Source organism: Helianthus annuus, chromosome 14 (assembly GCF_002127325.2).
Source record: "Helianthus annuus cultivar XRQ/B chromosome 14, HanXRQr2.0-SUNRISE, whole genome shotgun sequence".
Taxonomy (NCBI): Eukaryota; Viridiplantae; Streptophyta; class Magnoliopsida; order Asterales; family Asteraceae; genus Helianthus; species Helianthus annuus.
This window is the reverse complement of record NC_035446.2, coordinates 82600145-82671700: the sequence shown is the minus strand read 5'-3', so window position 1 is coordinate 82671700 and position 71556 is coordinate 82600145. Positions and strand designations below refer to the sequence as shown.

The 71556-nt window shown below is 36.2% G+C and overlaps 7 protein-coding genes across 11 annotated transcripts; 6 read left to right on the top strand and 1 right to left on the bottom strand.

The window, feature by feature from the left end:
• Positions 1-2275: 2275 nt before the first annotated feature.
• Positions 2276-5888, top strand: LOC110908624 (probable magnesium transporter NIPA1). 4 transcript variants are annotated; one of them, XM_022153563.2, is made up of 9 exons: positions 2276-2502; positions 2588-2800; positions 3191-3247; positions 3335-3425; positions 3497-3657; positions 3736-3863; positions 3943-4080; positions 4163-4255; positions 4991-5888. In XM_022153563.2, the coding sequence occupies exons 2-9, from the start codon at positions 2671-2673 to the stop codon at positions 5174-5176; spliced, it is 984 nt and encodes a 327-aa protein (XP_022009255.2). In that variant the 5' UTR covers positions 2276-2502; positions 2588-2670; the 3' UTR covers positions 5177-5888. The 4 variants fall into 4 exon arrangements, with proteins under 4 accessions (XP_022009255.2, XP_022009254.2, XP_022009256.1 ...); XM_022153562.2 differs by having other exon boundaries at positions 2276-2800; XM_022153564.2 differs by lacking the exon at positions 2588-2800 and having other exon boundaries at positions 2278-2502.
• Positions 5889-10931: 5043 nt separating this feature from the next.
• LOC110908623 (coronatine-insensitive protein 1) lies at positions 10932-13416 on the bottom strand. 2 transcript variants are annotated; one of them, XM_022153561.2, is made up of 2 exons: positions 11393-13416; positions 10932-11314 (listed from the first exon to the last, which is right to left on the bottom strand). In XM_022153561.2, the coding sequence occupies exon 1, from the start codon at positions 13151-13153 to the stop codon at positions 11396-11398; it is 1758 nt and encodes a 585-aa protein (XP_022009253.1). In that variant the 5' UTR covers positions 13154-13416; the 3' UTR covers positions 10932-11314; positions 11393-11395. The 2 variants fall into 2 exon arrangements, with proteins under 2 accessions (XP_022009253.1, XP_022009252.1); XM_022153560.2 differs by having other exon boundaries at positions 10932-11285; positions 11393-13415.
• A 2060-nt stretch (positions 13417-15476) lies between these two features.
• LOC110906901 (replication protein A 70 kDa DNA-binding subunit E-like) lies at positions 15477-18246 on the top strand. The gene is made up of 11 exons (XM_035982994.1): positions 15477-15629; positions 15734-16001; positions 16115-16214; positions 16310-16437; positions 16559-16643; positions 16724-16856; positions 16924-17132; positions 17232-17352; positions 17449-17643; positions 17778-17846; positions 17940-18246. Exons 1-11 carry the CDS (start codon positions 15477-15479, stop codon positions 18156-18158), a joined length of 1680 nt encoding a protein of 559 aa, XP_035838887.1. The 3' UTR covers positions 18159-18246.
• Positions 18247-20003: 1757 nt separating this feature from the next.
• LOC118486505 (F-box only protein 8-like) lies at positions 20004-21071 on the top strand. Its single transcript, XM_035982993.1, has one exon. The coding sequence runs from the start codon at positions 20004-20006 to the stop codon at positions 21069-21071; it is 1068 nt and encodes a 355-aa protein (XP_035838886.1).
• Positions 21072-27623: 6552 nt separating this feature from the next.
• Positions 27624-33511, top strand: LOC110906900. The gene is made up of 9 exons (XM_035982992.1): positions 27624-27693; positions 28242-28481; positions 28586-28837; positions 28936-29374; positions 29478-30418; positions 30543-31329; positions 31542-31624; positions 31848-32026; positions 32093-33511. The coding sequence occupies exons 1-9, from the start codon at positions 27624-27626 to the stop codon at positions 33509-33511; spliced, it is 4410 nt and encodes a 1469-aa protein (XP_035838885.1).
• Positions 33512-43287: 9776 nt separating this feature from the next.
• Positions 43288-43843, top strand: LOC110906899 (leucine-rich repeat extensin-like protein 5). Its single transcript, XM_022151958.1, has 2 exons — positions 43288-43480; positions 43569-43843. Exons 1-2 carry the CDS (start codon positions 43288-43290, stop codon positions 43841-43843), a joined length of 468 nt encoding a protein of 155 aa, XP_022007650.1.
• A 499-nt stretch (positions 43844-44342) lies between these two features.
• Positions 44343-67733, top strand: LOC110906897. Its single transcript, XM_022151957.1, has 2 exons — positions 44343-44475; positions 65530-67733. Exons 1-2 carry the CDS (start codon positions 44343-44345, stop codon positions 67731-67733), a joined length of 2337 nt encoding a protein of 778 aa, XP_022007649.1.
• The last annotated feature ends 3823 nt before the right edge of the window (positions 67734-71556 follow it).

Genomic DNA, 71556 nt, shown 5'->3' with positions numbered 1-71556 from the left:
TTTGCCAAAGATGAAAAGTATAAGTGACAAAAGTTGTAAAGTTAAATTACAAATAATAAATAAATTTTGGGTTAAAGTTAAAAAAACAAATTATATAAGGTTAAAATTGCAAAAGCTAAAAACCTTTGGATCAAAAGTAAAAAATCAAGTTTAGTTTTGGGTTAAAGTTAAAAAAACAAATTATGTAGGGTTAAAATTAAAAAACTAAAAACATTTGGGTTAAAAGTAAAAAATCATGTTTTTTTTTTGAAAAACTCCCAAAGCATATAGTACAAGTGGTTATGCATAAAAAAGTTGTTTATTTATATATGGAATAATGTATAAAGTGGTGATAATGTGAAATGTAAATAACCGTAAGTATGCTTTCAGGGCCGGAGAGAAAATTGATGTTTTTGAAGCATATGTAAAGGTCTAATGTGGCTGCTTGCATTAGTGATGGTCTCATACAATCTAATGATATATATTAATTAATACTATATAAATAATTGAGTCGTTTAATAATTATTAAAGGACTTACTATTGCTTCTTAATTAAGGAGCTGTTTGGCAACTTCTGAATGATTAAGTATTGAATCAGTAAGAAGTCTGAACCATTAAGTGTTGAACCAGTAAGAGGTCTGAACCATTAAGAGCCAATATAATGCTTAACCGTTCAAAGGTAAATGTCTGGTCAATTCAAATTAGAGGTCTTAACTATTCAGACTCGGTATAATGCTTAACTATTCAGAGGCAAATGTCTGAACTATTAAGTACTGAACCAATAAGATGTCTGAACCATTAAGAGCTCCATTAAAAGGTAAACAAACAGCTCCTAACTCTTTATCTGTCATCTATATCTTATAGTGTGTAGGTTTGTGAGGTAAGATGGCAATCAAAAAGGATCAAGTGAGGTTACTATTTTCATATATGTTTGATAAATTTTATTATTTTATTTCTACATATTGACCCGATTAACCCACAAGTTTACACTAGTTTAAATGGAATATGCGGTAACATTTAAATGGTTTACGGTCTACTTCGATCAGTGGCTGATCTTGCCCGTTGAATGTGCCAGAGCTGAAAGACACGGGCACTAAAAAAAGTCCGGGCCAAACATAGTATATATAAAAAATTTCAATTGAAATGCGGAAAATTAGCACTACGGCCAAAAAACTTGCCCGGGCCGTGGCCCTGCCTGAGCCCTTCTAAGAGCCGCCCCTGACTTCAATCACTATTAACAAAAATCTTGCTTGGAACGTTAAGGTCTACTTCGACCACTATTAATAAAAAATCTTGCTTGGAACGCTAAATCTAGATTCGGAAAACGACACGCCAAATTGGTCGGGTTGATTGGGTCAGCCAAACCACAACTAAAACTAAGGGTGATAGTTTTTGACATTTTGATTGTTAAATCTAAACCATTTAATTAATTGGTCGTGTTCAAGTTGGCGTGTTTAAACCATTTGATAGGCATGTTGATTTGCTAAGCCGTTTTGGACTCATTTAACCCATATTTTACAACATACAAACCGATTAACACATATATAATTTGATTACCACCCACCAACCTTTTTGACACATTTAAACAAATGAACTAAGTGTGTCATGTTCGGGTTACATGATTTTAAGTGTGTGTGAGTTATAGTTAATATTTTCGACACAAATAAAACATGGGTAGTGTGCGGGTATGACTGCCTTTTTTTTATGCACAACTGGCTTCATAGGATGATCTGTCAACACTATAAATCAAACTGTTAAAGGTTTAACCAACATATTTGTTTCGATTTATACAGTTCAACCAAAAATAACAAAATATAAACACTCTACAAGGTAGCATATAGACCTAACCGTCATTATTTGGCCTTTTCTTACACTACAAGTTAACTAAGGATCAAGTTGGCCTAACTATCTTTTGTCCCCATCAATTATTGTAATCAACCTCTAATTGTTCTTATCTAAACCATTAAAGTACCAAAATCAAAAAAATACTCACATGCCATCACTACTTTGATGGGGTGATAGAGGCTTTATGCTTCTTAGAAAAAGACTAGGGTTCAATTACTGTGGAGTAAGTTAATATAAATTAGAAGTAGCGTCATTTAACCTTTGCCCTTAAAAAAAAAAAAATATTAACATTCACTCATCAATATCTTTTTTCTTAAAGATCATCTTCTAAAAATACATGTTTAACCATTAACTTCAAACCAACTTTAATACACCAATTCGGATTCGGGTCAACAAACTTTCCCGACCCGACGCATGATTTGAAACCCAACGGCACAAACAATTCTGAGTTTGATCATCTTCCTTCAAACGCACGCAACCGACCTACCTACCATTTCTTGCTCGTATTCGTGTCATACTTCTCTTCCATTCTTGTAAAGAAATTCGAAGCTTTACTTTTAAAAGGTTCCAACTTTTCCAAATCCCACTTCCGAAAACATGTGATCTATCACTTTCCATATGAATCGATAAAGGAAACATCGTTTCACATGCTTCCCATTACGACCCGACACACAAAAAGGTTAAAGTTTCTTGTTTTTAGTTCGATTTCGGTTTGTTTAAAGTGGTCAAGATTGTGAATTTCTTTGTGAGTTTTTAAGTTTCAGGTGGGAATTAATCAAATTTTGTTGATTTGGGGGGGATTAGGGGTTTAGGGGTTGTGTGTTTGTTTGAAATTTTGTTGGTGAAAATGGGGGGAATATCGTCTGATAATGTTCATGGGCTTGTGTTAGCTCTATCTTCAAGTGTGTTTATTGGATCTAGCTTTATTATTAAGAAAAAGGGTCTCATGAATGCTGGTGCTACAGGAATTAGAGCAGGTTTTTTTTATCATCCCTATGATTTTTTTTTATATATATATTTTCTGCTTTTTGTATGTTAAAAACTAAGGTTTATGTGTTTACTTTACTTAAGGGTTAAGTTATCAAATCTTGATAACTTAAGGGTTTATGTTTTTAGTTTTCACTTGATGAATTCTGCTTGCGAAAACCGAAACAGTCAAGACGGATATTCGGATATTCGGATATTCGGTAATGTGTAATCGGGTACCCAACGCATATGGGACTATCTATAATCCGGCCCATTGCCATACCTTAAATTAATAATGCTGCAAAAAAATATCAATATATTTGTATAATATAATATAAATGATCTATCCAGGTACTGAATGTTTTCTGTATTTATGTGTGGGAATGGAATTCATTGATTAGGTTTAGGAGGCTATTCATACTTAAAAGAGCCCTGGTGGTGGGCTGGGATGGTCAGCAGTAAGTTCTAATCGCCCCACAAATTCGTATTATTTCTTTTGCAATCGCGCATTCTACAACAGTTTCATTCTTATTATGAACTTGCAGTGATCATAGGTGAGGTGGCAAATTTTGCCGCTTATGCATATGCACCAGCAATTCTTGTAACCCCATTAGGGGCTCTAAGTATGATAATCAGGTAGTCTTACTGCGGTCATTTTCTTGATTTAAAGGTGACATTTTTATATGCGTATATAATTTCTTGTGCAGTGCAGTTCTAGCCCATTATTTTCTGGATGAAAGGTTGCATATTTTTGGTGTAATCGGGTGCGCACTCTGTTTGGTGGGGTCGACCACAATCGTCTTGCACGCACCACACGAGATCCCGATCAAGTCGGTTAAAGAAGTTTGGCTCCTTGCAACCGCACCAGGTACGTTACGTTACATTTTTTATATTTTCGATAAAACAGTTGGCGAAAAGATCATGGTTTTTTTAGGGTATTAAACAGGATTTCTGGTCTACGCTTGCATTGTTTTGATTGTTGTCGGCATACTTATTTACCGTTATGTGCCACTCTACGGCGGGACCCACCTGGTCATATACGTTGGGATTTGCTCTCTGATGGGCTCCCTCACGGTTCGTGTTATCTTGTTATTTATTTCGGTTTCTTTTATCGTTTGACGTTGTTCGTCGTTGAAAATTGTGAAAAGTGTAGGTTATGTGTGTGAAAGCAGTCGGGATTGCCATGAAGTTATCGTTTTCGGGAAGTAATCAGTTTGTATACTTCCAAACATGGTTCTTCACAATCTTACTTTTTGGTTTCATTCTCTTGCAACTCAACTATTTGAATAGGGTGAGTTAAAGACGTTTTCTTTCGGATTCGCCACATGTTAAAGCGTGCGTGTGTTCAATGTTGTTTTTCAATGTGTTTGCAGGCACTAGACACCTTCAATACTGCTGTGATTTCACCTGTTTATTATGTCATGTTTACCAGTTTCACAATTTTGGCCAGTATGATCATGTTCAAGGTTATTTACTTTTGCGACTTTCGTCCCTGAGGTTTGGTCACTTTTGCGACTTTCGTCCAAAGGTTTGTTTTTTCGCATCTGAATCCAAAAGGTTTGAAATCTTGCCATTTTCGTCTGTATCAACCTTTTGGATCCAGATGCGAAAAAACATCCTTTGGACGAAAGTTGCAAAAGTGGCCAAACCTCAGGGACGAAAATGACATTTTACTCAAAAATAGGGGTAACTTTGTAGAATAGTAACCAAGTTTTAAAAGTGTTCCAATTAGGCCACTCAAGTTTCAAAAGTGTTCCAATCAGGTCACTCAACATTCATTCTTCATTAAAATTAAGGGTCTTTTCATTAATTTCATAGGTAACCGTGGTGATGTGGATTTTGTTTCTTTTTTCTCTTTTATTTGATGCTAACGTCGAGTGACGACGTGAATTGTAACTTGTTTTTTTTTAATTTTTAATGTAATTAAATGGTTTTTATTTTTAATAAATATAATTTCATCTTAAAATAATTCGACACCAGCATCTTATGCTCCATTTTTTTCTTAACACATGGAAAAAAGGACATGGCTCGATTTGAATGTTAAGTTATCTAATTGGGACAAAAACAACACCAGTGACCTAATTAGAACACTTTTGAAACTTGGTTACTATTCTGTGAAATATTCCCAAAATATAACTAACAACTTGTTAACTTTTTTATGATGTTTCTTGGTAAATTTTCGATTTTGGAAATACTCGCAGAACTGGGATCATCAAAATGCGTCTCAAATAATATCTGAACTCAGCGGTTTTGTGACCATTTTCTCGGGGACGTTTCTTCTTCATAAAACTAAGGATATGGGAACTCCGGCGGCAACAGACTCGCCTAAACTTTCAAGTTCATCAGCCAGCAGCCGAAATGAAGGCCCCACAAGGTCGGAATTGTGAATAGTCGCAAAATGTCTGGTGGTGGTTTTGCGGTAGAGTAGATGCTTTTAACAACAGGGTTAGATGCTGCTGAGAATCATGAGGACTTTCACACCTCTGGCAATATTTCTTATATTATTTATGCTGATTTTTTTTTTGGCATATATTGGTGTATACCGGGTTAACGGACGGGTCGGGCCGGGTCAGAAGAGATTCGGAACAGGAGGGTTCTTTTTAGAAGATGGTCAATTTGATGTAACTATAGAATCCATTTTGATGCATACATTCAAGGACAACAGAGTGGTATTCTAAAGGGTTATTAGATTTTATCACACCCCCAACTATTGGCTATTGGCTGCTGTCATCCTCAACTTAACACTTAATGTGTTCTGTCACCAGGTCGTTAACTAATCACTAACTTTTGATCTTGTTACTATACTTTTGGTGTGTCGTAAGATCCCTAAAACCTTCGTAAGATCCCTATGACACCCTAAAAGTATAGTACCAAGATCAAAAGTTAGTGATCAGTTAACGACGTGATGACAGAACATACTAAGTGTTAAGTTGGGGGTGACGGGCGTCAAAGTGATAGTTGGGGTGGCCGCAGCCAATAGCCAATAGTTAGGGGTGTTATGTTGTAGTCGCATGTGTTTGTAGTAAAGTGTTGTCTTTTTCCTTCTAAGGCCTCTTTCTTTAAGTAAAATATGCAATACATTTAACTTATGTTGTGCTATCATGGTCACACTATTTTGTTAAACTGGTTGTTAAATTACTCATGTGTGAAAAATATACACGCGTTTTTAACTTTACAAGGCAAGGATGTTTGAATGTTAACAACATATTCAACATAAAATGTTATTAGTGTCTGCTTATATATGTAGTTAACCAGGATGTGTAATAAAAAAGTAGCTTATTATGGAAATAAGAATGATATATAATGCCGGGTTATTTGATTTTATCACTTTCAACTATCAGGTATTGACCCCTGCCACTCTCAACTATCACTTTGACTCCCACCACTCCCAACTTAACACTGTGTGTGTTGTGTCGCTCCGGTTGAATGGTTTTTGGCTACCCTTTTGTCATTTGGGAGCAGATTCACCTACAATCATTAGTAATTCACAAAGTGTTAGCCTAATTCACCAATAACATAAGTCACACGTTAAGAAATGTTCACGTGCAGAGTGACACAACACACAAAGTGTGTCAAAGTGATAGTTAAGAGTGATAAAATCCAATAACCCTATAATGCCCGGTAGTTCTCATTTAAGTATCACAATTTATATTAAAAAAATTTCTTAATTTTTGCGTTTTATCTTAATTTTTATATATGTATTGAGTATCACAATTTATACAAACTAAATCTTGTTTATGAAATATTTTTTGTTTTACATTTTTAAGTTAATCAGTAATTCCTTTCTATTTAAACTTTTGAAGGTTAAAAAAGGGTAAGAAATACGAGCAATAGAAAAAGAAACAATGATCAAATATGAAATATGAAATAAGAAGAAGAAATGTCAACGTAGAGAAACTAAAATACACAAACGCAAGTTGTGCGCAATAGTAGATTCGCGTATATGAAATAAGGAGAAGACATGTGAGCGTAGAGAAACTATAATACACGAACGGAAGCTGTTTGCAATAGTAGATTCGCGTATAATATACATAGAATGTATTTCATATGGGACAAACAAATGCGAGATGAAAATAACCTCTAAATCATCTTGTCCGGAGCATTGATATACTGATAAGCACATTTGGGACCACGGGTATCAGACAAAATGAATGCATCTAAAGCTTTAAGCTCCATAATGACGTGTCCACAACCATGACTTTTGGATTTTACTAAATACATTTCAACTCACAAACGTCATATCTAGCGGATTATACTTCTAAAGTCATAAGCACTAAATATCGCATCACCACGACTTGACAAAATGTGTGGCATGACAAAAGTATCAGGTGGACGACAAAGATAATGGGGACACCATTACGACATTACCAAAGACAAATGTCATTAGTCTACAGCTCTGCACATAATATCCAATTGTACAGCTTAACAATCTTGGGATCACATGTCGCCTCAACGGAAGACTCCAAAGACGATTTAGTATAAATGTACCCCACCGGTTACAGGAAATGGGTTAACAATATTCTACACTCACTCTTTATATCATGGAGGGGCGGAGCTTATTGTGGGCCAGGGGGTGTCTCGGGTCTTTTTGTTTTTTTCACTTTGTAGTGTAAATTTTACCAAAAAACTCCAAAAATTTTATATGTATTGAGCCCCCCCCCCCTCCCCCCACACACACCTATTTAATAAGTCAAGCTCCGCCACTGCTTTATATACCAATACCTACTTTCACACGGAAGGAAGTCCACTCACAAGTGTCACCCCCGAAAATCATGTGTTGGATTTACACAATAGAAGACTAATCATCATAATAATTAAAAGCCAAACCTTACGTTAGTTCAAAAACAGTTTATATAATTTAAAGGGTTATTGGATTTTATCACTCTATTGGGTATTGGCTACTGCCACTCCCAACTATCACTTTGGCTTCCACCACTCTCAACTTAACACTTTGTGTGTTCTGTCACTCAGGTTGAGTGGTTTTTGGCTCTCATTTTGTTTTTTAAGAGCAGAGGCACCTGTAGTTATTAGTAATTCACAAAGTGTTAACCTAATATCACCAATAACACAAGTTAAACACTAACAAATGTTCACCTGCGGGGTGACACAATACCTAAAGTGTTAAGTTAGAAGTGGTGAGAATCAAAGTGATAGTTTAAAGTGACAGCAGCCAATACCCAATAGTTGAGATCCAATAACCCTTATTTAAAGTTTTCAAACTATTCAAATGTCAAGCTTTAACGCCCTCAACTCTTTTATCTTTTTCCTTGCTACTAGAGGTTATTAACTTTCTATGGAGTTTTTAACTAACAATTCCCTGAAAATACATGCTAAAAAAATAAAATGTCAACAAAAAGTTGGTTTTGGTGAGTTTATGAAAATAGAAAACATACTATAAATCAAAGTTTAGTGTATCATCTCATTATGTTTACAGGTCTATAATTAAACTAAAACTGTAAACTAAACATGTCCATAAATTAATTTTATTCAGTGTCTGGACATGTCGATAAATTAATCGACATATGGAAAGATGCTACTGGATATGAGTGAGCGACTGAAATTCATATATAGCAACGGTACTGACTATACATATATAAGCCCAGAGTCTACGAATTAATGATTAGCATTCGATCAATATAAATAAGATACCCATAAAACTTCCAAACTCTATAAATAGTATTTTGCACGTTTTTCAGCTCTACAAACATATATAATTAAAAATTAGTCATGAAATGTCACCAAAGTGCTTATCCAGGTAATTGTTATACTTTTGATTTTATCGTCTCCTTGTTGCTTAAAAGGTAACTCTAAATTTATATAACATTAGTATATTATAAGGTTATCTCATTCATGACATTGCCTCAACCTAGGTTGATAAAATAATAAAAATAAAAAGAAAAATTCATTTAATATCAACAACCTGGTCCGACCCAGGTTGTGACATTGATCCTCACAATTGCCTTGTCACATGTCCACATGCCAATGGATGATATAATTATTTTAATTTTCTTTTTTCTTTTAACATAATTAATTATAAATATAATTAAATTATATCTAATAATTTATAAAATTTAACTGTTTTTAAAAATCTAAAATCACAGTCTTGTTTATTTATTTATTTTTTTTGTGAACATGCAGATATAAATTTTATAAAAAATATGATATATATTTTAATTGTTTTTTTTTATCTAACATTATCTTATTTGACACATGTCAACATTCCAAGATTTTTAGATGTATTATAAATATTTTACAAAACATAACAAAGTTTCATATCCATTCTGAATTCCATATCTCTAATCTCTTCTGTATTTCCTACCATGAGTTCTTCGTTTCCAAACTTTTGTTTGAATCTTAGAGATTCCGGAGATTACCCGAATAGTCAATCCAAACTTTTATGTCCTTGTAATTTTACATTAATTGTTATGTAATATTTCTTTTTTAATAACTTTTTCTATTTTCACACCCCATGAAGCGTTGCGCTTTGGCCACAACGCGATGTTTAGGATTCTTTTCCAGACAAATGGTGATGTGACCTTGATACGAGGTTTGATTTGGTACGATGTTGTCAGCCGGGTCACGAGGAACCCTACGTGCGGCGCTCAGAAGGCAGACCATGCATTTGACAATTCATAAAAAATCCAAATTGCAAAAGTGTTTCAAACAAACGCGTGTTTTGTTGTTTTAGTGGCGTTTCTTCAAAATCGGTTATCATTTATAAAAAAATGGCATAAAAAACGTATCTTATAAACTTTAAATTATATATGTTTTATAAAAATAAAACTCAAATCTACAATTTTTCAACAAAATAACACAACTAAATACAACGAAACAACAAACCAACACCCCACTTTTTCCACCCAAAAACAAACAAACCCCCAAGCGCTTAGGTACGAGGTCAACAGGCAAGGATTAACAGGTTCGGTCCTTATCTGTTGACCTCATACCTAAGCGCCACGCTTTGGCCAAATCACAACGTATATGTTATATGTATGTCTAAAAAGCCAAATGGAAATGGGATGTGTGAATAGCCATAGCCTAACATTATTCTTAAACATACTATTTGCATGATTAAAGCTTATTAAACTTATTCAAAACCTCTGTAGGTATTATAAATTTTTACAATTTTGCTTTTTTGTTAGAGCTTTTCGGCCCGTATTGATTCGAGTCATACGACCCTTTTGTATCTGGGTCATACAACCCAAATGTTTTGAATTCAGCCCGTATGATTAAATCATATATAACTTGGCCAGCGTGTATTGTACATGTATTGTACGTGGTACCGATTTCAAAAATAGATGGTTTTGATTTGTATTCATTTACTTTTTAAGATGAGATAATTTCTTATTTTTAAACACTTCTCTAAACCATAATCTTCCCTTCGCAAAATTCAATAGAATTGAAATTTTAATTCCAACTTTAGTTCCTTCTATTTCTTCCGATGCCAGCCGCTCGTCACCGCCCGAAGACCACCATACCATTCTCTCTCTCTCTCTCTCTCTCTCTCTCTCTCTCTCTCTCTCTCTCTTGCGCCCTCCCGCGCTCCCTCTCTCTCTCTCTGTGCAGCTTTTTTTATCTTCATGGTTAATCAAATTGGAGATTCACCAAAATCAAATGAGATCCTGTACTATTACTCCCCACCACCCACTCACCAAATGTACTCATGAATCATGATAATAACCCCCCTGCTAGATTTCATTCTAGAAACTTTAGCACTTTAAATCGGGTGTTACGATAGGAGACTCCCTAAAAAATGTAACGAGGCTGACTGACATATGTTACCTTACGCAGACATCCAATAAGAAGATTCCTTATCGATGTTCTGCGGGTTCAACACTGTTACTGAGCTCTCACGCCCAGCCAAGAGATCTTTTGTGGCAATAGCATTTGTATCTTTTTAGGACGAATTGTTTTAAGTCGAATATTATACAAACAAGGTTGAGAAATTCAGTCCAAATTATACAAACCAATTACGTCACACATGAATTCGATTCATCATCTTGATGTCCCGATTGTCAAATAAAGTACAGAACATGATACTGACTAATCAATCGTGGTCAGTGACGGTTAGAGTTTTGATATAAATTACTTGAAACCGACTCAAAAAACCTGAATTTATCGGGTTTTGTTTTTCAGTTGCTATATACTAAGGCATTGCAATTCGCTAACTTTTTCCTGCAAACTTTGTACCAACATTGACTTTATTCGACTCTTTTGACCACATTGAGACCACACAAAAGAAAATCAAAATGGATAATCTAAAAGTTTAGAACTTTATGAAAAGAAAAAGAAACAAATCCACAAACGATAGAATCTTACACGGAACATGCTTGAATTATAGAATCCATGATCTTCTTTTCGATTCTGGTCCTGTAACGCGCAACATAATCGCAATCTTTGATTAATCTTGAATCTTGAAGATAGTCACTCAGATCTTCACTTCAGTAATCAAATTGAAAATGACCAAACGGGCCTTTCTTTAAAGCAGCATATCATCTTCAATCAAACCAAGAAACAAGACCAATCCAACACCATTTAAGATCATGATTTTGACACCGAAAACGTTATTTATTTAAAACAAATGACGAAAGAACGAGAGTTACTTGTTAATGAAGATTCGCAGGTGGGTGTAGAGGAAGAACCGTTTCTGGGAAATCCGTTCGTTGACCAGCAAGTGAATAATACGCAAGCAAAGACGGTGGTTGCTGTTGTTCCGAATTCCCAGGTGCACTGTCGATTCCTTCAGAGCTAATCAACTCCATATTCCAAAACGGGCGAGCCATTGCCAATATTCCACTACAGTTTTCACTTGCACGATAACCCTGAATCCACAAATACCTTAACGAAGGTACATTAAGCACAAAAGTAGAAAGCGCGTGTTCACTAAAACCACACCCTCTCATTTCCAGTTTCTGCAGTTTCGGACACCCTTTTGATAACTCGATAAGCCCCGCATCGGTTTCACCGGTAAAACCAAGAAGCATGTATCTCACGTTTTGTGCATACTGCCCGATATAGCCCAACCCGACATCGGTCAGACCACCGGGCCGAAGATACACACCTAACCGTTCTAGCTTATTACACCCGTTAAGCAAAGCTCGAACCCCGTTATCCAATGGCAATTCTGTAATTCTTTCTTCTTTATCGAGCAAAATCATTCGGAAATCATAAAGCTTTTTCAAATGAGTTCCGACGCATTCCAACGCTTCGTTTGAAATATCCGTAAGATTCACATGCAAACATTCCAACTCAAGACAACCTCGCGCTAAAGAAATCAACCCCGTTTGCGAAACGAAACCCTCCTCGTCATCCCCTCGTTCAATCTTAATCCGACGCAACTTCTTGCAATACTGACTCAAAATCTCTAACCCCCTATCTCGAATCGCGTCACGAGTATCAAGAACCTCCAAATTCGGGCACCTTTGAACCAAAAAACAATGATCATCCGTATCAAACAGAGCGTACAAAAGATCAAGCTTCGTTATCCTCGAAGCGAACGGTAACACAACTGGAATGTCAGTCTGACTCATGTAATTCAACGCCACACATTTCAACAACGGCGGAAACTTCAACCCCGTATACTTATCCGGCTGATTACTAAACGCACCGCCCCCAAACTCTTCTAACCTCACCGCATTGTTAAAAAACTCCGCAAGATCCGCAACATCACACTCGCTAATTTTAACAGACACCAAACTTTCCCTACAGTTTTTCGCGATAAGTTCAAGATCTTTAAAACTAAACTTACCAAGATCAGTCATGTAAAAGTTCAACGACTCGAGAACCGAGTTATTCAAAGCGAGTTCATGTAACCATTCTCCATCTTTCTCAACAATCAAACTCTCCTGCAAATATAAAACCCTCAAATTCCCACATAACTTCCCAATTCGCAACAACCCATCGGTCGAAAAACCCGAGCACAAATCAAGCTTCAAAACCCTAAGTTCAGACCCTCTGCTTCTAGTCAACAAGTCAATATCCGAATCTTTAACAATCATACGTCGAAAATGCAAACATCTCAAACAATTCAACTTATCATCAATTATTCTGACCCATGGGGTAACAAACCCGCCCCAATTTTCAGGAATTAGGTCAAACATGGCGGCACGGGGTTTACCTTTAACGGTCAACGATTCGAGGAGAGGGAAGCGTTGACTGAGGCGTAACGGCGTCGTGGAGTAGCAAATGGCGATGGTGACGTGCTTACGTGTGACGCCGTCGAGTTCGCACCATTTCCGGCAGACTAGAGAGACAGAGCTCCGGTCACGGTGGTCGTGGATATACGGCACCACGCAGTTGAATACGGTGTCGGTGAATTCGGTTGAATCGGGTTGTAATCGGGTTGATTTGAGGTCTTCTTCCATGAGTTTGATTTTGAAACCCTAATTGTATGAAATTAGGGTTTCGAGTGGTTGTTTTTTAGGGAATTTGATTGGGGGATGAGGGTTGGAAGATGAAAGGTGAAATTAGGGTTTTATTGGTGGTGTACGGAGGGCGTAAAACCAGTGAAATTAGGGTTTTGATGAGAACGACGAAGTTTTAGACGACGGAAATGTTGGTTTTTTCGTTTTTGTGACGGTTAAGATGGGACAAGTGGATCCGGCCGGCAATTGGAAGCTTTTTAAAGATCTAGTTGACCTAAATTATGGTTATTTGCAAATAGATACTTGTATTTATGAAAGGTTGTCATACATCTTAAGAGTTTTTATCTTTGAAGATGAATAATTAGCGGGTGGGATTCGGCATGGTTGTGTTCAACTTGTACTGGTATCAATGTTGTTTAGTCGGATTCATTTCAGTTCCTCACAATACCGACACTCGTATAGTTTACATATCAAAAAGAGCTTACATAGTGAAAAATACTATATTTTGAATACAACTTCGTTTTCAAAAAAAAAAAAAAAACTGCTGGAATGTTACTGGAAACAAAATTAAATTAAATGCAGTTGCGTACTCAAATATTTTTTAAGTAAGTATAACAAAAGCAAGTCATTAGAAAAAATTAAATTAAATAAAATATAAATGGCTTAAAAGGTTAAATTAAAGCAAGTTAATAGCATTTGGAGTTTTATTTCGTCACTCTGTAGTTCTAAAGAAGTTTGTAAGTTTGTTTAAAAAGTTAACTTAAAAGTTATTTGCTATAATGACCAGAACATGTGTAATTTCAGGGTTTGTAAAATTTCATCAAAAATTGAAAATTGTTTAAAAATGTAACATTGGTCTAGCTTACATATTGACACTTTATCCCCACAATTTCATTCGAAATGGTCCCCGTGATCTCTAGCTTCGGTTGTTGTCTTATAAGTTGCTAAAAGATGTATATTTGTCTTATGTCACTATCATTGATATTTATAAGAATTATTCGGAAGTTTATTGACTCCCTTAAATCTATATATATAATAAATGAATTAGATGTGGGACACGTGTCCCTACATCATGCAACTACATAGATGGTTTTGGCGGGAAACAATAGGCAACAAGTAGATATTCGCATTCGGATCCCGTGTTGGGTATCCATATGAGGATTGGTGACCCGAGTATATAAAGAATTAAACAAAAACCCTAACTAAATGAAACCTATCAATTCTCCCATCTAGATCGGCCGCCTCCGGTTGTTCTACTCCCGCTCACACGATCTTCAATCTTATATTCATTCATTCATGATCATTCCATATGATTCAAGGTTTGTATTATGTATATTTTGTTTCACTTATGATTTCGCCTAATTTCAGTTTTTACATTCGATGATTAATTTATTTAGGGTTTACATCCGTTGATTGTTGATCATCGTAACTGATACAACCTTTGTATGTTTCGTATTTTAGTTAACTTTTCATTTCTACTATTCTTATTTCACTTTTCGTAGACCATATATTCACCACTAATTGTTCTTTTTAATTTACTTAGGTTTTACATCCCCTGATCGATTTCACAATTATGTTTGAAGGATTTTATTGAAGTCTGTGTTTTATTTATAAATCACATAGAATGGTGTTGTTTATCCTCCAGGTATAGATACGTATCAGAAAAAACTGTTATGTGACTTATTAGTATAGATTAGTATAGATTTGTGTATTTCTTTGTGTTTACATCTGATCGTTATTCCGTATATAGTATCAGAGTGCAATTCTACAATTTGGTGTTTTTGATTTTTGAAGTCTGCTGTTACTCTTTATGTGTACCCAAATTTTAAATTGAAATGTAATTTTAAATTTTAGCAGTCCAGATACATGAATGGTAACAACGTCGAAGTTCATGTGGTTCTTCTTGTCCTTTTTTTTGCGAGGTAAACATCTTTTCATGTATAAGTTAAAATATACTAATCAACTATATTTGTTCAATACACATATTATACAGATTTAATAAATCTTCTATGTAGGTTTTTTTGAACTTCTATGTATGTTTTTTGAATTTTGTATATGATTATACAGAAAAAACTGACCTTATAAATACAATGTAAATCTTATATTAATGGCATGATTTTTAAAAAAAAAATCAAAACTTAAAAAACTAGGAAATTGAATCTTCTATATTTGAAATGTAACCGACAATCATTTCTTAAAATAAACTTGATTGATTGTCGTTTTTAAACTTCCAAAAATACTTAACAATCATTCCAAAAAATTAACATTGTGTAGTTTATAAATTAGTTTACGGATTAATAGATAATACTTGTATACCACTTCAATGGAGAACAATAAGATTACTATGTTCCGGTCACTCGATGCTCACCTAACTAACTACACCATCAAGGCGAAGATCATATCATTGTGGCATAAAAAAATGAATGGTGATGAAAAGCAAATATATCGAGTTGATATGGTTTTGATGGATGAGGAGGTTACTATTTTTATTTTATTTTATGAAACTTCCTAATAATTTATTATAGATTATTTGTTATGCATCTTGATGAACTTAAATACATTATGTAATTTTGATTTCAGGGTTCATTTATGCAATGTAGTTGTTTGAACAAGCTTTTCAAACGCTTCCTCAAGCATTTGGTTGTTGATGACTGTTTATTGATTTACAAACCATCTCTTGCGAAAGATACTACAAAGATAAAGGTTACGGGAAAGGATCAGAAGCTATCTTTGTATCCATTCAGTTCTGTTCTTAAAATAGAGAATTGGTCTGGGCCTCGCTACTATTTTCGTTTCACTGATTTTAAATCTGTGTTGACCAAAAAAGTTCTAGCTAATACTCCTATAGGTATGGATTATTAACCAGTTATAGTTAACTGTTCTGTATTTTTATCAAAAATATGTTAATACTTTTTAAATAGTCAAACGTATATTAAACTAACACATTGTTCTGTTTTGTAGATTTTCTTGGATACGTGGTTGTGTCTTATCCTATTGAGGATGTGGATAAAAAGGATGGCACTAAAACCAAACGAATGAACCTAACTCTCAAAGATCTCCAGTACTCACTTTAAATACATTACATATATATACATATATATAGATTTCATATTATATAAGCTTGTATTCTTAAAATGTAAACAATTTATTGTATAGTGATACCAAGATTAGTCTTACATTATGGGAAAACTATGCAATCGAGATGTCCGATTACATGAATGGTAAGGACCGCGAAGATCATGTGGTTCTTCTTGTGCATTTTGGCACGGTAAACATCTATCAAGGTACTCATTTCAAATATATTTAATCAAGAAACATAAAAATTTTCTTCTATTTTATTTTCTTATATATATATTAATAAAAATGCTATTTATGTTTCTTTTTCATTTGCATAACGATGTTCAGAAAAAGTTGGCCTTACCAATATGTTTGAAGCAAGTCGTCTTTTCATGAATTCTGATATTGATGAGATAAGAGAGTTCAAAGAAAGGTATTTCTGAGTAATTTTGGAATTAAAGTTAAACTGTCCTTTTTTATTTTTCTTTTTTAAATACATTACTCCTCTTCTAGGTATGTGGAGAAGGAGTTTTCTCAGTCGTCTTCCAGTAAACACTCATGTTCTCAAGTGATATCCAATGTTGAAGAACAGTTTTTAAATGCTGGTGACTTTGTGTTCAATGCTTTCATTTCTTCCATTGAAGTGGTACATTTCCTACATCATGTATTTTTTCGTTAATTGTGGCTTATATTCTAATACTTTATTATAATAGGAAAAGAAGGTTGTCATCGTTGGTACTGTTATTGCAATATCAAATAATAAGCCTTGGTACTATTTAGCATGCAATCATTGTAAGAAACAAATTGAAGAGAGATCTCAGCTGGTTGAAAAAGAGGATGGCAGCTTTGACGTTTTAGATCAGAATATCATTGAGTGTTCAAACGGTGATTGCGAGGCTATTGACATTACCCCTATTCATCGGTATAATATATATTTTTTGTTTACTGGTTTTTTTTAATCATACATAACATATAATCTAAGTGCATGTTTGGATTTTTGTTGTTTATTGCTGCCTACTAGATACAAGATACCTCTAAGGGTTCAGGATTCGACAGGGACTGTGTCTTGTACGTTGTTTGATTATGAAGCTATTAAGCTTTTTAAGAAAACCGCCAAACAACTTCTGGATGCTTATACAAAGGTACACCTTTTACCTATTTATCCTCAATTTTATTAGGTTTGTGGTAAATATATATTTAATTCATACATGTGAGGCAAAATTCATTGTTTTAAATAGGTTGACAGTTCGATTGAAGGAGGCTTTCAAACACTTCCAGCTGAGTTTGGTACGCTGATCAACAGAAAGTTTGCTTTTCAAATCAAAGTTTCCAGTTATAACATTGCTAACCAGTCGGAAAACTATGGTATTTCTATGTTATCTTCTGACGATGACATACTCTCAGCGCTAGAGAAAAAATGGAAAATTAACGAGGTATATTAGTAGTACCCAAGAAATATCTCTATTCTAAACATCTTATTATACCACCGATCACTCTCCCCGCGGGTGATCCAATCACCGTTATTCTTAATATACAACTTTTTTTATATATTTGGTTTTTTGTGTAGGTTGATCAGTCTGAGTCAAATGTTCAATCACTGTCTGATTCGGTCAGTAATGTAAAATTCATATCTAAGGTAACATTTAAATTTTGCACAGTGTCACTTAACTTAATACAATAATAACCATAGAAAATAAATTTGAATGTTATTATTTTATTTATTCTGCAGGAATCACAATCTGTAATTGGTGACAATGTTACACCAGAACATGTTGATGTTGCCGATCATGGTCAGTCAAAGTTGGAAAACGTCAAACGTAACCTTCAAGAAGTTTATGATGTTGATGCTGTTGACAGTTCTTCAAGTAAACGTCCGAACATTCCGGGTGATGTTGAAATAAAAGATGCTATCAAGTTTGACCTCATCACTCCAAAGTTAGAGAAATGAAGGAATCTGCCCTTGGTCTAGATTTGAATTTCCATTTTACATATTTTTAAGACTTATGAGTTGGAATAAGGCATTATATGCTATTGATGTTTTTATGGATTTTATTTTGACAATTTGTTGGAAGTATTTAAGGTTTTTTATATTGGCATTTGGTAATATCGTATGCTTTATCAGTAGTTGCTTTTTGGTAAAAAATGTACCGGAATAGGTGTTTTGAATATCACCTTATATTCATACTTTCGAGTTGATTAACGTTGATTAACCTCAATCACTTAAAATGTTGTTGCTTCAATGAGACTTTTTAAGAATCACTACTTCGATACCATTTCACATATTCATAAAAGTATAGAATTTGTGTAAACCATTTGTTTTATGTTTTTAGTTGTTGTCTAAAATTATTTGAGTAATACATACTTATCCTAAAATAAGAACTAATGCATAACCAATTTCGTGTGAGTCAAAACGAAGTTGCGCCATTATGAGAAGACTATTTTTAACACCTTATATAATTATGATAAACTAAGTATGTATTTCAACTCGATAACTCTCACTAGAAACTGACCCCGTATCCCAAGTTAATAAAGTTATATGTAATACACATGCTAAATATGGTATGAGTGTCATGTTATAGTGGCCTTCGATAATGAGATGGCATCACCATAAGGGTCTTCACATTCGTTATCCCTACAAAAAAGATGGCACTACAGCGAAATGAATGAACCTAACTCTTAAAGATCTCCCATAGTCACTTTAAATACATTATATATATATATATATAGATATATAAATTTCATATTGAATAAGTTTGTATTTTCAAAGTTAGTATATTTCTTGTACAGTCATATTATTAGTCAATTTCAATACATTATATAGTTTTAAACTTGATCTTACTAATTTATAACATAATCCACGATATATGCAATAGAACCGACCAAAAATACATGGGTATCAACACTATATATAGGAGATATTTTAGTAATATCTCTCACACAATATATCAGTTATTTCTATTCCTTCATCACGAGTACCAAGGAAACTTTTCATCTTCAAGAAGTTCATCAAAAAACCTCTAAATCTTCATCGGTAATTTCATGTATTTTTCATACCTAAAATGTTGTTTGTGTATTATTTTCATCTTATTTACTTTAAATGTAAACCTTTCCATGTCCGATTATGTATCTATACATGCAATCTCATACATGAATCTTTTCTTTGTCTTCATCTATTATTTCTGGTTAAATGATTGATTACATCTCCGATTGGTGTGTTTTTTCATCTTTTGTACTCGCAATTATTTGTTATTTATGGTAATAATCTATGTCTTCAATCGTATACAATTATTTTGTATAAGATTATCTCGAATCATATACTTGGATAGTATGTTTTTGTTGATGTTTTATCTCTGATTAAACCCGAAACCAAAACAATATTAGAGATTGTTTGGTCTGGATGATACTAAGAAATGTCTTCATTGTTGTACAATGGAATTTTGTTTATATAGTTATGGTACAGTGATCGAAAGTATTTGGTTTGACATAAACTTATTTGAAGATTTCGTATTTTTGTTAATGGATTCTGTTTTGATTAGGTTTACTTTTAATGGTTAGATTTGGCGATTTTATATAAATAGTATCTATTCTTTTAATGTATTTTTTTTGTAATATTTTTTTAACATCCTGTTTGCAGTGTTAAAATTGTTCTACTATGGTTATTGTATGAAATTTTACTATTATAAAATATTTGCTATTCAAATGATACTTCTGAAGTGTTTATACAACAAGTCTTTATACGATCGTTCTTTGTTCAATTTTTTATTTTTTTTTTGTTTTCAGCGTATTAAGGATCATGGATCGTATTGGTGATGACATGTTGTTTGAAGAGATCTTATCGAGACTACCTCCAAAGGTAGTTTCTCAATTCAAGTGTGTTTGCAAACAATGGTGTTATGAGTTATCTACACCAAAGTTTGCTTTAATACATACACGACGACTTTCAAACTTACTACAAAAGAAGCTGCTGTCTTTGGATGAACATACCATTGTCGTTGACGACATAGTATCTAGCAACTTGGAAGTCGATACCAGAAAAGTCATCACTTTTCCATACGATGTCCAGCCATCAAGACTAATAATTATAGCTTCGTTTAACGGACTGATGTTAGTTTGCATTAGGAGGACTGATGCGAATCAGCTCGTTCTTTGGAATCCAACGACTAGGCGTTTTAAGTTGATATCGGACGACTATTTTAGTCGTTATTTTGGTCGACATGACGATACGGGTGGGATGTACTTTGACGAGAACAACGATCTGAAGGTTCTTCATATTAACTGTTTCGCAGGTGCAGTTACTGCTCGTGTATACTCACGACATAATGATTCATGGAGAAATCTGAGTTTCATCAAAGGATGTCTGTTAGGTTCAAACTTTTATTCATGGTCGGCTGGAATTTATTCAGGCAAAACAATTTATTTCACTGCTTCTAATTACTGGATTCCTCCTGGTGAATGTAACATTGTTGCTTTTGATGTTGTATCTGAATCGTTCAGTATTCTTCGTTTTCCCGAACGTATTCAAGCGAATCCTTGCCAAGTGCATTTTATAACAATTTCGAACAAGCTCCATGGCATTCTTGTTCGATATTCTGATGAGGTAATTGCAGAATTGGTGAAATATGAAGATGATGATTGGATAACGGTTTTTACTTTCAGCAATGCTCGCAAAGTTCAACAATTGGAGCCGCACCAAAGGATGAATATAATTCAAGAGAATAAGTGGTTGATAACAAGTATTTGGGGAGATACAGTTGAAGTTCAAATGTCCAACGAATCTTTGAACTACATTCAACATGTTGACAGCTTTAACGGACCTAAAGGTGCATTATTTCTGGAGACAATCGTTTCGCCTTTCCGTTAGGAAAATGGATTTAAATTGAAAGTATTTTCTCTTTTGTTTATCGAACTATGTAATTTGTTTTAAGTGTCTTGTGTTTTATCTTTTGCTTACTTTAATATTAAAAGAATTAAGTGTATTACTTTTAATGTTTATTTTTGTCCAAAAATTTGGTTTATTAAATTACATATTTTAACATACATTGTGGTAATATGCCTTCTTTAAATAATTAATTACCGTAATTGAATTTGAATCAATCAAAAAAAAAAATTACAAAACTTGTATAGTATAATCTCTATATATTTTATTTTTAAAAAATATAGATATTATTTTCTAACACCACAATTATCGTTAAACATTAATCTCCAAACATTATTATAGTTATATTTCACTCGTAACCTAAAAGTTAATAATTCCATAGCAAACTTTAAACACTCATGGAGGCCAAATTGGAATTTGACTTAAACCGAATAAAAGATTTTGTTAGGAAGGGAAAGAACACACTAATTAGTTTACTAATTTTCTATATGTATTTGTAATTCAAATATAATTTTCCCTATCGTGGATGTTCCAACTTATATTCCTGTTTTCGAATTGATTAACGTTGATTAACCTCAATCAGTTAAAAATTTGATGATTAAATGACACTTTTTAAGAATCACCATTTTGATACCATTTGACATATTATTAAAAGTTTACAATTTGTTCAAGCAGTCACAAAGATGTTGCCCCATTTTGAGAAGAATATTTTTATCACCTTATACAATTATCATAAACTAATTTTGTATTTCAAGTTGATAACTCTCGCTGGAAAATTACCCCGTCTCCCAACTTAATGAAGTTATATATAAGACAATCCGTAGTGGGGCGTAATTTTTAAAAAACATGGCAAAATAACGCCTTAAAACGCCGCCAACCCCATTACATGGGGCGTTAAACTTTAATAATTTTGAAAAAAAATCCTAATAGCGTTTGAAACAAAACGCCCAAAACCCAAATGGGTCCAGAAGTTTCTTTTTGACTAACCAATGTGGGGTGACTTTAGTGGTCCACGTGGTTCCAAAAGTCTTATGTTTCCTTTTATTTATCTTTTTAATCAAACGGAAGGGGGTATTATGGGGCATTATACCTACTACTCCACTTCTGCTATAATTCCCCATCGCTGACTAGGACGCCACGTGTCGAAGAATGCCCCATGAAGGTGGCATTATAACCCACTACCACTACACATGGTCTAATAGACATGCTAAATAAGGTATGATGTGTCATGTTTAAGTGGCCTTGGATATTGAGATTGCATCATCTTAAGGGTCTTGATATTGGTTATCCCTACAAAAAGGAAAGCACTACAGCCAAATGAATGAACCTAACTCTCAAAAATCTACCGTACTCACTTTAAATACATTACATTTATATAGATAGAAATATAAATTGCATATTGTATAAGTTTGCATTTTCAAATTTAAAATATTTAATGTACATGGATACCAATATTAGTCACTTTCAATACATTATATATTTTTTAAATCAAACTTACAAACCTTTGAGATGTATCCGCGAGAGATAGCACCATACCCGACCCGCCCAACCATTTTTATCCGGACACTTTATAAATAGATATTTTAGTAATGATAAACAAAAATCTCACTTATTTCTAAATCTTCAACACAAGAACCAAGGCATACTTTCATCTTCAAGAAGTTCATCAAAAAAAACTCAAAATCTTCATCGGTAATATCATACATTTTCATAGCTAGCTTTCCATCGCCGATTATGTTACCTTAGATTCAATCGCATACCTGGATCTTATTTTTGTGTTCATCTTTTATTTCTGGTTAAATGTTTGATTTCATATCCGCTTGGTGTATTTTTTTCATCTTTTTTACTCGAAAATTTTTGTTCTTTAGGGTAATAATCAATGTCTTGAATCTTATACGAGTTTTTTGTATAACATTGTAAGAGTATATAATCTTAGATACTAAGTGTTTGTTGATGTTAAATTTGTCTCTGATTAAACCGGAAACCAAAACAATAATCGAAATCGTTTGGTCTGTAGTTTAGTAATCTATGTTTGCAATCTTGTACTTTTATAAAGTTGTTTATATTGTTATGGTACAATGATCGAAAGTATTCGGTTAGACATAAACTTATTTGAAGATTTCGTGTTTTTATTAATGGATTTTGTTGTGATTAGGTTAACTGTTAATGGTTAGATTTCATGATTATATATATACATTTTTTATTTATAATTTTTTTTTATATTTTTTGAACATCCTTTTTGAAGTATTACAATTTTACTATTATCTTTTGCTTGTATAAATATTAAACTAATGGTGTCATGTTGAACGCATACGTAGGAACTTGAAATGGTTTATGGATTTGCTGCTCGTGTCCATAACAAGGACAGAAAATCGTTGGTTAGTTTTAATCTTATAAAATTTTGGACCAACATAATTCAATTTTTAATTAATGGTCGTTGATTATTCATGTTATAATTAACATTAACATTACATACTGTGTTTCTTTATAGAAACTTCTGGCATTATATGGCGACTGGATTAAAACATTCAACTACCCATCTAAGAATGCTGTCATCCGCACTGTCGATGGGATGATTTTCAAAGTAAAAATTATTAAGATTGCAGGCGACTACTTTCTGTATAACGGGTGGCTTGATATGGTCACGTCTTTGAAGTTACCGTCATCTGCCTGGGTGGTTTTCCAATATGAAGAAGCTTTATCTTCGTTTCGTCTCATCTACTTTTATCAAGACATAAATCTTGCGCCGTCTGAGTATTTCTACTACCAACCTGGAAATCCTTGGGACCGTGATAACTGCATGGTACTTATCCCATTTTAAATTCTATGTGTTTAAAATTTTGAAGTGAATAATTGTTTTGAACGTTTGAACTTATATATGTTTGCATATCACTTGTAGTATGTGAGTAGGTTGTTTGTTGATCACAAGATGCTTTCAACTTGTCCATATTATCCTGTTGTGGTACGTTCCTCTTGTAATCGGAAATGGTTCGTTCGTATGGATATTTTTGACAATGATATCTATATTACAACTGGTTGGAATCGAATCAAGAAGGAGATGTCTATTACTGATCATCATTTGGTCGTTTTTGAAATGCTTGATTTGCACACATTTGAGATGAGTGTTTTCTGTTGCAAACCCACCCTACTAACTCTACCACCAGAACTTTGTGTTGTCAAAGAAGAGCCTACAAATGAGGTGATTGATATTTCTGATGATGATTTGCCTAATCCCATTCCGGTAGTTGGTGTTGAAGAGAGTACGGACGATGAAGTACCGGTTGTATTTCGCGTTGACAATCATTATGTAAGTTTTTGAAATTTACATATTCATTCTGCAATTGCATGTGTTGTTTTGTATTCATTATAAATCGATGACCCCTATAATAACCAATTTAAATATTTAATGATTTTATTGTTATTCGTAGCGACTAAAAAAGAAGTGGGCACAGTTGCACGGTTTGGATCGTAAGAGGGATTTGATTATTAAGGACTCTGCTGGTTTGACTTGGGACGTGTCAATTGGTGTCGAGCACTCTGAAGGATATCCGCGCTATAACGTGACTGGTATGAAGAATTTTGTTCGAGACAAACAGTTAGTCAAAGGTTCCGAATTTCATATGGTTTACGTCAAAAGTAAAGGTATCTTGATTTACCGTTGACGTGGTGGTGCTTGATCGGATGTGTTGGTGGTTAAAAACAGTATTCTTATCCTTTTGTGTTTACTTATTAGTACATTAGCCGTTTTTGTTGGTATGCTACTTTAGATTCACTAACGACATGTTCAGACAGTTAGTTTTGCATGTTATGTACATGTTTTAGTATTTTCCCTTTCCGACTTCCTCAATCATGTTTTCTAAATCTTTTAACTTTACGGATTTGGAATGTTTGAGTCATGATGTTATGAATGATAACTGTTCGGACGCTTGCTAGGTTGTCAAACTTACTATGATATTGTTACTATAGGAAGATTCTAATTAATTATCTATCAATCAACAACCAATGTTTTAAACTTATAACACATCCTAATTTTTCTAAAGTCTACAGTGAATCCTGGTTAAATTTTGGTTGCTCTATATTTTATGGCCTTTTTTAAAAATCTATATATACACTTAAATAAAAGACGAAGTTTTGGTGTTCATTTAAAATTAATGTTAATACACATACACATGGTTAATATATATTTATAAAGTTTTATGATATAATATACCTTTTCCATTATTTTCCTAAATTAAGTATATGCGAATACACCTGCCAAGTTTAATTATAATTCTAAAATTATTGTTCTCATTTTTGGAATGTTTTAAAATTCGGTAAATTAGTTTATTGATTGATGATAATAATTATGAGCAAACTAATCCTTGTCTCAACAATTATGACAAATTCGAAGATAACTTTGCAATACTTTTCAAACATATTATTAACATATTAAAGAATTATAATAAACATAATAATTAATTTCTCATCTCACATATTCCTAGCATATATCTATCCCAATTATATCATCTCACATATGACAAAATCTTGTAATGAATGATATATATATAGATTCCTTTTATAATTCTTTTTTTTCATATAAATTAACAACAATGTTTTCATTCAATACATATCAACTTCTATACTTTTTTTCTGTTTCTTCTATAAGGTACTATCGAAATATCTTTTGTAATACCTACTCTCTTTTGATTTATGATAACGAAGTACTTTAGTTGGTTATTATATGTGTGTTTTTTTTCCTAGGTTTGCTTGTATCATGGAGAATATGCCATTTGAATTGTTGGTAATGGAAATTTTTTTTAGGCTCCCTCTCAAATCAGTTGTTCGGTTCAGAAGTGTATGTAAAGATTGGTATGAAGCACTAACAAGTTTTGAATTTCTGATGAAGCATTGCACCCGCGTTAATAATAGATTGGTAATATATTTTTTTCCATATAATAAATCGAATGAAATTTAATTTGCTATATTTATATTTAACACTCCTTGTAGTTATTGTCAAACTATTTTCGAAATTTGTAACAGGAAAAGCTTCTTGAAGAAGGCATCCATCCTGATCCGTTTCTCATCTGATAATATGAGGGGGCCGTATTTTGTGTCGAACTGTCTTCTGGGTTTTTCAATAAATATCTGTTTTTTATATTTATGGATAATATCGTATTGGATTTCGGTTTTTTATGTTTGCAAAATGTTCGGTGTTTTATGTTTTCATTATCTTAATTCAATGTGACGGATTTCTTATAGCGGTGTTATATTTCAGATATGTTCTAATTTTTTATTGGAAAGTAACAAATAATACATAAAAAAATGGTGTACTTCAAAACTTACTTTGGCCATTATGAAAACACTATTTTTGCCTATATAACATTTATACATAATCAACCATAGCCCAACTTACGTAAATAGACCCATTTTTTCCATTATAACAAAAAAACAAACAAACTCATTAGTCAAATTAATTTACATATTATGTGAACTTAAGTTTGTAAAATGGATGAACTATAAATTTTACATATATTTTCGGGTTATTTTATTAATATTAAAAATATATTAAATCACTTCACAACTAGAAAAGCAATCGAATTTTTTGTTTCTACAATATTTAGTCAACCTACCCTATGAGTTATATATAGATAAAAGACCATTATATGGAAAGAATGCAAAACCTTATTTAATTTAAAAATTGGCGTGTATTATTTTATACTAATTGTAAATACAAGTATTTAATAATTCTTTTAATTACAATATTCTAATTAAAGATCACGTATTTTTTTTTGAACGTAACGAAATTTTTAATATTAATTAGTTTAATTTACTTCCTTATATATTATGAATTGTAATTATTAGTTATCCTACATACGTTATATAAAAAAGTTCATTGTGTGAATAAAAGTAGTTATCATTTTTGTTATTCATCAACCACTTACTTGAATTCCTTGTCAAAGCATCGAACACTATCTTTCTTTCGTCTTTAGCTATCCTTTTTCTTTTATTCGTTGTCATACCAACGATTCTACATAACCTCATTTCTCAGGTATCTGCAAAACTCTTATTATGTTATATGTTCATGTTTTAAACATTGTTAAATTATAATATCCGATGCGCGTAAAATTGTTTTTTTAAGTTGAATGCAATACAGATTCCTGATCATCACCTTATATCATCCAATCATTCCATATTCGCAAAACACACGGTTACGTAAGTACTAATAACCTGTACATATGCAGATTTACTCATATTACAGATTAACCATAACCTTATTGCATCACACTAAACCAATTGAGTCACCTATTACCTTCTTATTGTCAATTTTATTAGGTTCCATCCACATTTCTTATATCAGCAACTGTTTTCAAGTTACAAACGTGAAGTAAAAAATGTAGTCAAACTTCATACGAATTGGTTATGCATCATTTTAGGGCTTTTAACAATTGCCTAACCGACCTATTTAACACTTTATTATATTTTGATTTTGTTATTCCTTTATATCATTTTATTATCAATTTAACGTATGTTGTCTGCTTTGACTTATGAATACAGCAAATGGCAAGTAAGAGAAGATTTAAAAATACACCGTTGATTGATAATACTTTAGTCGGGGAATCATCTAACAGTAAGTTATTTTAGTACAATTGATTTTGTTAACAATTACAATTACATGTATTCCATTTGATATTAGTAATCTCTATATATACTCACACGTTACAAACTATGTGTTTAGGTACGCTTCCAAGAACACCGTTGTCCAATATTTCCAATGGTAAATTTGTTATATTACAAGTATTTATTTATTATTGGATCAATATAAATTCAGTTATTGTACAATATAAATATATTTCTATTTTGTGGACAACTTTTAACCACTAATCTAGGTATATCATTCGGTCATACACCTCAAACAGTTATTGGTATGTTATATATTTAATTTTTTTCAGTTATTTAACGATTTCATATCGTATGTTGTGCTTATTGATTTTGTATATACATAATTTATTAGGTACAAATGATTCAGTTTCGATAACTTATAACTCAAATGGTATGTCATATCTTAAACTAACTTAATATATGTTATCTCATTGACTACACTTCTTACGTTGTTATATTAGTTTGTTACACGAATACGATCTAATCTATAGAGTTTTATTAAATTGAATATTTCAGGATTACTTGCTAAAGAAAGAAGAAAAATGCGCAAGCTCTATCTTGATAGCAAACGTTCGAATTCAAAGAAACAAACTACTGGTCCTTTTAGTAGAGGATGCTCAAAAGTCAATAATCGGTCTCAGGTCATCGACAAAGAGAATTATAATTCAAATATTTCTTCATCATCTAATAATTTTCACACAGTGCGGAACTTGAAATATGTAAACACATCAGCATCATCAAGTACCATCACGACAAGTATGTTATCTCATCAACTTTTATTTCTCATTATAGTCTATAAATTTTTATACTTTATGTATTGCTAAATATATCTCAGTACCTACTATTTTTTTATTCAATAGGTGGTCTTCCTTTGAATAACGAATTTACCACTTCTACAAGTACTCGGTTTTCTATTGTTTCAAACATTGTTACACAAAGCAGTAACTCCATTGGTCAATCTTCTTCAACGTTAACAAAGCTGAATTCCGGTAAACAAAAGCTTTTACCTAAGAAACGCCGTATTGATCCTATTCCAATGTTAGATCTTACGTCTGATGATGAGAATGTAGTCTTTGCTCCCATCCAAGACCCTTGTAAGGGTGTATCGACAGGTTATACTAATTCTGAGTATTTGTTCTTTATTTATTAGTTACATAAACTGTATTCGTTAATTTATTCATTACTCAGTGATCAATTTGTTTTATGTTAGATTATTTGGATCACGGTAATCAAAGCCTTAAATGTGAGATGTGTGATTCATTGTTATGGACTGACGAAGGTGGTAAAGGGAGAATTACATTGGGTAAGTTAACCTATAGCTTATGTTGTGGTTATGGAAAAGTGGAGCTTCCGGATTTGAAAGAGCCTTCTTCAATATACAAGGATCTATTTGCAAATTCTAATGAAAACAGCAAGTATTTTCTAAAGAATATCCGTCGATATAATTCTATGTTCACATTCACATCCATGGGTGGAAAAGTAGATTCAAGCATCAATAGTGGGAGGGCACCTTATGTATTTCGTATAAGTGGACAGAATTTTCATTCATTAGGTGGTTTGGTACCTGCACCTGGAAAACAACCAAAGTTCTCCCAGCTTTATATTTATGACACTGAGAATGAAGTTTCAAATCGTAACAAGTTGTTCAGGTATTTCATACCAACTATTGTTCTTTTTATTTTTTTTATTTACCAATACACAGATGTTATGTTATGTGCTAAATTTAGTTAACACGTCTTTCTTAATCCACAGTGACTCCACAAATAAGTCCGACTTGCATTTAAAGCAAATAGATCTTCATCTCATAAAGTTTTTAAAAGACTTCCTGGATAATAATAATCAGTTGGTTAAAAGTTACAGAATAGCAAGAAACCACTTCAATGATAATCCTAATGAGAACTTCAAACTTCGTATCATTTACAAAAGAGATCTTGATGGTCGTACTTACAACTTGCCTTCATCTTCTGAAGTTGCTGCATTGATTGCTGGTGGTATCCAAGAAATAGTTGACCATCGTGATATTGTTGTTGAGTCTCACACGGAAGGTCTTCAACGAATAAGTGAACTTCATCCATCATATCTTGCACTTCAGTATCCAATTCTTTTTCCCAAGGGTGATGACGGATATAGAATAAACATTCCTCATAGGGATGGTATAAGTACTTTAAAGAAAATTAGTCCCAAGTGTACAATGAGAGAATTCTTTGCTTATAGAATCCAAGATCGATCAACTTCATTTTCGCTAATATTAAATGCCCGCAGATTGTTCCAGCAATTTTTGGTTGATGCATATACCATGATCGAGAGTGAAAGACTTAATTATATCCGTTTTCAACAAAAACATCTTAGGTCTGAATCATACACAAATCTTCAGAAATTTAAGAATGAAGGAAAACAGGATCTATCTAATACTGGTGTACGGTTAGTACTACCATCATCTTTTACTGGTGGGTCTCGGTATATGCAGCAAAATTATCTAGATGCTATGGCTATTTGCAAATGGTTCGGGTATCCTGATTTTTTCATTACGGTGACATGTAATCCTAAGTGGCCAGAGATTATCCGATACCTTCGAAATACTTCTATTAAGCAAGAGGACAGACCAGATATTATGTGTCGTTTGTTTAAGATGAAACTGGATTCAATTATAAAGGATTTGAAGGACAAGAAAGTGCTTGGAGCACTAAGTGCAGGTATAAATACAATGTAAATATTATTATTATTTTTATTTTTATTATTAATATTATTATTATATTATTATTATGTTTAGTATGAAATTCTTACAGTTACTCTAATATTATTAATTTTTTTTTGTAGCGGTTTATACTGTTGAATTTCAAAAACGTGGGTTGCCACATGCTCACATTTGTATATTTTTGAAACCTGAATCCAAGCTTCTCTCCGTTGATCACGTAGACAAATTCATATCTGCTGAGATACCAGATAAGATTCAAGATCCCGCTCTTTATGCTCTTGTATCTGAGTTTATGATTCATGGTCCATGTGGAAATGCAAATCCGAATTGTCCTTGTATGGTTGATAATAGATGTTCAAAAAAATTTCCAAAAAAATTCATTAATGAAACAATTACCGATGCTGAAGGTTTCCCTGTATACAGAAGAAGAGATAATGGAAACACCATTATCAAGTCCAAAGTTCAATTGGACAACAGAAGTGTCGTTCCATATAATCCGCTTCTTTTGAAAAGATACCAAGCTCACATTAATGTAGAATGGTGCAATCAAGCGGGTTCTATCAAATATTTGTTTAAATACATTAATAAAGGTCCAGACAAAGCATCACTTGTGGTGTCAAATGGAGACGGTACAGATAACCAACAAACAGCAAAGGATGAGATCAAAGCTTATTATGATTGTAGGTACGTTTCCGCTTGTGAAGCTTCTTGGAGAATATTTGCAAATGAAGTTCACTATAGGTTTCCTCCAGTTATGAGGCTTCCTTTTCATATGGAAGGTCAACAAAATGTTGTTTTTGGTGCCGAAGACGATATTGAAGAAGTGTTGGACAAGCCATCAGTCTCTTCATCAATTTTTTTAAAGTGGATGGAGATGAACATAAATAATGAGGAAGCACGGAAGCTTACGTATGTTGAGTTTCCTACAAAATTCTGTTGGAAACTAAAAGATAGAAATTGGGCAGAACGTAAAAAAAATTATTACAGATTGGACGCATTCATTCTGTTTCCCCTGCTTTGGGTGAACCATATTTTCTTAGAATTCTTTTAAACAAAGTCAAAGGACCAAGATCCTTTGAAGAAATTAGAACTGTTGATGGCCAGTTGTTTCCAACCTTCAGGGATGCATGTTATGCAATGGGTTTGTTAGACGATGACATGGAATACATCGAAGCTATTAAAGAAGCGAGTTTTACGGGAGATGGTCATTATATTCGTGCATTGTTTGTCACTTTGCTGTTGTCAAACACATTATCAAGACCTGAATTTGTTTTCGAACAAACATGAAAATACTTGGGGGATGACATTTTATACAAAACGAGAAAAGAAACAAAGAACAAAGGTTTGTTTTTGATTTATTCAGCATAATACTATTCATACTTAGTTTTTCCCACATTTTTTAAATGGCTTTACTTTTTGCTGTACAGATCTTGTAATGTCAGATGACAGATTGAAGAACAAGACATTGGTGGAGATTGAGAAGTACCTCATTCGAAATGGGTCCTCTTTGACACGATGGCCAACAATTCCTTATCCTGATTACGATTCGTTTGCTGTTGGAAACAATCGTTTGGTTGACGAAGAACTCTCTTTTAGTGTTCCTCAGGTACAGAGCGAGTTAGATAGTCTAAAATCATCATTGACTGACGAACAACTATATGTTTATAATCAGATAATGACAGCCGTTGAAGGCGACAAAGGAGGTGTATTTTTTGTTTACGGATATGGAGGAACGGGGAAGACGTTTTTGTGGAAGACGTTAGCCTTAACCGTTAGGTCGAGAGAGCAGATTGTTTTAAATGTGGCTTCAAGTGGTATTGCTTCACTTCTAATGTCAAGATGTAGAACGGCTCATTCTAGATTTCACATCCCCATTAATTTAGATGAGAGTTCTATGTGTTACATAAGGCCCGATGGTGATGTAGCTTATCTGCTTAAACAAACTAGGTTGATTATATGGGACGAAGCACCCATGGTACATAGACATGCGTTTGAAGCTTTAGATAGAACATTAAAAGATATTTTTGTCGATAAAAGCAATTGTCAGTCTGATGTTTTGTTTGGAGGTAAGGTTATCGTTTTTGGTGGTGATTTTAGACAAATTCTTCCTGTTATTCCAAACGGAAGTAGGCAAAAAATTGTTAACGCTTCGTTGAGTTCATCCTATATATGGCCCCATTGCAAGTTACTTACTTTGACCAAAAACATGAGATTGACTCTTGGTGTTTTACCATCTACAGTCGAGTCGACAAAGAGATTTGCCCAATGGCTTCTTGATATTGGCGAGGGTAAAGTTGGAGGGGATAATGATGGTGTAGCAACTGTAGAAATACCATCTGATTTGTTAATCACAGATTCTTTGGATCCCATCGAAAGTTTAATTCAATTTGTATATCCATCTGTTCTTGAAAGATATAAGGATCGAGATTATTTTTCTGAAAGGGCGATTCTGAGACCAAAAAACGAGGTGGTACATGAAATAAATGATCGACTACTAGAATTGTTTCCTGGTGAACCAACAGAGTACCTGAGTTCTGATAGTATATGTGAGACGGAGAAAGGTATCGATTCATTCCAACAAGAGTTGTATTCACCTGATGTCCTTAATGGTTTAAAGATATCTGGTTTACCTAATCATCGTTTGGTTTTAAAACTTGGAGTTCCAATTATGCTTCTTAGGAACATTGATCAGCAAAATGGTTTGTGTAATGGTACAAGGTTACAGGTTACATTTCTTGGAAAGAGGGTTATAGAAGCTGAAATTATATCAGGTGCTAATGTCGGAACCAGAACATTCATACCAAGAATTAGTATGATTCCCTCCGACAAAAAAATTCCTTTTGCTTTTCAAAGACGACAGTTTCCTGTTGCTGTGTGCTTTGCTATGACGATCAACAAGAGTCAAGGCCAATCTTTATCTAAGGTTGGATTGTTTTTAAAAGAGCCCGTTTTTACACATGGCCAGCTATATGTAGCATTATCAAGAGTTAAATCAAGGGAAGGTGTGAAGATGTTAATTCTTGATAAGGATGGCAAACCTACCAACACAACAACTAATATGGTTTACAAAGAAGTGTTCACACACTTATGATATGTGTCTGAATTGAATTTTCATTCTAATAGCTGTAATAAAAATTACTTGAATTGTTGAGATTACGAGAATGGTTGTTATTAGTTGTTTTTTATCATATCACCTTACATATGTTGTTGTTTATTAACAGTAAGTAACCTCAGTGACTTATAATTTTATTGAAACACTACTTGAATAACATTTCACATATTCATAAGAGTATATTATTTTTTTAAACGATTTGTTATTGTTTGCATTTATTGTGTTAAGTTATTTCACTAATACATAACTATCACAAAGCAACATAAAATGCATAACATTTTTTGTGTGAGTCAAAGGGAAGTTGGGCCATTATGAAAACACTTTTTTATTTTGCCTGTAGAACGTTTGAAAATAATCATTTGGAGCCGAAGATATGATTGCCCCAATTGATTCAATAGAAACAAAAAAAAAAAAAAATACATTCACCAAACAATTTAAATGACCCATTATTTTTAACTTATTTTTGTAAACTTCATGGACTAAAGGCATTTCAAAATAATAACAAATCGAACAAACTTTCCTCATGCCGTTACCCCATGTAAAAAGTTAATAATTCTACGTGAAACCTTTAAACACACATGGACGCCAATTTGGAATATTATTCAAACCGAATAAAAAATATTTGTTAGTAAGGGAAACAATCCACTCATTAGTATATAAGTATTACTTATGTATTATTTTTTAATTCAAACATAAATTTTTCTACCCGCGATGTTCGCGGGTGATAGCCTAGTGGTTTATAAGCAATAAATGAATTCACCCTCACAATGACATTTATTTATACTATCCTATTATAGTAAATCTTGGGATCTGCAGACTATAATCAGATAGGTTAAGTTTCCTTCTTATAAATTATTATATAGGCTTTCGTATCATTTCACAAATTGATAAAAAGAAAGAAAACAAAATGGGTTTGAAAGAATAAGAGGGTAAAAATAAAAATAATGCAGTCGTGATTGAATCAAAGGAGAGCGAGAGAGTGTGGCGATTTATTTGGCTAACGCCGCCTCTTGTTCCAACATAAACCCCATCATGCGTCCAACATTCTCGTTCACAAGTTTTGAGTTACAAGAGTCGTTCAGAAGGTTGGAGCATCCACAACAAAGCAATGGTTCCATGAATCGACTTGTGTCACCTTTAAAGTAAGGTTTCAACATTAGGCTATGTATTTTTCACTCTTCTGCATTAGGGTGGTTAAGATCTAGGGTTCGTATGTGGTGGTCTGTTTCGATAGGGGTCACTAGAAGGTTACATACTAAAACATAAAGTGGTTAAGTTCGAGGAAAGTGTATAGGGAAATAGCCTTACTACGAGCCTTTGCACAACGATGCCCATGGATTGTTTAGGTCAAGTGGACCTATCAGAATTCGGGTTGGGCAGGTGACACCTAACCCAAGGAAACAAGTTAAGTTAAAAGTTAACTTGTAACTAAATTACTTTATAAAATTGATAGTTTTCTTGAATTATACATGATAATTAATTTTAGAGTTAAATGTCATTTTAGTCTGACAAAATAACCCAAATTACCGAGACTAAAATGTACTTTCTTGAATTATACTTGAATAAATTTAAATAGATGTACTTTCTCTTGGTTTTTTGGAAGTTTATACACTATCTATAAATAGGTAATTTATATTAATAAGTTGATAAAATAATAGACATGTTAGTAGGGTAAAGATCAAATAGGAAGTTAATTTTCTCTAGGAAGGATAGGAAGCCATAGGATTATGACATGTGGCAAATTTTAAAATAAAGAGAAAGGGTATTTTAGTCAATCCAACTCTTTCTTCTTCCTTTTTCAAAACCCAGTAAATTCAAAAACCCATCATTTTCAAAATCCACCATCTTCAACTATTTCTTCACTTTATATCTCAATAATCACTACATTATAGTGCGATTTTCATCACAAATCAATGATTCAGAACCCGATCATCGTGTTCTTCAGCTTTTTTTTTGAAGAAAACCCAGTTTAATTTCATATAAAAATCTCGTTTTTTCCGGTGATTTTGGAGATAATCACTCGATTCGTTCGATTCGAGCGTTGATAAGTGTTTCTATCATTCAAATTCCGTCAATTGATGAAGAAATCGGCTTCGATCCATGTAAGAAATTCTTTAATTTCATTTTCATGATCTGGGTTTTTTATTTAGTCATTGCGTTTTACGATCTTTGCGGGGGTCCGGGGGCGGCAGCCCCCGGTAGCGGGGTCCCAGGGGCGGCAGCCCCTGGCGGGGTCCAAGGGGCAGAGCCCCTGGCTGGGGTTGAGCTGCCAGGTCAGCTCGGAAATTTTTTTTTTCTATTAAATTGCTGTACTAAAAACGCATCAGAAAAATTAAATTTCCATAAATTGGCTCATTTCGAAGACAGTAATTCGTAGACAATTCAGACAGTTCACAGTGACAGACAGTTTTATGTGTCCATTGCGTTTTAGAAATAAGACAGTTCACAGTGACAGACAGTTCACAGTGACAGACAGCTATTGCGTTTTAGAAAAAAACACATTTTTAAGTGTTTTTAGTCATTGTGTTTTAGGTAAAACACATTTTTTAGGTGTTTTCAGTCCATTGCGTTTTAGAATGAGTCATTTTTAAGTGTTTTCTGGCCATTGCGTTTTACATATAAGACATTTCTTTGTGTTTTTGGTGCATTGCGTTTTAGGTAAAACACTTTTTTATGTGTTTTCAGTCCATTGCGTTTTAGAAAACAGACATTTTAAGAGTATTCTGGCCATTGCGTTTTACAAATAAGTCATTTTTTTGTGTTTTTGGTGCATTGCGTTTTAGGTAAAACACATTTTTATGTGTTTTCTGGCCATTGCGTTTTACAAAAAAGTCATTTCTTTGTGTTTTTTGTGCATTGCGTTTTAAAAAAATGTCATTTTTTAGGGTTTTTTTTTCATTGCGTTTTACGATACTGGGGTTTTTTCTATTGCGTTTTACGCAACTGGGTTTTAAATTTTTTTTTTCAAAATATAGCAATAGTATACTCGTTTTAAAGATAAAAAAACACTCGTTTTTTTGGTGCAATTTTTATAAAAAAATAATGTCGTATGAAAGAGTTATTAACGTTTAAAAAATGGGGGGAATTGGAGGAGAGAGAAACTATTGGCTTGGATTTGACTAGATTGCCCCTGAAAAAAGTCACGCGCCTCTTTTTTTACTTTCAATTTCCCTGATTTAATCTTAGCCCTTGATTAAGTAAATGGATGGTCAAGATCACTTCCTAGCCTTCCTAGCCAAATAAACTTCCTATTATATCTCCACCCCATGTTAGTAAAGGTTAATTAATCATTAAACTATATATGATGGTAAGGGAATTTGTATAGAAGTAATTATCATATTAATTGGAAAAACGCAACCAAAGTTTGTATAGCAACCTCATAAAATTCTTCTAAAGATACACATATAGTTTCCATGTCAAAACGAAGTAGTTCGCAACTTTCTATGCTCACTATCAAATATGTCGATAAACGATCCAAGATCATATGTTAATACCACATCCAACAATGTTTCTGTAACAATGAATGAGAAGAATATTCTTATTCGTGTTATTAACAATTAAGTACATGTTTGCATTCAACTTGTTGAAAGGCATAATAGTTGATACGTTTTGAGATGTTGAGCAGTCTCTCAATAATAGGGTTGTTCACTTTTCGATTTCAATCATTTTTTTAACGGCAAATTTGGATTAATGACGGGCCACTAGAGTATCATTGTGCCACCAGTGTAAATGGCTATCAACCATTACCATACTGTTCAAGTTTCAATCATTGTTAGTTTCATGAAAATCATAGTTTATAAAATCAAACCGACAACCGCATGTGTAAAAAGTGGCTTCATTCGGTAAGAACAACCATCAATGAAATTGTTCTCACAATTTCCTCTTGTGGTATGCGTTTTGGATCTCTCTTTGTGGAACCCTTGACATTCACAAGCTCATATTCATTTTCTTGTCAATCAAAAACTCCAAACTAGGTAGTTATAGATGCGTTTGAAACTAAAACATTGTTTAAACAAACTTGTTTCCTAAAAAATGTTATTTGAAACATTTTATGTTGCAAGTTGTTTCTTAAAAAAATGTTATTTGAAACATTTTATGTTTCGAAGCAACAAGTTGATTAAAATATGTTGACAAGACGTAACAAAATAAAATTTTAATATCTTGTTTTGAAAGATTTTTCATAAACTACTATTTGATCGACTAGTAACTATTTTTAATTCACGATCCCAATACAGAAAAAAAGTTCTTTAAAATATTGAAACGCCTGAAACCCGGAGTCTCCTAGTTGGATCATGCACAAACATCACAGTTCATAAACTGATAAAATTCATAACACATCACAACCGAAAACATGCAAACATAAACAATGGCGAAGCTTGAGATTTCCGACCGAGGGGTCGAAAACGATATACCTAAAAAAATTATAAATCGGGGGGTCGAAAACATATATACTTAAAAAATTCTATACGAAAACTACATACTGGACGGACACTACTGAACGAAAAGTCCGGGGAGTGCCACCCCCCCCCCCTTTCTATCATGCGCCCCTGATCATGAACTTTCAATACAATATCAAGAAGATTCAATCACAAATAAACGTCACAGACAACAACTACATCATTGGGGATGCTAGTCTTTAGCGGGAGAATGGAGTAGCTGCCAAGTGCTCATCGATGTTGAACCGTGAATCTACACTAAACTGATGTGCATGCTAAAGTCAATTAAATTGAGTGAGTTCTAGTTTAATAAACAAAATTTATATATAACTTACACATAACTTACACATCCGTAGGTAAATGGTTAAAAATTTGAAAACATATGAAAACTTAGCTTGATGGTATTTATTTATGTACATAAATATACTCATTGTATGTAATAAATACAATATTTTAAAAAAATAAAAACCACTCACAAAAATTTAATGATTTAGATTTGCTTTTTTTCTTCTCGCAATAACATTTTGTGATTAGAATGAATCTCACTCGTAATAATGTGTATGTAAAAAGTTTCCACCAATTGATGCTTTATCAAAGAATGGATTTGGAATTTTCGCAACAATCCATTACATCATGCTTGTTGTAATAGATTTAGTAAATGAATAAATGAATGTTGCTAATTACATTACATATACTATTAAAGATCAAACACTTCTATAGTGGTTTACGTGTGTTTTAGCCTTGTGCACAAGTCTTAATTAAAAAAACTGACGAGGTTGGTGTCCACCTCGCTACACGTCTTGACCAGAAATCATAATCAACCTTTAAGCCTAGGCGTGATTCGCTTTCTCTTTCCTCTCATGTCACCTCCACATCTTGCTCCAGCTTCTCCATCGCTATCGCTGTACTGATTATCTCAAAATTTGGTGAAATGGACCAAATTATTGGTGTTCATTGTTAATGTTCTTTGTTTTAGGTGAAAGTGATTGGAATTCATTGTTGGTTTTCTTTTAATTTTGTTGGAATAGACTAATCACTAATGATTAGAGGTGGTAGTGACTAGTGAGGGGGACAAAGAATCTAATAAAGTTAGCTTGATGCCACTCAAAAATTACAAAATCTTGATGGAATGTGAATATTGCTAATTTCCCTGTAAATTATTTTATCTGCCCAGTTAATAATAGCATCAAAATTGTTATTTGCTTATTCCAAATTCCTTGTGAATCAATTTTATGCTTCATGTCGATTTCTTTATTGTATCGACATAATGCTCTTTGTGTAACACCCTTTTTTGCTTTTAAAATATTTTTTAAGTTTATCAATGAAAATTAAAGTATGAAAAGTCCTAAAATTTAGTACTTTTATATATAGGAAAGTTTAATGCATTCACTTTCATTGACTTACATAAGATATGAAAAATTAGATTCTGATATAAAATATTTAACATAAAAAAATCAGAGTTATTATGTAAATAAGGTTTAAAGTTGATACGTAATATACACATTCACACCCACATTACTACGTTAGCGAATTAATAGTATGCAAGTACAAAAATACTTTTATTGGTAACACCCAAGAAAAAACATGTAAAAACCTTTTTAAAGAATTTAAGAGCATTCATATCCTCTTCATCAAATTCTATGAGAGGCTCCTTCATATAGATAGCGATTATGAGGGTTGTGAGAGGAGGATCTGTAAATATGAAAATAAATTATTCACCCCTTTAATTTTGTTTAATATTTTTGGAAAGTGATTGTGAGTAGAGGAAAGAAATGTAATGATAAAGGTATAATAAAAATATTACCTAATTGAAAAGAAGAGAAAAATATAGTGATTTTTAGTGTAAATACCGAGATAAAGATGGTGGATAGGATGTGAATGCTCTAACTTATAGCCACTGTAGTGCTACAACAAAACTACCGTAGCTTCTACGATACCTAGAACGCCTTTTTCACTATATGGTGACGGTGTACTGTAAGATGTAACATCCGTCAAAATCGGATATCTGAGATCCGGCCCGGATTTTTGCATAACCGGATCCTTTTCAAATAAGTAAAAATAAGAATTTTTAATATTTTTTATCATTTATAATATTATATTACTAAGTTATATCGTCAAGAATTACGTCGGATTAAAACCGAAACAAAAGCGGAGATTTACAGGTGAAACTCAGTTAATCCGGTTAGTAATTATAAAGGGATAAACTAACTAGGTTAGCTTTTAATTTAAACAAGTATAAACCTGAAGGGGTTGAAACTGCAATTAATTGAAACTTGTTTAAAGGTTAACAATGTTTGATAATAAAGTTGAAACAAATTACAAACTTGAGGGGGTTAGGGTGTAATTTTTGAAAAATCAATAAAAAGGAAAAAAAAACATGTGTGGCCCGGGAGTCGAACCCGGAACCACCGACCCAACAGGTAACATAACAAACCAAATGCATTGCACGTATACTTGCGATATATCTCGGTTCTTATTGAACATATACTCAGTTGGAACCTTGATTTAAAAGAATATAAAAGAAAGATGCAGGGGGCGAGATTCGAACTCGGATCCCCTTCACAGGAACCAAGATGCAGACCACTAGGCTATCAGCTTGTTTGTGATGCCACCAATCTGTCCCTAAACACCTCAGAGGTCACTTGGCATCATTTGGGAGCTTCAATTCAACTGCAAATAGCCTTATGCAAACTCCATTCAAACTTGCACCTTCAAATATTTCTTTCTCTCTATCTTGGAGTTGCTTCTGCTCTTAAGAGGCCTCCAACCTGAAGTCTAAGCTTTCGTTGAACACTTGTAAGTGTTCTTCCTAGTTCCTTTTCATTGATAAGCTAGTTACTAGCCGAATGTCAAGCAAATTGACTTTTGCTTTGACTTTCGGTTATGACCATTTCGTTCAAGCCAAAGTTCAAATCGAACATGGCTACGTGATAGTAATAATGTAGGTGTTAATCCCCTTTGAGGGCACCTTCTGAAGATTACATTAAGTTATAGAAATGACGGGTCAAAGTTTTATTAAATAAACGTCAAAAAACGCAGATTTTCATAACTAACGTTAAATGAACTTCTAACTATCGAAGCGCCTTAATTTTTGACATTATACCAGTTTATATAACATATTAGGACATGTTAGATCATGTCCAACTCATCATTTCCTACTTAGAGCTCGGTTCACAACCGAAACTCAAACAATTTGACTTCTGCTTTGACTTTCGATTTTAACCCGTTTAAGATAGTCTAGATACTGATTAAGGGTTGTTATATGATCATATTATAGTAGGGAATAACCCTTAGAGGTTATACTTTCTGATCATATAGTTTGTCAGTTTTATGCAAAGTCCATATATTATGCCTAAATAATACCTAAAATGCCCTTTTTGCGCATAGATTGATTTTGAAACATAATAAACATGTAATTTGAGTTTGAAACTGATGTATTAACATAATAAAACATATTTTGGAATATTGGACTTATCATAGACCGATTCTACCACCTGGTGCCTCATATACGCGTACGGTTGACTTATATAGCATAAATTATATAAGTTAACTGAATCGGGTCAAAACCTTTCCAAATCAGTTCTAATCAGAATGTATGGTTGTTTGACACATATTATACGAATCATTGTATTCATAAGGGTATAAACAACATTCTATCTGGTCTTAGCTTAATCTAGCGAACCGTACCTATTTATTAAAGTTAACCGGTCCAAGTCAAATGACTTGAAATAAGACCCGTTAACATTCTAACGGATCATAGTTCTGTTCATTCCAAACTAGGAGCCTCGAGTAAATTGCGCCTGTGTTTAGTTTGTTTTGATTACGGTTGTGCTTAATCATCTTTGATTTGTAAAGATAAGCTCAGGTAAATACTCTTAGCCTATTTTCCCTATACGGGCTTGGGATACGGCACTAGCCGCTTGCTCGAGTATTAATCATGTACGGGCTTGGGATACGGCACTAGTCGCTTGCTCGAGTATTAATCATGGGCAAATGATGCTTAAAATTTAAATAACCCATTTTAATCCGTTTTTCTTGACAACTTAAACATTGGGGGGTTAATGTGACTTTGTCCTAGATATCCTCAGCTCACTTAATTGCAAGTGGCCACGACCTAAGCACGGGGTGTAGGCATAGACCTAACAGACGCTAATGCTATTATATATTTTTATTGAAAATGTGGCGTGTCGGTTAATCATGTATCGAGTTTAGTTTCGGGCCCCATATGTATTGACAAGCATGTATAACTGGTAACAAGAAACATTACCTTGTCCCAAGTTATTTATAAAAATGATATACCAAATGGTATAAAAACGATTTTGAAAAGATTTTCAAAACGTGTCGGTTAATTGTATATACCAGTTGAAACTGACGTATTTTCAAAAGACTAAGCGCGGGTTAAATAGCAAATACGGAATAGGCTGGAGCTACTCGGTCTAGGCGTTATGGAATTTGCAAGTCCACGAAAGACCTATTAGTCTTAAGCTTCATATTGTTATTTCGATCCGCCTGTGGATCTTTTTAGTACACTTCAGTATGTATAATTCTTTCAAACATTTCAGACACTTGTATTTTGTAATATATAATTTATAATCTCATAATTCCGTTGTGCTATGTGAATTACTGATATCAATCGTCACGTATAAACCCCAAGTCCGGGCCCACTAGGAAATCAGGGTGTGACAGATTGGTATCAGAGCCAACTTTTGAGCAAATAGACACTAGCCTTTTGTGTCTATGCTCAAATATCACATATGCAGACTCCTTAGACTATTCTGAGTCTAGGCATTAACCTAAGACCACTCATATCTATTAGTTATTTGATTTTATTATTTGACAGGTAGACTATGCTGCAAAGAAGACGTGGAATGGGAAAAGGTCCCATGAGGGGAGGACCATCACAACACCTACCATCACCTTCTCGTCATTCAGACTATCGACAAGATTCAAGTGAATCATATTCCTTGCAACCGGCGAGACATTCAGTTTCACATCATTCTCACTCACACCATTCCCACCATTCTTGTTCCCACTCGCACCATGATTCATTTAACCAGCTCACTACATAAATTCACCCCACCCTAGTTAGAATCAACTTGATAACGATTCCGACCCGGAGATGCCTCCATTTGGAACAAATTTGCATCCTATTGAGTTATCTAGTGATATTGCATCATATAAAGGTTCACCTAACCAAGGTCCTGATGAGTGGGACCAATATTTCAACCAATTTACTTCTATCATACCCCTGAACATCAACCCTAAACACCTTCTTATCCACCTCCTCAAACTCCGCCACCTCCACAGGAGGATGTACAAATGGAGCAACAACAACCACCACCACAACCAAGGAAGCTTTGCACCGGCGCATGGATGTCCGTACGTTCTGGGCAATGGTCTGGATCACTTCCACCACTACCCCCAACTTATCCAACCATACCAGAGGACCCCCAAACAGGTGGACCCTCCAACCCTACTCCTATTGTGGAGCTACCTCAACCACCACCTACGGGTTATGATAACCCCATTCCCACATATCCCGATATGACCGGATATAATACTTAATGTAACCGCTACTGATTATAACTATTCTGCTCCAGCTTATGACCCCTATCTACAAGCGGTCATTCAAAACGCTTTATACCCACCTCCATTTCCTCTTACTTACCAAAACCCGGGCTATCCAAACCCCGGATATCCATACCCGGTTTTTCCGCAACCACAACCATCGCAACAACAATTACCGATTGAAGCTATCAATCAAGTGTTGGAACGAGCAGAACAAATCCAACAACAAGCAGAAAAGAATGAACAGAGGATGAGCAAGATATTCAAGAAACTCTCCAAAATAGTTAAAGGAAGGAGAGATGATTGAAGACTATAAGATTTTATCTTTCATTGTAATTTTTTTTATTTCCAAAAGTCCTTTATGGACATTGTATTGTGATCTCCTTCCAAAAGTCCATATTTGGACATGTATTGTAATTCATTTTATGAAATTTTGATTATCTTTTAAATTTTTCTTTGCAATTATCCAAACGTTCATTCGATATTTTAATTCAATCTTTAATTGAACTGCCATAAATCGATAAATCTTTTACTAATGGTTTGAAGCCATATGGCAAGCCAAAATACTAGCAAATAATTATGGCGGTAGTGACAATGTGGTGCACACCGACTGAATAGGTGGAGGAGACATCTCCAAGCCTTATAGCCCTAGAGGTTAAATGAGACCACGCCTGATTTTATAAATCAATTATTAAAGATCAAACCATCAAGATGAAATTCAATATCTATTCTTCATTTGATATATATTCAAATGATTTACCCTGAGCAATGATTTATTGTTGGCATGTAGCCTAATCATTAATATAATGGCAAGCCGAAATTCCGGTGGTACCGATGGCAGATATGACCATATGGAGCATGTCGACCATGAGGGCAGAGGAGATAACCTTCGATCCCTGATTGTTGCGGAAGTCAGCAAAGCTATAGTCGATTTTATGGGTAATTTCAAAGGGCCAAGTCCAATACATTCTAAATCCCCATCTATCCCTCCATCTTCCACACATAAAACCCAAAGTTCACATTATTCCTCGAGTGTGAGGAGTGAACCGAACCAAAACATATTGCCAAGAAAGTACATACTATATATATATATATTTTATCAAATTAACGTAAAGTACATATATATATATATAGTATAGTATATTAGGTTGTGGTTTTTCAGTACTGCATTTCTCTTTCGTCGTATTTCCAGACGAGATTTTCTCCTATGCGGCGTATCCTATTTCCTTCCTCAATCAGATCTTCACCATAGTGGCGAAGTTCAGCTACGTTTTCCTGACTCATGGGTGGTAATATGGCTGGTATGGGCTTGTTGTAAGCTGGTATGGGTTCTCCGTATGGCATGTATGGATATGGGTCATGTCATACCCCAACCGATGGCAGAATCATCGGGGCGCGGCACTGAGCGAAACAGATTGTCCAGAAGTTTCCATAACAATTATCATTACTATTCAATTTAAAGTAACATGTCCCATACCATGTCTCAAACAGTAAACAAATTATTACAGACAAAAACTAGACAAATAATTCTGTGCCAACAACTCAGATTTAAATATAGCAATTGTTTATCTGCTTCTAGAGACCCTTAATTCGACCACTACAGACAACTATTTGTTGGACTCTAGAGCTTTATTCTAGCCTCGCTTTCCTAGCAGATAAGCATCTTAAGCACCTGTCACATACGTTAAAATAAAGTCAATACATAGAATGTAAAGGTGAGCATACAAGTTTGATAATAGCATATAGTGTTCAAAAATAGTTTACGCATAACCAGCACGTACACAGAGGAAAACGAAGCATGTTAATTATCGACATGGATCTATCGATTCCAATGACTGCGGGTTGACTGCCCGAGGCAGTTCGCAATACATGATTACCACCGTAATCCATGCAAGTAATTGTCCTTAACAACCCCCGTGTGAATGGGTGCTGAGTAAAAACTATAGTACTATCATCGTTAAGGCAGGTAGACAGCATTCCACGTGTAAACATAACAACAAGCATTCATTTAGTCACGTAATACATGCGATAACGGTTAGCATTTAAAGTATTGCGTAATGTGTTCGATTGTGATTTAGAATAAGTAATGTATGTAACACCCAAAAGTGCGAAAGCAAATAGGGTTCGAGTATACTCACAGCGGTTGATGGATTGAAGGGAGCACTTGAGAGTAGGGTTAGCCTGAATAGTTCGATAGCATAATGATAAGCAATGCGTAAAACGGAAACAAGTGTTGATGGATCGGACAGCTGGTCGATCGGACGGTAGTCCGATCGGGCGGCTGACCGTTCAGTTGACAGTCCGTTCGGACAGTTGTCTGGTCGGACGGGAGTCCGATCGGATGGCTGTTCGAGTGGATTGTTTCTTCCTTTGAGTAGGATGTGTTTGTGTATGATGGTTGACTTTTGAAGTTTTCGTTGTAGCATTTGAAAACATTGAAGTATCTTTACCTTTCAAGTCGGTCGATCGGACAGTCGTTCGATCGGCCGGCAACCCGATCGGCTAGGTACCTCAGCAAAACAAGTTCTCAGCAGGGTGTCACCTGATCGGACGACTGTTCGATCGGGTGGCACTCCTAGTGCATAGAACATTTTGAAAAATTCGATTAAGTGTTGAAGTCAAGTATCTCATGATCCGAAGAGTAATCCAATCGGTCGGTAGTTCGATCAGACAGCAGTTCGTTCAATACTTAAGCTTCAATGAATTGGTTAAGCGTGGGACCATGTGCTAGCCGATCGGCTGACCAGTCGATCGGCTGACTGTCCGATTGGCTGGCTGTCCGTTCGGACAACAGTTCGATGGGTCAGCACCCGGACCTGATCAGCCTATTCGTCTAACACTTGGTTGTTCTGATTGTTTGTCGTTTTGTCGAGGTATTTTGGCAACGAGTCAAACAACAGAAACCTCGTCTTTACTTGGTTCTCCTGTTCGGACATGAATCACCCAAATCCGGTTGGTGAACGGTTCGAGGCGGTGTTTAACGTTTAACCCGAAATCGGTGACCCTCGTGGATAGATTCCGGATCTTGAGTCACGAAACCACCGAAATGGTTAGTAAGTAAGCACAAGCTCCATTTCTATCGGTTTTGGAAGTATTGAGTGTAAAAGAGTTGAAAGAAAGTTGGAAAAACCATCTTTCAATCCCTTTTTACCGTGATTATGTTTAGATCCGTGAAGGATCTTTGTTTGTTTATGTGGAAATCGATTAGATCCAAGCTATTCTTGGTGGATTGAGGCCAAAACATGAAGTTCTTCAAGAACCCATGATGACATCATCCTAGAACACTTGAGTCTTGATGATTTCACGGTTAAAAGTTAAGATTTAAAGATAGAAAGGTGTAGGAGTGCGTGTGGATCAAGAAAGTACAAGATTTAGGACGAGATCTTACCGGAATTGAGAGAAATCGAAGAAAATGTGAGCTGAGCGTGCTGGTCGGACAGAGGTTTCCAAAAGTAGAAAGTTTGACAATGACAGGGGTATTTATAGGATTCCAAAAGAGGTAAAGGTTGGCCGATCGGTCAGGCAGCACGATCGGACAGCCTGTCCGATCGACTGGTCGTTCGATCGGTTGGTAGCCTGATCGATTAGCTGCCTGATTCGAGTGTTCGGCGCGATGATTTTCGATATTTCGATTTCGATTGCGATTGCGCATCGCTCGCAATAGAGTTTCCTATTCAAATTACTTTTAATCCCAACCACTATATTAACATACAATCATCCTTCGTTCGTATTCGATTTGCGATTGCGATTCAGTTGCGATTGAGTTTGATTGCGATTCGATTGATTACCACACATAACATAAATAAACACGCACAAGTAACACATAAGGCACACACACACGTACAACAGTAACCCAAAATGCGTATATTCGAGTTTGCGAGCGCGATGATGATTAGATTAGATCGATTAGAGTTTAATTAACTTTATCGCATTGTTACTTCCTATTATTCACAGTCGTAAAGCGGTTCGTATTGAGAAATGTACTTGATTACTTCGATTGCAATTATTTACTCCACATAATACAACTAACGTAAGACATAAAATAGATTAACTACAGTTAAAGAAGTCAAACAGGGATTGAGCAAGGAGAGACAGATTGCTATTAGCGATCTTTTCCTCCTTTGACTTCAATCTTGACTTTGACTTTGACTTTCGGAAACACGGGGTGTTACAGCCTCCCCTTGTTTAGGGAATTTCATCCTGAAATTAGGTCGAAGCCGTATCAAACAACTGCGGGTACTTCGCCTTCATATCACTTTCGAGTTCCCAAGTGAACTCTGCGCCTCGTCTGCCTTCCCATCGGACTTTCACAATAGGAATGCGCGAGCGCCTGAGCTGCTTGGTTTGGCGATCCATGATTTCAACAGGCTTTTCCACGAAGTGCAGTGTTTCGTTTATTTGGAGGTCATCGAGCGGTACAATTAAATCATGCTCAGCCAGGCACTTTCGGAGGTTTGACACATGAAAAGTCGGGTGGACGTTACTAAGTTCCTCTGGTAGTTCGAGTCTGTAGGCGACTTTTCCGATCCTTTCCAGAATCTTAAAAGGTCCAACGTATCGAGGCGCTAGTTTCCCTTTCTTGCCGAATCTGACTACACCCTTCCAAGGTGATACCTTTAGGAGTACGTAGTCGCCAACGTCAAATTCAAGGGGCTTGCGTCGTCTATCGGCATAACTTTTCTGCCTACTCCGAGCTTTCAACAAGTTGTCTCAAATTTGGAGGACTTTGTCAGTCGTTTCTTGCAATAGCTCAGGACCGATTAATTGCGAGTGACTGATCTCGTGCCACACAATAGGCGATCGACATCTTCTTCCATATAGAGCCTCGAATGGTGCCATTTGGATGCTGGTATGATAACTGTTGTTATACGAGAATTCGACTAACGGAAGGTATATGTCCCAATTACCACCGAAGTCTATGACACACGAACGGAGCATATCTTCAAGAGTACGAATCGTTCTCTCAGTCTGGCCGTCGATTTGAGGATGGAATGCGGTACTCAGGTTAAGCGTAGTACCAAGAGCAGCTTGAAACGTTTCCCACAATCGCGAGGTAAACCGAGCATCACGGTCAGAAATGATGTCACTAGGCGTCCCATGATTACAAATGATCTCGTCGGTGTAGATTCGGGCTAATCGTTTCACCTTGTAGTCTTCTCGTATCGGCAGAAAGTGGGCTGATTTGGTTAAACGATCAACAACAACCCAAATGCTGTCGTGACCTGATGACGTGTCCGGAAGCTTTGTTATGAAGTCCATAGATATACTTTCCCATTTCCATATAGGGATTGGGGGTTGCTCGAGTAAGCCAGAGGGCCTTTGATGTTCGGCCTTGACTCTTGCACAAGTCAGGCTTTTCCCGACATAGAGAGCGATATCCCTTTTCATGCCCGGCCACCAGTACTTGTAGCGAAGATCCTGGTACATTTTATCAGCACCGGGATGAATAGAATACCGGGATTTGTGGGCTTTGTCCATCAAAATCTTTCGCAATTCGGTCCGCTTAGGGATCCAAATTCGGTCCAGAAAATAGAAGATCCCATTCGATTTGCTTACAAGCTGAGCTCCATCGTGATAGATTCTCTCCCTCTTCAAGGTGCGTTCCTTAAAACAGGTGTGCTGGGCTTCACAGATGAGGGTTTCGAGATCGTATTGGGCTTGGGTATTACGAATTCTGAGCAAATAACTCCGTCTGCTGAGCGCGTCCGCAACGACATTTGCTTTGCCTGGGTGATAACGGATCTCACAGTCGTAATCCTTGAGAAGTTCTACCCATCGGCGTTGACGCATATTAAGTTCTTTCTGATCAAAGATATGTTGCAGGCTCCTATGATTGGTGAATATCGTACACTTGGTACCATACAGGTAGTGTCGCCAAATCTTTAACGCAAAAACAACTGCGCCTAGCTCGAGATCATGGGTTGTATAGTTCTTCTCGTGGATTTTGAGCTGTCGAGAAACGTATGCTATAACCTTGTCTCGTTGCATGAGAACACAACCAAGACCGAGGTTGGAAGCATCACAGTAGACAATGAAACCGTTGTTCCCATCGGGCAATGTGAGAACAGAAGCATTGCAAAGCTTATGCTTGAGGGTTTGGGAAGCAGACTCTTGTTCGTTTCCCCAAACAAAAGACCTGTCTTTATGCGTAAGAGCGGTAAGCGGCACAACGATCTTTGAGAATCCTTCGATAAATCGTCGATAATAGCCCGCTAGACCGAGAAAAGAACGGACTTCAGACGGGTTCTTTGGCGTAATCCAACTCTTAACTGCTTCAATCTTCGCAGGATCGACATGGATACCCTGACTATTAACTATGTGACCCAGAAACTAAACCTTCTCTAACCAGAAGTCACACTTCGAGAACTTGGCATAGAGTTGATTCCCCTGCAGTAGTTTGAGAACCAAACGTAGATGTTGCGCGTGTCCGGCTTTCGATTTGGAATAGATCAAGACATCGTCGATGAATACGATGACGAAACGGTCAAGATATGGTTTACACACGCGATTCATCAGATCCATGAAGATAGCGGGTGCGTTGGTTAAGCCAAATGGCATAACAATGAACTCGTAGTGGCCGTAGCGAGTGCGAAAAGCGGTTTTGGGTATATCTTCTTCCTGAATGCGTAGCTGGTGATAGCCTGAACGGAGATCGATCTTCAAGAACACATAGCACCTTGCAGCTGGTCAAACAAATCGTCAATGTGAGGTAGAGGATAGGGGTTCTTGATGGTTAGCTTATTCAATTCCCGGTAGTCGATGCACATCTTGAATGACCCATCCTTCTTTTTAACGAAGAGGACTGGCGCGCCCCAAGGAGAGGTGCTTGGGCGAATAAAGCCTTTCTCAAGTAATCCCTGGAGTTGATTCGAGAGTTCACGCATTTCGGACGGCGCGAGTCGGTATGGAGCTTTGGCAACAGGGTTGGCTCCAGGAATGAGGTCGATACGGAAGTCGATATCACGACTTGGCGGTAGTCTATGAAGATCATCAGGGAACACCTGAGGAAATTAACGAACCACAGGAACGTCTTTGACTTCTGTCTTCCTTTTCTTTTCCTTCTCTGCTACTACAATGTTGGCCAAGAAAGTTCTGTATTCCTTGCGGAGATACTTGCTAGCTTGGACACATGACATGAGCTTGAGACCTTTCGAAGCAGTTTCACCGTACACACATAATAAATCACCATTCGCGAGCGAGAATCGAATCATTTTATCGAAGCACACAACTTCAGCATGGTTTTCGCGAAGAAAGTCCATGCCTACTATGACGTCAAAACTTCCGAGTTGCATCGGAATGAGGTCGATTGGGAAGATTTGATTGTTGAGCTCGAGGGTACAATCACGGAGAACGGAATTAATGGCGACAGTTCTTCCAGTAGCGACTTCAACTTCGAATGCCGAGGGGAGATAAGAGCGCTTACGACTAAGGAGCTTCTCGAATTCAAATGACACAAAGCAGTTATCGGCTCCAGTATCAAACAAACATGACGCATAAATACCATTCACAAGGAACGTACCATTAACCACGTTGTTGTAAGCCTGGGCTTGACGAGCATTGATGTTGTAGGTTCTGGCGCGTGCTGCTTGTTGCTGCTGCTGCTGGGGCTCTTGCTTCACAACCCTGTTCGGGCACATGTTTGCAAAGTGGTAAGGATCACCACATGCAAAGCAGACTTGAGAATTGATCGCGGGTGCCTGAGCAGCGTGTGGCCTTGTGGGGCTGGGAGTAGAGCTTGATGAGCAGTGGCAGGAGCTGTGGTGTTACGGGGACCATAGCGACAGTTGGCAGTGAAATGACCATACAAATTGCAATGAGCGCAGAAACTACAGGCGAGACCCACCGGATGATGATATGAGCATGTCAGGCAGAGCGGGTGGGGACCTGTGTATGCACGCTTTGCTGGCGGCGCATGAATAACTGGTGCTGGTCGATGATGAGATTGCTGCTGAGCCGGTACGGCTTGCAGAGGGGCAGCAGTGGTAGTGACAGCACAGTTCTTGTTGCTGGAACTGCTGTTGTTGTTCTTCTTCTTGCGGCGTGATGACTTTGATGGTTGACCAGTGGCGGTTTCAGCGGTCGCTGCAGTGGTAGCTTGATGCAGAGACTTGGAGGGCTTATCCCAGAAACCAGCTTTTACTCGCTTGTCGTTGATTTCGACGGCAAGCAAGTAAGTCTCTTCAATTGATGAGGTCTTCGCGCCGTGAACAAAATCGGCAACACAGTCGGGTAGGGCTCGAATGTACTTCTTGATGGCCATGTCTGGCGTCTTGACTTGATCGGGATAGATAATGCTGAGCTGCTTAAAGCGAGCAGTCAGGGCAGCGTTGTCTCCATCCTTCTGCTTAATGTTCCAAAACTCGTCCTCCAGCTTTTGGCGTTCATGGGGAGGGCAGAATTCGTCCATCATGATGGCTTTCAGCTCTTCCCAAGTCAGCTCATAAGCTGCATCATTCCCGCGTTTGTTTCGTTCGGCCGTCCACCAGTCTAGAGCGCGGGACTGGAAGACGCCGGTTGCGTTTAGGGTACGGAGATTTTCTGGACAGCCGCTTTGGCGCAGAGTGACTTCGACGGAATCGAACCATTGAAACATGGCTGTTGGGCCATCTTCTCCGGTAAATTCCTTTGGTCCGCATGCCTTGAACTGTTTAAAGCTGAAAACAGTTTTGGCAGCATCTTTGGGAGCTTCAGTTCTCGACTCCTCAGATGATTTGCTGACGTTCTCGTAGACATCACTGACAGCTTTTGCTACTTGTTTGGCAATAATAGCAGCACGACGTTTGTCTCTCTTTTCTTGGCGAGTAAGTAGGTGACGGGATCCAGATGACATTGTCTGCAACAGACATCATTATAGGACTCATCACATCATAATCGAATCTCACCTCACACGTCTAGTTCTAACTAAAGCTCAGTAGCACGCATAATCACATAACACATAGGCACGAGATCACAGATTCACATAATCACAGAAGCACATAAGCATGTAGGGCACAGAATCCCCGAAACACATAAGCACATATGCAATTAATCACAGAGGCAGTCAGAATACAGAAACCTATTATTCAAAGTTTGCGTGTCGTTCGAATATAGCGATTGCGTATAGCATATCGAGTAATATAGCATAATCGTATAGCGTGGCATAAGGTCATCCGTATGGTAGCGACTTGTTGGCGTATTGAGATAGAAGTGCAGTGTGAGTTGTGCGTATCGATCAAAGTGAATGCAAAAATCGAATAATTCTCCAAAAATTTAAAGCACATAAACAGGTAAATACATTTAAAGCACATAAAATCGACGAATTATCAGAGTCAGCAGTTGCGGGCTCAGAATCGAAACACATAGAAATCGAGAAATGGATTGTCTGGGGCTATTAGACATTGACTACCCAAAGCGATTCGACTATTCTCAAAGACTTGTCATCACATTTTGACTTTCGGGATCGGCCTCTTCCTCGATTCTTGGGCATCGGCACACATTTCTCTAGTCATATCATAAGTTCAGGTCGTTGGAGTCCGTCGAGGCTTTGGTGAGATAGACAAAAGTCGGAACAAGTCGTCAAGGTTAGGGTTTCACCCCTGGCTTAGCAACTTCTTCTTTGTTTAAGCAAAATGGCGACGAAAATCCGCGTCAAAAGACGAAAATCCGCATCAAAGTACGGATTTCACTCCTGATTCAACGCGAATTCTCGCGTTTTATAGATAATTACTGGTGAATAGGTAATTTAATCGGGAGTTTTGCGGTTTTCACACCTAATCCCGATCAAATTACTTGCTTGGTTTTGGATGATTGTGCGGTGATAGTGTAGTGTAAGCGAGAATAACGAGATATAGCACATATGCTCGGTCTGTTGGTTCCTAACTATAGTCTAGGTCTCTAAGACATCGACCCGGACTAGGTCGTGTCTAGCCTAATTCCCTATAGTTATGGCTCCGATACCAATCTGTCACACCCCAACCGATGGCGGAATCATCGGGGCGCGGCACTGAGCGAAACAGATTGTCCAGAAGTTTCCATAACAATTATCATTACTATTCAATTTAAAGTAACATGTCCCATACCATGTCTCAAACAGTAAACAAATTATTACAGACAAAAACTAGACAAATAATTATGTTCCGACAACTCAGATTTAAATATAGCAATTGTTTATCTGCTTCTAGAGACCCTTGATTCGACCACTACAGACAACTATTTGTTGGACTCTAGAGCTTTATTCTAGCCTCGCTTTCCTAGCAGATAAGCATCTTAAGCACCTGTTACATACGTTAAAATAAAGTCAATACATAGAATGTAAAGGTGAGCATACAAGTTTGATAATAGAATATAGTGTTCGAAAATAGTTTACGCATAACCAGCACGTACACAGAGGAAAACGAAGCATGTTAATTATCGACATGGATCTATCGATACCAATGACTACGGGTTGACTGCCCGAGGCAGTTCGCAATACATGATTACCACCGTAATCCATGCAAGTAATTGTCCTTAACAACCCCTGTGTGAACGGGTGCTGAGTCCAAACTATAGTACTATCGTCGTTAAGGCAGGTAGACAACATTCCACGTGTAAACATAACAACAAGCATTCATTTAGTCACGTAATACATGCGATAACGGTTAGCGTTTAAAGTATTGCGTAGTGTGTTCAATTGTGATTTAGAATAAGTAACGTATGTAACACCCAAAAGTGCGAAAGCAAAAAGGGTTTGAGTATACTCACAGCGGTTGATGGATTGAAGGGAGCGCTTGAGAGTAGGGTTAGCCGGAATAGTTCGATAGCATAATGATAAGCAATGCGTAAAACGGAAACAAGTGTTGATGGATCGGACAGCTGGTCGATCGGACGGTAGTCCGATCGGACGTCTGACCGTTCGGTTGACAGTCCGTTCGGACAGTTGTTCGGTCGGACGGGAGTCCGATCGGATGGCTATTCGAGTGGATTGTTTCATCCTTTGAGTAGGATGTGTTTGTGTATGATGGTTGACTTTTGAAGTTTTCGTTGTAGCATTTGAAAACATTGAAGTATCTTTACCTTTCAGGTCAGTCGATCGGACAGTCGTTCGATCGGCCGGCAACCCGATCGGCTAGGTACCTCAGCAAAACAAGTTCTTAGCAGGGTGTCAGCTGATCAAACGACTGTTCGATCGGGTGGCACACCTAGTGCATAGAACATGTTGAAAAATTCGATTAAGTGTTGAAGTCAAGTATCTCATGATCCGAAGAGTAATCCAATCGGACGGTAGTTCGATCGGACAACAGTTCGTTCAATACTCAAGCTTCAATGAATTGGTTAAGCGTGGGACCATGTGCTAGCCGATCGGCTGGCCAGTCGATCGGCTGACTGTCCGATCGGCTGGCTGTCCGTTCGGACAACAGTCCGATCGGTCAGCATCCTGACCTGATCAGCCTGTTCGTCTAACACTTGGTTGTTCTGATTGTTTGTCGTTTTATCGAGGTATTTTGACAACGAGTCAAATAACAGAAACCTCGTCTTTTCTTGGTTCTCCTGTTCGGACAGGAATCACCCAAATCCGGTTGGTGAACGATTCGAGGCGGTGTTTAACATTTAACCCGAAATCGGTGAACCTCAAGGAAAGATTCCGGATCTTGAGTCACGCAACCACCGAAATAGTTAGTAAGTCGGCACAAGCTCCGTTTCTATCAGTTTTGGAGGTATTGAGTGTAAAAGAGTTGAAAGAAAGTTGGAAAAACCATCTTTCGATCCCTTTTTACCGTGATTATGTTTAGATCCGTGAAGGATCTTTGTTTGTTTATGTGGAAATCGGTTAGATCCAAACTATTCTTGGTGGATTGAGGCCAAAACATGAAGTTCTTCATGAACCCATGATGACATCATCCTAGAACACTTGAATCTTGATGATTTCACGGTTAAAAGTTAAGATTTGAAAGATAGAAAGGTGTAGGAGTGCGTGTGGATCAAGAAAGTACCAGATTCAGGAGGAGATCTTACCGGAATTGAGAGAAATCGAAGAAAAGGTGAGCTGAGCGTGCTGGTCGGACATAGGTTTCCAAAAGTATGACAGGGGTATTTATAGGATGCCAAAACAGGTAAAGGCTGGCCGATTGGTCAGGCAGCATGATCGGACAGCCTGTGCGATCGGACAGCAGTCCGATTGGCTGGCCGTTCGATCGGCTGGTAGCCTGATCGATCAGCTGCCTGATTCGAGTGTTCGGCGCGATGATTTTCGATATTTTGATTTCGATTGCGATTACGCATCGGTCGCAATTGAGTTTCCTGTTCAAATTACTTTTAATCCCAACCACTATATTAACATACAATCATCCTTCGTTCGTATTCGATTTGCGATTGCGATTCAGTTGCGATTGAGTTTGATTGCGATTTGATTGATTACCACACATAACATAACATAAATAAACACGCACAAGTAACACATAAGGCACACACACACGTATAACATAACCCAAAATGCGTATATTCGAGTTTGCGAGCGCGATGATGATTAGATTAGATCGATTAGCGTTTAATTAACTTTATCGCATTGTTACTTCCTATTATTCACAGTCGTAAAGCGGTTCGTATTGAGAAATGTACTTGATTCCTTCGATTGCAATTATTTGCTACACATACTACAACTAACGTAAGACATAAAATAGATTAACTACAGTCAAAGAAGTCAAACAGGGATTGAGTAAGGAGCGACAGATTGCTATTAGAGATCTTTTCCTCCTTTGACTTCAATCTTGACTTTGACTTTGGAAACACGGGGTGTTACAGGTCATTCATCAGGTCTTGAAATGCCCAGTCATTAGTCCACCATTGTTCTAGTGGGTTTAGTGCTCGTAACTTGGGTATTTCATTTGGGTTGAAAGCTGGTATTGGCAGTGGGTTTTCTTGATTTGGTTCTGGGTACCTTGGTATTGGTGCTATGGGTTGTTTTGGGTATAAAGGTAATAACTGAGGTTCTGGTTCTGCTACACGATTAAAGTCGAGCTCATTTTCTGCGGTTCGAAACATATCAAGACTAGCTAATCTCCTATCTAGTTCCTCCCACATAGACCTTGACACAGGTATCTGTGCAGTCCCTTCTACAAAAGTTATTGTTGCTTCCTTATTTTTCCTTTTTCTCCTCTTTTTCCTATTTTCCTTATTGAACCATCCCCTTTTCTTAGGTGGAAAGGCTTCCTCAGATTTTGCTCTAAAAAAAGGTTCTTCGGTATCAGCCACGTATCCGGGTGCTATCTCATATGATCCTTCATCCAACAGAGAATTGGACATGTGACGATAGGTGTCAGAGGTATTTTGAACACTCATATTGTGAACTCAAAAATCGTCAAAAAATAATAAAATCATAATATAAATATTAATATTTATTTACACAGAATAACACATAAGTTATTTACCCAAATTTCCTAACATAATTGTTTAAAATTTAGGTATTAAAAGAATGCCTAAATGGCTTAAACCAGTGGCTCTTATACCACCTTCTGTTGCAACCCCCAACCCCACCTTGGGAGCAGGAGCCGCGAGCCTGACTGGTGGTATCGGTGTTAATTAAATTTGCAACGGAATTAAATCATCAGGATCGTAGTTAGGAAATAACTTCAGAGTTTATAAAACACCAAAGTTTTTATATATTAAACAAATGGGCTAAAACCCATATTCCATTTATAATGTATTTATAGGGATAAACCCTAATATGCTGAAAACATAACTTCTTTTTTTATTCAGGTAACTATAGCCACTTTATTTAAGCCTTCAGTGCTCCATAGCTGGCTTATAATAGTTTCACATCAAGTTACATGAAACACGATTTAAAAATATTTTATCAGCAAGAAATACTGGCGAGTGACAAGTTCATTCCAGTTTTTTTAAAATATATTGTTATACTTGACAGTATCAACAGCGATTACAATGTTTATATCTACCCAAAAACTTAGTCAGTATTTGTCAGGTTGGCAGTTACAATGGCTGTGGTCATATTACTATTGGCTACTTTCATCCAATAGCGACGCTTGAATAGTAGTGTATACAAAACCCCACATACCGGCAGTAATTGTAGAATACACAGACTTAAACACTGTAAGTATAACTGAAAATATTTAAGGTTTTGCAAAGCAGTTTGGTAAAAAAAAAAGAGAGAGAATGACTCACTTTGTAAATTTAGATTTTACTATAAGCTTCGTGATAATATTTTCTGATGATTTTCCTGAGTTTCTAATAAAAATATACAATGCACAGTTGTTAGTATAATAACCCAATTCAACTTTATCAATACATCACAAGATCAGAACCCCAACGTAGTTTACAAAGCATAGCCTTTATCAGACAGCGCCTTGACATCCGTTGCTGGGTTCAAGATCGATCAGACAGGGTATCAAATTAGTGATCAGGGGTTAAAACACTTACAATGTGGCAGAGCTTCAAAGTTTATTTGTGTGACAGTTGTGCCATTATGATCATCATACAATTACGAATCCAATGAAATCTTGTGTTTCATTCTCGGGATTTGTACAATTACATGTGACAAGTACACATATCAAATTTCGTATGATTCCGAACTCTCGAGAAGCTTTTCTGGAAGTTATACGCAAACTGTTACGTAAACGTAATCAGTTTAACACGACATACCCTCCGGAATAGTGACATAATCTTAACATACCTTAGCAACGTACACTCCGGAACAAGATCACATGGACTATTTGTGACAAACAAGTTTATCCAATCACATGGACTATTTGTGACAAACTGCAAAAGCCTTCCAATTCGTATAGCAACGTACACTCCGGAACAAGATCATAAGCTAAACATAACCTAAATACCCTTACCATAGCTCAGAAATAAGCTTTGAGGGGTTCGGTGTGAGAAAATATGCTTATTTGATCAACAGGGACTAAAAGCGTCAAAAACTGCGAAAGTTTGCATAAACGTGCATATCTCACGTTCTGACCATATCCGGACATCCAAAAAAATTTTGTAATCACTAAAATATTATATTTAGTGATAAGAATGCAAAAATACCATTCGTCGCACAGTTTGGATCGTTTTCTTGTCCGTTCGAGTTTCATCATAATTAACCGAACAACGCGACCGTACGACCAAACGAACCGACATCCCTGATATTTCCAAGCATATTTCAAGTCCCCTAAGCTTTAACATCCTTGTAGAGCATTGAAAATGGGTTAACTAGGGTTAAACGCGTCAAAAATGCATTAAAATACGTGCAGGGACCATTTATGCAAATTTCTGAAAGTCAGCAGCAGGGGGTCGCGCCACGCGACAGCCCTGGGCTGCTGCTGCTGTCGCACGACGCGACCAGTACATCTGGGAAGAAACTTGATTTTTGAAAAACAGCAGCCTGCACTTGGTTTTGTTGATTGTTTTCAAGTCTTGTTCACCAAGTTTAAGTGTTCTCCAAGCCTTTAAATCTGATCCTAACACTTGGCATGATCTTGATCTTCCTTGGAGGCCACACAAGACACTTGTCACAATCCTACAATCCAAGAATTACTATAAATAGTAAGGTCTTCTTGCTTCATTCTTGCTCATTCCTCATTTCCTTTCTCTAACACTCTAAGTGGAGTTGCTACCTTCTTAGGAGGCCTCCCATCTGAGTTTTCTAGTTAATCTTTCAGCTTTAGAGCACTTGTAAGTGTTCTTTCATGGCTAGTTCATTTATTTCAGCAATTACAAGCTGAAAGTCAAACAGTTTGACTAACGTTTGACTTTCGGTTTTGACCATCAATTGTTCAAGTCAAAGTTCAATTGAACTTTGCAACGTGAGCATAATCACGATGGTTATAATCCCTTGCGATTATACCTAATGTTAGGTCCGGTTTCGCTCCGATTCGATTGCGTAACGACACGTTCGACGTGCGGAATCCGTGAACGTGTGTGACCGAACAGACGAGATCGTACGAATGACGTGATTCTATTGATGATGTAACATATACAAGCTCCGTGAATCACGTTTTGCCACTTTCTCTCTCTAGTTTCTCTCTCTATGCACCTAAGCTCTCCAAGCTCTAATGTGGCAAAAGTCTTTAACTCTTAACCTAAGGCTCCTATTTATAGGCACAAGGTTATAAGGGATTCCCCTTATTTACAAGTTTGCCACCTTGCCTATTTCTCTATTAATTACAATATAAAGCCTATTTTACTTCTATTTCAGCTACGGTTCTGATTGACGCAGGCGATAGACATCACTGCACTAACAGTCTCCCCCTTGGATATTGCCGCAGTCAATCTGTATTCAAACTCGTAGCGACTTGTTTTTCTCTCTCTCTCTCTGAGTCTTCTTGAAGGTTTGACGGTATCAGCAACCATAGACTCCCTCTTTCTCGAACAAAATCCCCGTGGATCTGTTTTTGAGCTTCCGTTGCTCCCCCTCTCACTTAGACTCCTTTTTCTTCAGGCTCCCCCTTTCGTCAAGCTTCCGTGCTTTTGGGATCGACACCTGCTTTCCGATTACAAGCTCTTCCAGGAACGATACCTGGCTTTTTGAATCCACGCTTTTCGTTTGCGTTGAGCTCGTCTTCAGACTCCCCCTTAGACTCAGCTGTCGGGATCGTAGTCTGGCTTTCATCGGTTTACAAGTTCAGGATCAATTCCTGGCTTTGTTCTACATCTGCTCAGGACTTGAAACCCGGTTAACCTGCATATCCTCTACCTCAACATAAGTTTCACAAAATTTATAACCAATTAATTCTCGTAAACTTACCGGTAGATATCATTTTCAACAAACACATTAGTTACATCAAGTTCAAATAAATGACCTTGATTAACCCATATACACAATCTTTTGAAATATTTGTATATGACATTCAAAGTTTTCAACATATTCTCCCAAATAAACCATTTATATATGTCATTTAAAGTTTTCAACATATTCTCCCAAACCTGTTCATCATGTTTAGCACTCAAATTTTGAATATCAGCTCTTCAACATCTGTTGTCGAAAATCTTTTTGACTTTTCAAAGAATTTATGCTAAAACACTCCGAAAATCTTTTTGGATTTTTGTTTTTGAAAGAAATGCAGTAAACAAATATATACAAATAATATTTTTGTGAGTTTGTGTAAGAGGATCATATCAGTTCTTGAGACAAATCACTAGCACCGTTAAGCTTTAATCATTTTAAGTTCTAAACGATTCACCTCGATTGACGATATAGTTGTCCTCTTAAATTTTCACACACTTTTTCAATCTATTCAGGATACGATTTAGATGTTTTAGGAACTTAGCTCAATTCATGTGTCCCACCTCTTGAATATACTCCCGTATCCAGAATCTCAATATTCAGTCTTACAGGCAAGAATACTACAATGATGTCTGTACATAATTTAGGGGTTAAATGCGAGAACTGAGGGATCTCAGGTCAGAACTTCCGTTCAGCAGAGAGATATCAGCTTCGACTTAGCAGTGTGTCCCCTTTAGAGGATCTTTTTAGCTACAACAGATGATTATCAATTTTATTGTCTAATCACTGAGGGCTAGAATGCTATGTTTCAAGCATTTACTGCAAAGCATTATCCAAGGACTAGGTCAGAACTACCGTTCAGCAGAAGTCCCGGAATAATACCCCAGACATCATAGAGTATTAACACCTAGTATATCAGAATACGAGACCTTTCAAACGAGATTTCAGGGGTTACCTATATATCCAAGTAGTGTTCCCCACAAATTTCGCAAGTTTGAAATTTTAGGTTTATATCCCGAATAAATCTACTAAATGTACGAAAACCTATCGTCACATTATCAGTGAGACCGTTTATCACATTTGACATTACATTTCTTTAGCATGCTGTGATAGTCCACTGATGTACTATCATTTCCTCTTTTATCAACAAAACTCATTTTTCTTTTTCAATGTTTTTGGAATTTTCAAATTTTCTAATTTTTTTTTTAAAATTTTTCTCCCCCTAAAATCAAAATATGTTTCAATTTTGATTTTCAAGGAAAATTTGAAAACTGTACAAATAAAATGACAAACTGATATCGAATCACTTCAATTCGCCATTCATTTGGCATAAACAATCAGAACTCCCCCTCACAACAAACTATTTTCCCATTGTGATTTCAAAACACTTAAGTTTGTTTTAATCAAAATGGTTTTTCCGGAAAATTAGTTTTGTGTGACATTTTATAAACTCGGGGTTTCATCACATTGTTTTTCATATTATCACTTGTAGGAAAAATGAATCAAGTACAACTTAATGTCCCTGATTTATCTTTTGAAAGACGAAAAATCACTATAGTGAAATTTCTCAAGAAATGTGCCGATTCATGTTCCACGCTTACCAACCTGGGAACTCCGGCAAGTCAGTTTTTTTTATTTAAACAGATTCACCCAAGCCTGACCAGCCTTGGATGATTTTGACAATTTTACCTCAAAACTTGGCTCTTCTGGTTTTGACGAACCAGAATCATTGCCTGAGTGTGGCTTGTCTGACTTTGATCTGTCAGATTCATCGCCGACACGTTTCTTTTTCTCCTTTTTCTCTGTTGTCCTCAAATTTGTAACTGATGAACTCGGCTTGTTTGACTTTGCAGTCAATTGAAGCGATTCATCAGTACTTTTATTCTTACCAACTGAAGAACCTGAGGACAAAATCCTTTCCAGATATTCTCTGGCCTTCTTCCTCTTCTTACGCAGTCTGTCTTTTTGCCCCTGAGAAAGTTTTACTTTCGTTTCCTGAACTTTCTGTTCTTGAACTTTTGGTTCTTGAACTTTCTGTCCTTTGGGCTTGACTTTGACTGGTTTCTTTGCCTTACTTTGAGATTCAGCCCTCGATATTCCCATTGATCTCCTTGGGCAATCTCTGGCAATGTGTCCTTGAATTTGGCAGTTAAAGCATCTTCGCGTTTCATAACTCCAATTCTGGCAGTTAACAGCAATGTGACCTCTAACTCCACAAGAGTAACACACTCTGTTATCATACCATATATCATCTTCATTCCAAATGCTCAGATCATAACATTGTCTGGCTTTGTAGTAATCTGCACTCCTCCTCAATGTTGGATTTGGCTTTGAAGCACTGTGGTCAAACCTGCACCACTTATTACCAACATTTTGTGAGTTTTCATTTTTAACTTTTTGTGATTTTTGAAAATGATTGGATGATTGATCTGATGAGCTTTTATTTTCTTTTTTAGGATTTTTCAAATTTTTATCTTTTTGTTTTTGTTCCACATTCTTCTTTACAGGTTTTTGCGTTGAGCATTCACCTTTCTCAGTAGACTGTAAAACAGTATTTTTAAACATTTCATTTAATTTCAAAAATGTTTTTCTTTTTTCTTCCTTTTCCTTTTCATCATCAGATTTTTCATCACAATCTTCAATTTTGACTTTGTCAAAATTTGTGAACTTGTCACTTATTGGAACAGAATTGATCGGTTTTGGACAGGGAAAATTCAACCTGTCTGATGAAGTCACAAAACCTTTCAATTTCGTTTCAAGTTCATCAATCTTGATCCTTGAATTCTCAGCTTCATTTTCAAGCTGTGATATTCTTTCAAGATAAGACTTGATTGATTTTTCATTTTCAATTTTAAGATTTTCAAGAACAGATTTTTCATTTTCCAAGACTTTTAACTGTTCTTGAAATCTTGTTTCACTCTCTTTTAAATTTTTGTTTTCCAGTTTAATCCAGAAATCTTTTTCAAACTCAGCAATTTTCTTTTGAGCATCTACAGCTTCATGCTCAAGTCGAATGATTTTAGCAAGATGAGAGTTTATTTCGCTTTGTTTTTCCAAATTATTCTTTCCAAAAATATCTCTCTCATCTTGTAAAATCTTCATTTGACTTTTGAAATCATTTTCCAATTTTTTAAAATTGTTGTTTTCCAATAACAAACTCTCAAGACTCTTTAAGAGTTTGTCATTATCAGATCTCAATTTCAGAATCTGTTCGCCATCAGCTTTCTTCTCGTTTTTCAGGGTATTGTTTTCCAATGTCAAACTCTCCACATCCTTCAAGAGTTTCGCACTGTCGGCTTCTGATTTTTCGCATTTCGAGCATACAACTTCACATTTTGAAGTTTCATCCTTCTTAGATTCTTCAATCTTTGTTATTCCTTCTCTAACCCTGTTGATTAATTCACTAAACTCATCCAAACTTATATTTTCTGAGTTTCTTTCTATTTCATCTAATAACTCTTTCTTTTTCTTTTTCTCTTCTTCATCTCCCCACCATTTCTTCTGCCAATAATCATCCTCTTCTTTGTACTCCTGGATGATGGCTTCGATATCTATCGTTTTGTCATCAATCGCGATGTTGCCATATTCATCCAAATAACATTCTCTATATGGATCCCATCGGTTTGCACGTTTTGCTTCCTGATAGACACCTGAGAGTCGGATGATCTTTGCTTCAGCAACCATTTTTCGATATTCGTACTTCTGTTCTTCTGTACGATTATCTTTCCATTGAATAGGTTCATTTTTCGCCATGAACTTATATTTGTGAATTACCTTGTAAATTCCCTCGTGTTACCTGCAAATCAACAACCAAACAATCAGTTTAAAAATATCAAACAACTGAAACAGTGCTAGTCGATCGAATGAGAATGTCCTGCTAGCCGATCGAGCGAAATGTTACAAACCAATCGAGTGACAATTTACGCTGCTGTTCGATCGAGTACACCAGTCGATCGAGTGAGTGGTTCGATCCAAGATTCCTGTTCGTTTCAAATCTTTCCCGTTTTAACCTTCCTAGCCGATGATTAACACTTCACGACAAAATCTTGAGTTGATCGGCTGGAACTTTGACTTCAATGTGTAACAAATATCAAATATCGATGCAAACTTCAGAATTAATGTCTAACACAAAACAATTTTTGATTTATATGTGCTTGAATTTTATTCGACCAACAACAAAGGTGGCCAACTCAACTCATTTCACATAAAATGATTTGACTGATTTAATCATAATGCAAATGATGAAATGCCGACAATCTTTTAAGATCATTGCAAGCTCATTGGACCACAAATATTCACATCACATGATCACGTGATGTAGTTGTTTATGTAGGCAAATTACTTTTGTTGACTAGTGATACATGCACTTAAACGATCTCATGCAAGTGTGGCCGACAAGATAAATGAATGCTAAAATCCTGATTGAACCGACGACTGATAAAAACTGATTAATGTTGAATGTTGCTAGCCGATTGGATGAATGATAGGTGACACTGCTAGCCGATCGAGGTAGCTAGCCGATCGGTTAGGCTAGCCGTTCGGTTAGGCTACTCGATTGAAGACATTTGCTGCTGTTCGATTCAAAGCACTTTGCTAGCCGTTCGAGGCAGCTATCCGTTCGGCTAGGAATATTCCTGCTGTTCGTTCGAGGATGCTAGCCGATCGAGGCAGCTAGCCGATCGGTTAGAAAAATATGTCTGCTGTTCGATCGAGCGGCGTGTTCGATCGAGCGGCGTGTTCAATCGAGCGGCGTGTTCGATCGAGTCACTTCCTAACCGATCGAGTGAGCTACTCGATAGATGAAAGTTCCTATTCGAACCAAAAATACTGCTGTTCGATTGGTTTTCGAAGAAAAAAAAAACTGAATTAACAATTAAAGTAACCAACAATCATGCAAAATGACAACTTTGTTTTAATGGCTGACAACACGCAATTCAAACAGCATTTAATTTGACCTCTTAATTCCACTTACCTTCAATTTTATAGGACCACTTATCTTCATGTCTCATGCAAACTGATAGTGGTCAAAACAACTTTAATTTTCAAAGTGATCCTATTTGACCTCTAAATTCACTATCTTAATGCAATTAATGATGATCTGACCAACCTTTTAAAATTCACTAGTAATTCTCATGCAAAGTCATTGATTTTTGCAAAATGGTGGCCGTTAATTTCAATGTCCCTTAAGTTCTCATTGGACCTTTGAATCCACTATTTTTTTTTTTTAATGAAGCATATGTATATGGCCGACAATCATTAAATCTTCACATTTGAAAAAGATTTTTCTAACCTGTTAAATTACTTTTACAGTACAGGGTCGATCGCGGTGGAATGTAGTTCGTCCTTCATTACCCTGATTCCGAAAAACAAGGATCCGGTGGGGTTAAAGGATTACAGACCGATAAATTTGATTGGGGTGATTAGCAAAACGATATCCAAGATTCTCGCTAATCGATTAAAGAAGGTGATCGGGGGAATAATTTCGGAAAATCAGACGGCTTTTCTTAAGGGAAGGTATATTCTCGATAGCCCTTTAATGTTAAATGAACTTATCGCCTGGATTAAAAAAGAGAATAAAAAGGCTTTCCTTCTAAAAATTGATTTTGAAAAGGCTTATGATAACGTCAATTGGAAATTCCTTTTAGACATCATGGATCAAATGGGTTTTCCAGGGTTATGGCGTAAATGGGTTGAAGGGGTTCTAGTTTCGGCCAGATCCTCGGTTCTGGTGAACGGGTCCCCTACTTTTGAGTTTAGTTGTTCCAAAGGTGTTAGGCAAGGAGATCCGTTGTCTCCGTTTTTGTTCCTTTTGGTTATGGAAGCTCTATCCAGTATTTTTTGTAAAGCTGGGGTTGAAGGATTATTTAAAGGAATTCAAACCCCTAATAATGGGCCGAAAATCTCGCATATGTTTTACGCGGATGATGCTCTTGTGATGGGGGAGTGGGATAGGGCTAATGTGTTAAATGTAACCAGATGTTTGAGAATTTTTTATATGTGTTCGGGTTTAAAGATTAACCTTCATAAATCTAACTTATACGGGTTGGGAGTGGAAGATGGTGAGATAAGGGATATGGCTAAAGTGGTGGGGTGTAATTCTGATAAAATTCCGCTCACTTATTTGGGGATTACTGTGGGAGCTAACATGAACAGAATTAATAATTGGACTCCAATTATTGAGGTTTTCGATAAAAGATTGTCGGTGTGGAAAGCTAAAACTATTTCGATTGGGGGGAGACTCACTCTGATTAATTCTGTGTTGGAAAGTCTCCCTATTTATTACTTCTCGTTATACAAGGTTCCAGTAGGAATTGTAAAAATTCTTGAAGCGAAAATGAGAAATTTTTTTTGGGCGGGATCAAATGAAAATAAAAAAATGAACTGGGTGGCTTGGGATTGGATCACGTGGCCTAAATCAAAAGGGGGGTTGGGCATAAACAGACTTAAAGAGATCAATTTGGCTCTTCTTTTTAAATGGGGGTGGAGGTATAGAGTCGAAAATCAAAATTTATGGAGAAAGGTGGTGGAAGCTTGTCATGGTAATAACAATCAAAGGAGCTTCCTTCCACTTAATGGAAAAATTTCGGGATGTTGGAAAAATATTGTGAATGCGATTTCTAACCTGAAAATTAACGGGAAGGGTTTAAACAGCCTGATTTTGGGTAAGGTGGGGAACGGGGAGGAGATTCGTTTCTGGCTGGATACTTGGTTGGGTGATAAGCCTTTTGTGGAAAGATGGCCACACTTGTTCGGTTTGGAATTGTCTAAAATGTGCAGGGTTGCTGACAAAAGGGATGGGATCCAAGGTTATAGCGGTTTTGTGTGGAATTGGTATAGACAACCAGAGACAGATGTTGAGCTTAAGGAATGGCAGGAATGTCAGGAGGTTCTCAGCAGGGCATCATTTTCAAATAATGAGGATTTATGGTTGTGGAACGATGAAAATCAGGAAGGATTCTCGGTGAAGGCAGTAAAAATGGCTCTTATTAAGGATAGAGGAGTTAGTCACCCCCCTAACTTTGAATGGTGTAAATGGGTTCCGATCAAATGCAATATCATGGCGTGGAGAGGTAATCTGGATAGATTAGCTACGAGAGTTAACTTAAGAAGAAGGAATGTGAATATTTCTTCAGTTATGTGCCCTTTTTGCGATGAATTTGAGGAAACGGTGGAGCACCTTTTTACTGCTTGTTCGGTGGTGGAGAGAGTTTGGTCGGCTTTCAGTGCTTGGTGTAAATTGCCTCAGATATATGCTTTCGACTTCAAAGACATTATGGAGATTCACAATTTCACGTGTCTCAGTAAGAAAGCAAAGAGTATCATTCAAGGTCTGGTGATGATTTCGTGTTGGTGTATCTGGAAAGGAAGAAATGATTTGGTGTTCAAGCAGTTTAGACGAAGTCCACAAGATATTTTAGGGGAGGTTAAATCGAAGGGTTATGGGTGGGCTAGAAATAGAACTCCTTGTAATTATATTAGTTGGGTAGATTGGTGTAAATATCCGTTGTATATGTTGTAATTGTCGGCCTTTTGCCCGTTTGGGTCGGGGGTGTTGTTTTGTTGTTTGGCCTTTTGCCCGTTTGGGTCGAAGGTGTGTTTTAATGAAGTTTTCTTTTCAAAAAAAAATTAAATCTTCACATGCAAAGTTGATGTCATACATTCATACTGTCATCATTAAGCACATAGGTTGAATCAAATGGTTGTGGCCGACAAGTATAATATTCTTAATAATCCTATTAGACCACAATTTGTATTGAGAATTAATTTCACATGCACACCGCTTCAATGTCTATCTTCTTGTGGTCGACAGCAATGTTACCATATCTCAATTTTTTTCGAACAGAAAATCCAAGATTTCTCTCAAACGGTTTCGAATTAAGATCTGAAAATTTGTAGGCTTGTAGATCAATCACTTTCGCACAACATATCCGAAAATCAGCAATTTTCGACCGTGAAAACCTGTTCAAATTGTCAAAATTCAGTTAATAACGTGAAGAACAAGTAAAAATGAAGAAAATTGACAAATCTGAATGAAATTCGAATCTGTTTCTGATGAAATCCAGTACGAATCTGTGCGTTTGATCTTCGCAACCGAGAACCTGCTCTGATACCACTTGTTAGGTCCGGTTTCGCTCCGATTCGATTGCGTAACGACACGTTCAACGTGCGGAATCCGTGAACGTGTGTGACCGAACAGACGAGATCGTACGAATGACGTGATTCTATTGATGATGTAACATATACAAGCTCCGTGAATCACGTTTTGCCACTTTCTCTCTCTAGTTTCTCTCTCTATGCACCTAAGCTCTCCAAGCTTTAATGTGGCAAAAGTCTTTAACTCTTAACCTAAGGCTCCTATTTATAGGCACAAGGTTATAAGGGATTCCCCTTATTTACAAGTTTGCCACCTTGCCTATTTCTCTATTAATTACAATATAAAGCCTATTTTACTTCTATTTCAGCTACGGTTCTGATTGACGCAGGCGATAGACATCACTGCACTAACACCTAATGATTACCACGTTGACTAGTCGAAGTGACGAGTCAAAGTTTCAGTCAAAATGCACGATTATGTGCATTTTACGACGAAACTATTTTCGGGTATCAAAACACTTTGTTTTGATATCAAATTAGTTTTCTAACTTGGTTTTAACATGTTTAACTCGTCACTTTTAGTTTAGTGCTTGTTTAGGGTCGTAAATCAAGGGGTCTAAACAACCTCTTAGACTTTCGAACCCGACCCGTTTGCTCGATCATTAGGATCTGACCAAACATATTTTGTGACCATAGTTGTATAGGGAATAACCTTCCGAGGTTATACCTTATGGTCACATAGTTTAATTAGTTGTATGATAGGTAGTTTATATGCCTTAGGAAAATGACCAAAATGCCATTTTTACACATAATTTCAATTTAAGCATATGTAACCAAAATTTTGACACTTAAACTGATTATGCAACATAATTAAACATGTTTAGGCATATAATACTTGTCATGGACTAGTTAGGCCATCCGAACGCGCATTTGCGCAAATGACGCGTTAAAGTAGTGTAAACTACCTTAATGGGTCATAAGCACTTAGGATAGGTTTCAAATCAGAATGTAGGCTTTGTTAAACCATATCACATGAGTTCCAACACTCATTTGATTTACAAGACCTCATTCTAGCCGATCTCCCGATTTAGGTCCAGTTTATTAACATAGTGATCCGATACTAGGTGCCACTTAATTCCTTGATTTCCTGAGCTTGTAGGACACTTAATCAAGGATACTTGCAATCTCATGTGAGTACAAAGCTCCCCTCTTTTATGCTTTCAATTGTTTTGGGGTGACTCATATGTGCTAAATCCTTTTCGAGTTTTCATAAACAAATGATATGATTTATATAAAACATGATGATTTCAATAATGTGAACGAACTTGTTGGGCGTTAGTCGAAAGACATTCGAATGACATTCATTAACTATGATCAAGCCGACCAGTAGTATGTTATGGTACCATAAGATCTGACAAATCCCCTTATCGGACTATCCCTTTGTTGGGTAATGTGGGTAACGACAGAAACTGTTTTCTGATTAACAAATCATGTGTTGGTTTGTTAGTCTTGTTAAAGAGGTCTTTCAGGGCCTATTAAAGATAGCCCATGCGTGGTATATCGAGTCACACAGGTTTGAATGTATTCTTTAAAGAACGACTAAAAGTTGTATTTCACAATTAAAACACAGACGATTTGAATGATTGGAACGATTTGAACGATTGTTTTATGGTAAGTGATTAGGTAACGAGGCGTGTGTAATGTGATAAAATCGTGGTGGATACGCCGCTGGTACTTCCTTTATATAAGTGCTTTTATCACATTACATGTCGTAGCGTTATCTAGATCACTTGGACGAATGTTTTCAAAACGATGTCACACTACGAGGTTTACTAAAAGATGTAAACCATACAATGTTTACTTTTAAAGACGATTTACTACTTGGTTTTACAAAGACAAATGTTTTCAGTCAAGATTCATGGCTACAATGGTTTTGGTTTATTTATATCATCTTGTAAAGATGATAAAACATATTGCAATATCAAACACTTTTTGATTTCAAGGTACATACTCGACAACTCTCATAGTTGGACGAGGTATTGCAATATGGATTCAAATCCATGAATTTGACATACAAAACCTATGTACTCGCCGGCATTTTTATGTTGACTGTTTTCACATATGTTTCAGGTTCTAATATGTGACGATTGATTGATTGCTTGCTTCACATAGGATAGACGCGAGCTTTAGTGACTTAAAACTTGAAAGACAATTGTTGTAATTATTTGGTTTATATCAAAACAATGAGTCAATTAACGAAATAAAACAAAACTTCAATTACCATGTGTTGTGAAACAATGATTCTGTTACGACACTTCCCGAAGTTTCCGCCGCGGTTTGTTGTATTACGCGGTCGGGGTGTGACAATTTGGGGTATTATAACTTGCGCAGAGTGTTTGAAAGAAAGAAAATAAGTTGAGCGAATTTGACATGTCCTGTGACTGCTCAATTTATAGCTGATCTCGCATCTCGTCACGCTGCGCGACCAGAAACCCAAATCACCTTCGCGTAGCGCGACGCCACTAGTTAGGGCTTAGGTGTCAACAGTCATCACCCTAGAGATGCCACGTGGCTACCAATTGTCTCCGGTGATTTTAAGGGCGTCGCGTTGCGCGACGATGATATCCATATGTCGTCGCGTAGCGCGACGAGGTAAAAATCAGATTTTCCTCGTTTCTCATGTTTGGTCTTGTTGTACGTGTTTGGAGTCTCGGTTATGATTCTTTTGTGGTGTTTTTGAGTGTTGTTACACATAACCAGTTGAATGAGAGTGTTTTGGGTGAGATTATGGTGTGGGAAAAGTGAAATGAAGGTGTGGGGGGTTTGTTATATAATTGTTGGTTAGGGGTAGTGTTTTAATGGAGAAATAAGGTGATTGGAGAAGAATGGAGGTGGAAAAGGTGACCAACCCGCAAGCCACAAACAACTTTCTGCGGATTGAAGAGACATGTGTCATGCGAGCTTCGTGTACTGGCCTGCCGCACGACGCGGCGTGCTCTTTTGTCAACAGAAGTTTGGTTTTTGACGAGTTTGGCCCCTAAACTTGTATGGACATGTTATTATGCAATAAACTTCCATTTTACCATGTTTTCAAGCATGGGAGATGTATGTAAGCATGTGACGAGTATCGTGTACGTATAATTGATAGTTCAAGCGTATAATAAGTCTCAGTTCTTGCACGTAAACACGTGACTATTTATTGTATAAGGTATAAGTATGAGTTCGATAAGATTGATGTAAACATGAAT

What these genes read in the sequence shown, in the direction of transcription:
- LOC110908624 (XM_022153563.2), top strand. Translation starts at nt 2,671, where the DNA reads ATGGGGGGAATATCGTCTGATAATGTTCATGGGCTTGTGTTAGCTCTA. An exon ending in TGCTACAGGAATTAGAGCAG is followed by an intron (nt 2,801 to 3,190) that starts GTTTTTTTTATC and finishes TTCATTGATTAG; the next exon opens with GTTTAGGAGGCTATTCATAC. An exon ending in CTCTGATGGGCTCCCTCACG is followed by an intron (nt 3,864 to 3,942) that starts GTTCGTGTTATC and finishes TGAAAAGTGTAG; the next exon opens with GTTATGTGTGTGAAAGCAGT.
- LOC110908623 (XM_022153561.2), bottom strand. Translation starts at nt 13,153, where the DNA reads ATGGAAGAAGACCTCAAATCAACCCGATTACAACCCGATTCAACCGAA.
- LOC110906901 (XM_035982994.1), top strand. Translation starts at nt 15,477, where the DNA reads ATGGAGAACAATAAGATTACTATGTTCCGGTCACTCGATGCTCACCTA. An exon ending in ATAAGAGAGTTCAAAGAAAG is followed by an intron (nt 16,644 to 16,723) that starts GTATTTCTGAGT and finishes CTCCTCTTCTAG; the next exon opens with GTATGTGGAGAAGGAGTTTT. An exon ending in ATGTAAAATTCATATCTAAG is followed by an intron (nt 17,847 to 17,939) that starts GTAACATTTAAA and finishes TTTATTCTGCAG; the next exon opens with GAATCACAATCTGTAATTGG.
- LOC118486505 (XM_035982993.1), top strand. Translation starts at nt 20,004, where the DNA reads ATGGATCGTATTGGTGATGACATGTTGTTTGAAGAGATCTTATCGAGA.
- LOC110906900 (XM_035982992.1), top strand. Translation starts at nt 27,624, where the DNA reads ATGGCAAGTAAGAGAAGATTTAAAAATACACCGTTGATTGATAATACT. An exon ending in GAGGAAGCACGGAAGCTTAC is followed by an intron (nt 31,330 to 31,541) that starts GTATGTTGAGTT and finishes TCCAACCTTCAG; the next exon opens with GGATGCATGTTATGCAATGG. An exon ending in TCTCTTTTAGTGTTCCTCAG is followed by an intron (nt 32,027 to 32,092) that starts GTACAGAGCGAG and finishes GTTTATAATCAG; the next exon opens with ATAATGACAGCCGTTGAAGG.
- LOC110906899 (XM_022151958.1), top strand. Translation starts at nt 43,288, where the DNA reads ATGGAGCAACAACAACCACCACCACAACCAAGGAAGCTTTGCACCGGC. An exon ending in ACCTCAACCACCACCTACGG is followed by an intron (nt 43,481 to 43,568) that starts GTTATGATAACC and finishes ATTCTGCTCCAG; the next exon opens with CTTATGACCCCTATCTACAA.
- LOC110906897 (XM_022151957.1), top strand. Translation starts at nt 44,343, where the DNA reads ATGGCAAGCCGAAATTCCGGTGGTACCGATGGCAGATATGACCATATG. An exon ending in AGCTATAGTCGATTTTATGG is followed by an intron (nt 44,476 to 65,529) that starts GTAATTTCAAAG and finishes TTTACAGTACAG; the next exon opens with GGTCGATCGCGGTGGAATGT.